Below are 70,755 nucleotides of genomic sequence, written 5' to 3' on the forward strand. Positions count from 1 at the left end.
ACTGGCTTGCTTCCCCTGGCTTGCTCAGCCTGCTCTCTTATAGAACCCAGGACTACCAGCCCAGGGATGGCCCCGCCCACAAGGGGCCCTCCCACCTTGATTACTAATTGAGAAAATGCCCCACAGCTGGATCTCATGGAAGCACTTCCCCAACTGAAGCTCCTTTCTCTGTGATAACCCCAGCCTATGTCAGGTTGACACACACAACCAGCCAGTGCAGAGTGTGTTCACCAGTTGTTTTTCTACATACCTTGCTAGTTCTGATCTGGTAGTTTTAACTTAGGTCCTGAGGATTCCTGGAGAGTTGCTGGTTTCCAGTCAGTACTGGAATCAGGAAGAAGTGGGTCCTAAGCCATGTGAGTGAGGACTGCATGGGAGAGGGAGCCGTTTTGTTTCCTGCACGGCCTTTGATGTGCCCTGCCACCAGAAGGTATCGGCCAGATGCATGGTAGATCTTCCCACCCCAAAGATCCATTCAAGAAAATCTCTCACAGGTGTGCCCAGGTGCTTGGGTTTTAGTTGACTCTAAATGCAGTTAACAACCCAAGATTCACTATCACTAGTACACCCCGGTCAACTTGACACACAAATTACATATCCTTCTGTTATGCTTAATTTCCAAAAGAACACAATAGTCAGGTCATAGTTCTACCTAAGAGGATATAACTATCTCAAATACAACTGAGAATGCATTCTGTGTTTTAGAAAAAGGTGGCAGTGTCCCTCGAGGAACACTTAAGTCTCTTCCTGCCTTGTAAGTTACATATGATAATTACCACCGATACCAAGTCAATAAACGTTACATTACTTGATAAAGAAATAGAAGAAAGTCTGAAAAACCAAAAAAAAAAAAAAAAGGAAAAAAAAGAAAAAGAAAGAGGAAAAAAACCACAAGCATGTGTTGTATGTATAGATGCACGAACACATTCGTAACAGAACAGAAACATACATACTTCCCACAACCACTGCTTAGACCCTCCTCCTCGTCTCTCTTCCTCCTGGGTCCCATTGGTTCCTAGAGAGTCTCTGCGAACAGGAAGCATTCTTACTGAGTTGCTTTTTTTTTTTTTAAAGATTTATTTTATTTTATATGAGTACACTGTAGCTCTTACTGAGAAGTTTTACAAAGAAAGTACAATTCCCAGGGAATGTTGTGCCAAGTCTAAAGCATTTGAGCTCCGCCTGGAGTCCGGGAGCAAAATGGCAGCAAGTCCTGTGTAGGTTTTGCAGTGATGGGAGAAAATGTCAGACTGCAAACTGGTCTCCCAAGGGCAGAGGAACGGGCTGGTACAGTTGCCAGCCAGAGCTAGCCCGTGTTGGGGCTCTGTTGATGTGTGTTCCCAACATTCTAAAGGAGGTGAAAATTAGGTAAGACTACCACGGAGCAGCTGTGCTCTTACCTTCTAGATGTTACAACTGATGTGCAACAATCTAGTCTAAAAAACCAGGTACAACACCAGCAGGAGAGTTGTGAATGTAGAGGAAAAACAGGACCTGTCTATTGTTTTAGAAATAACTAAAACAAAAATAAAAAAACAATCACAGGGCATGATGACGTATACCTTTAATCCCAGCACTTGGGGAGGCAGAAGCAGGAAGATGTCTGAGAGTTTGAAACCAGTATTGTTAGGATTCTAAGCTCCACCCCACAGTTACCTGGCAACAGTCAGGTAGGTCTGACTCACTATAAAAGGGGATGCTTGCCCCTCCTCCCTCCCTCTCTCTCTCTCTCTCTCTCTCTCTCTCTCTCTCTCTCTCTCTCTGTCGTGCTTCTTATTCTCATGCTCTCCTAGCCTCTCTCTTGTCCCTTCTTGGGCTCTCCTCCCCTCCCCCCTCTCTCCATGTGATCATGGCCGGCCTCTGCTCTCTACTCTCTCCCTCTCTCTGCCTTTCTCTGCCTCTACTACCCCCTTAACTCCCCTCCCATGCCCTGAATGAACTCTATTCTATGCTATGCCGGCATCTGTCTGGTCCCTCAGGGGGAAGGGAGGCCCCCACCCCCCAACCCCCCAGCATGGGCCCACTGAGGCACCCCCTTCCCCCACACCGCTCCTAGCCTCTTTCTCTTTGTAAGATCACAACAGGCACATATAGAAAGTTCCAGGCCAGCAGGAGCTATATACATAGCGAGACCCATCTTGTAAAAGTATACAGCTCCAAATAAACCCAGTGTTCTGACTTCTGTCTTTTTGTGTCAAAGTCAGTTCCCTTTCTCCTCCTCCTCCTCTTCTGTCTCTTTTCTCTCCCCTCCAGATCAAAAGCACACCTAGCATGCATCCAGTGCAGTGATAACTAGTTTATCTTCTTCTGTCCTTTGCATTTTAATATGTACATGAAGTGAGATTACAAGTAGCCACAAAAATATCCTTTTTCCAAGTTAAGAAAGAACAATATTTACTACCAGGCTCAAGTTCTATTTCCTGTCTACCACAGAAACTAAACTCAATCTTAGGGGATGCTCAGAAAAAGCAGGGGCAGCAGAGGTAAGTCCACAGTGCCACCTGGTGGCCTCCAGGAGAGTGACATGGAGCCTGGAGTTCACGGAGCCAAGATCCTTCAACCGTTCCACAGGCCTCAGCCATCTTTGTAGCACATCTCAAAGCAGGAGTCGGGTCGTGGGTCTGCTTGAGGTCACAATGGAGCCCCCAGTTCAAAACATCAGTGTTTGCCGAACATTCAGCCATACGAACATCGACCCACACTCCATATCAAATTATAAATAGCTGCCTGTTATGGAAGAAAAATTTTCTAAAGATGATTCACAAGTTCTAAGGATCCACCCAAGAGCAAATAGCAGTGCTAATAGGAAATTGCATATCTCTAAGTGCCCGAAAATTTAAAAACAAACAGAGAAAACTCAAATAACTTAATGATGCACCTTAAAGTCTTAGAAAAGTCAGAACAAACCAAACTCCAAATAAGGAGAAATACTTAAGGGCAGAAATTCATGAAATAGAAATGATGAATGCAAGACAATCCAAAGAATCAGAGAAATGAGCTATTTCTTTAAAAAGACTGACAAACCCTTAGCTAAATGAACTAAAAGACAGAGAAGACCTAAACTTGTAAGATCAGTAATGAAAAAGGAAAATATTGTATCAGGTACCACCAAGACTCAGAAAGCCATAAGAACATACCTTATAAACCTATATTCCATTAGATTTTAAAAATCTACAAGAAATGGATGAAATTGATAGGCGTATGACCTAATCTACTCCAACAAAACACCCCTAGAACTGATAAACACTTTCAAAGTGTTAGGTTACAAAATTAGCATATAAAAAAGCAGAAGCTCCCACACACCAATGACAAGCATGCTAAGAAGTCCAGGAAGCAAACTCATTCACCACAACCTCATTCACTGCACGCATGCACACGCTCTCTCTCTCTCTCTCTCTCTCTCTCTCTCTCACACACACACACACACACTCATACACATACACACACATACACATTCACACACACACACACACACATACACTCACACATACATATACTATCTTGGTTGGAATGAACTTAACCAAGTAAACAAAAGAACTTCTACAAGAAAACCTTTAAAGATGCTGAAGAAACTAAGGAAGTGATAAGAAGATGGAAAGACTGCCCATGTGTGTGAATTAGAAGAATTTAAACTTGTCAAAATGGCCAGCTTATAAAAAGCAACATACAGATGTGTGTTGGCCAGTCTTATGTCAACCTGACATAGAAACTAGAGATATCTGAAAGGAGGGAACTTTAGCTGAGGAAATGCTGCCACGAGATCCTGCTGTAAGGCATTTTCTTTTCTTCTCTCCCCCCCACCCCTTTTTTAGAAATTTTTAAAAAATTTATTTGGGGCTGGAGAGATGGCTCAGTGGTTAAGAGCACTGACTGCTCTTCCAGAGGTCTTGAGTTCAATTCCCAGCAACCACATGGTGGCTCACAACCATGTGTAATGGGATCTGATGCCCTCATCTAGGGTCTCTGAAGACAGTACACAGTACAGTGTACCATACATAAAATAACATTTTTAAAGGAATTATTTATTATATGTGAGTACACTGTAGCTGTCTTCGTACACACTGCATGCCTGTTGCCCGCATATCCCAAAAGAAGGTGGTAGAGATGCCCTGGGTCTGGACTTAAGAGATGGTTGAGAGTTACCATTCAGGTGCTGAGAACTAAACTTGGGTCTTCTGGAAAAGCAGATGTTAACTGCTGAGAAGTGTCTTAACACCTCTCCAACCCCATATCCTAATTTTAAAAAGTTGGTTATGGAACTGTTTTAATTTCATTCTGTTGTTCTCATAACACCATGACCAGAGGCTTGTGGAGGAAAAGGATTTATTTATCTGGCTTGTGCTTCCCCGTCATCATCTCTTGGAAGGAAGGATCCTGAGGGTAGGCGTCATGGAAGTCTTCCTATGGCTTGTTCTGGGCCTTATGACCAGCTGGCTTTCCTACACAGTTCAGGCCTACATGCCTAGGGTGCTGCTGCCCACAGTGGGCTGGGCCCTTACAGATGAGCCTCTTACAGACATGGCCACAGCCCAGGCTGATGAAGGCAACTCCCCAGTTGTGAGTCTCTCTTCCCAGATGACAATCAGGGCGCTTTACTCCTCGCCAACTTAGCACACAAACAAACCACTGGTAAACCATAACCTCATACTTCTTGTTTGTCACCATTTTCTCATGTTAGTATAATGTAAAATACAATTAAAAAAAAAACAAACAAACAAAAACATGTCTTTAATTTATTTAACTGCGATGCTTCAGCAGGTAAAGGCATTTCCAGAGGAACTGAGTCAGTTCCTAGCAACCATGTCAGATGTAACTCCAGACCCAGGGAAGCTAATGTCTCCGGTCTCCGAGGGCACCTGTATACGTGTGCTCACACCTTCCCCACCCCTTAAAAATACAGCCAAAGTTTAAAAACTCCAGTGCTTTAAAAGTAAAGGTCTCAGGCTGGAGAGATGGCTCAGCAGTTGAGAGCACTGGCTGCTCTTCCAGAGGTCCTGAGTTCAAATCCCAGAAACCACATGGTGGCTCACAGCTATCCATTGTGCGATCTGATGCCCTCTTCTGGTGAGTCAATGACAGTACACCCGAATACATTAAATAAAATAAATAAATAAATAAATAAATAAATAAGTCTTCTAAAAGTACAAAGTCTCTTTTAAAATCTAGTCTTGCTGGATGCTGTGGCACATGCCTTTAATCTCAACACTCAAGAGGCAGGTGGATCTCTGAGTTTGAGCCCAGCCTGGTCTACATAGTGAATTCCAGGTCAACTAATGCTTCATAGAGAGACCTTGTCTCAACAATTCATTCATTCATAAACCCAAGGACTCTTAAATGTGGGCTCCTGTGGAAAAAAACGAATTATGTCCTTGCTTCAAAGGGAAGAAACAAGGCATACACAAACAACACACTTAAGCAAAACCAAAGTCTAGCTGCGTAGACAAATGCCTAACATGTCTTCTTAAGAGTACAAGCTTCTGTGCACTAGCCGACTCTCCAACTCCGCCATCCCCAGCACAATGGCAGCCGTGCAGGCTCAGGCCAGATTCACCCCACTCTTGCCACTGTTCTTGGCAGATGTCCCAGCTCCTAGTTTCTTCAATACCCTGATTTTGTTGTTGTTGCTGCTGCTGCTGTAACTCAAGTTTTGCCTTCACCAGTAGCCTGTTGGGCCTCTCTACAGGCACCCCAACCCTGCAACGGAGGGGCCAGTCCTCAGTTTCTCTTTATGACCCCTTCAATCAAGAGCTTTCCTGCCATTGAAACCAGCAGCAGGTAGGTGACTCTTACAGATATTTTGCCAAATTCAGCTAACGGCTTGAGATAGACTTGACCCCACTAGATCAGTTTGTGAATTTATCCCTAGTAAATACTTTTATTTCAATAATGATCTCTTATTAATCATAGCTTATTTTCAGCACCAGGTGACCAGAATCCATGTCCTAGTAAATCAAAGTTTTCACCCAATAAGTGATGGCTGGCTATCTTGTTAATCACAGCTGCTTCTTGAGCCCTAACTAAAAAGCAACAACAGATTCTTAATCCAAATGGCCCTGACAGTCTTTCTTCCTTCGAAGGCATTGCAATCCAGGTCTTCACAGCCTCCATGCTTTTCATAGCACTGTCTTCTGGTTCCCAATGAACAACCCATTAAGTTCTGTGCACTCAATGGTTTTTCCAGCTCAAAGTTCCAAACACTTCCCCACTCCAGATTAGCACAGGTTCATCACAACAACCCCACTTTTGGTGCGAGTTTCTGTTCTACTTTCACTACAGTGCTGTGATAAACAAGATTACCAAAAGCACCACAGGAGAGGATAGAGCCCTTTGGCTTACACTCCAAGGTTACCATGCATCACTGAGAAAAATCCAGGGAGCTACACCAGGCAGGAACCTGGGACAAGAGTCCTGGAAAAATACCACTTACTGCCTTGCTCACTGCCTCAAGCTCGACTAGCTTTCTTTTCCTTTCTTTGCTGCAAGCACTTTTCAAAAATATTTTAACTTGTGCATGCATGCGTGTTCCTGTGTGTGCCCTGTGAGTGCAGATTCCCATGGGAGCCGGAAAAGGGAGTTGGATCCACTGAAACTGGCTGTTGGGAGCCACCTAATATGGGTTCTGAAAATCAAATGTGGGTCCTCTAGAAACAGACTCTTGACTAGTCAGTTCTCCAGCCCCATCTAGCTTTCTTTCTTACACAGTCCAAGCGGTAAGGGCAGTGCTGCCCACAGTGGGCTAGGCCCGCCTCTATCAGCCATCAGTCAAGATGCTTTCTTACAAGCCGGGCGTTGGTGGCGCATACCTGTAATCCCAGCACTCTGGGAGGCAGAGGCAGGCAGATTTCTAAGTTCGAGGCCAGCCTCGAACTTAGAAAACAGAGTGAGTTCCAGGACAGCTAGGGCTACACAGAGAAACCCTGTCTCAAAAAAACCAAACCAAAGCAAACCCAAACAAAAAACCAAAACAAACAAAATGATCAAGAATACAAATGACAAGTAATGAGACTGATTTGGTTAAGGGGGATCCTTACACATTGTTGGTGTGAGTGTAAACTTGTGCACCCACTATGGAAATCAGTTTATAGAGGAAAAAAAAAAGCAAGAACATACTTTTTATATAGGATCCTGCTATACCATTCCTCGACATAAACCCGAAGAAATTTATATCCAGAAGAGATACTTGCATGTACACTTTACTCACAATACAGAGGAGATGATATCAGGATAGATGTTCACTAACTGAAGAACTGATAATGAAAATATGTACATGTACAAAGCAGAATTTTATTAATTATAAATAAAAATTAAAGTGTGAAATTTGCAGAAAAATATATGGAGTTAGAAAATATATTGAGATAATCTAAGACTCCAAAATTAAACAGTGTGTGTGCATTCACGTGAATTGTAGGTTTTATGAAGTGTTTTGAGTGATTTGAGTGTTTAGCTTGGAATCTGTAGAGACCTCAAAACTAAAAGCAGGATACAGGGAAGGAAGCTTAACGTGGCTGGAGACCGAGTAACACGTGATAAGAGAGGAGGAGGGAAAATGAGGGGTTGTCTGGGGTTAAACATGGCTGGGACAGAGGTATAGTGACAAAGAAGTAGAAGAAGGTGTATCTATAACTGAGGCTATCTGAACAAGCCATACAGAATCCAACCACTTCATAAGCTAATTAAAAATACAATTAAGAAAAAAGTTTGAATAGAGGCAGCCTACATGGATGGAAAGATGATCCCAGAAGCCATGGGTTATTAAACAAAACCAAACTCTGGTGCCCAGCACGGGGGAGCCCAGCACGGGCCGCCATCCTATGAGTTATCCAGGAAGGCGCCAGAGGCCCCCAAAACAATGCACGCTGTTGCCACTGCTCTTCACACCCCAAAACCAAATGGTTGACTCCTAATGCTGAAGACATCCATACAGGGTGTCTCCCAACTGTCTATGACTCCAATCCAGGAGCGCAACAGCACCCTCTGGTTTCTGTGGGCACCTGTGTGTGTGTGTGGGGGGGGACGCACACACAACCACACACAAATCTTAAAAAACAAGATGTGTATTAGCCAGAGAGCAAATTACGTAATTCAGTTCTTTCCACCACACAGATCCCAAGGGACAGAACTCAGGTTGTCGGGCTTGGTGGCAGGCACCTTCACCCACTGAGCCACCCACCTCCTTAGTCCCACTTTTCCTTATTCTTAAAATACAAAAACACAGAGCTGGAGAGATGGCTCAGTGGTTAGTGGTGGCTCTTCTAGATGACGCATCGTCTAGACGACAGCTCATGGACACCTGTAACTCCAGCTCCAGGAGGATGACGTCTGCTCTGGCTTCCCTGGGCACCTGCATACTTTGGCACATGTTCACATAAGCATGCATACATATGGCACAAGCTCACATAAACACACAATGAAAAGTAAATCGCAAAATAAATGAATCTATCCAGATAAAGAAAAAGACATTATCTTATTAGTGGTTTTATTCTTCATTACACAGATTTGTATGTGTGCATGTGACTGTCGAGGCCAGAAGAGGACACTGTATCCCCTGCAACTGGAGTTACAAGTGGGTGCTAGGAATCAGGTCACTGCAAGAGCCATACTTTGTAACTGATGAGTTCTCTGACCCCTAAGGAAGAAATTCTTCCCAATTTGTCATGCTTAGAGAAGACACAGTTTAAGAAAATGAGTATTTTACATTTCTTTTTAATAAAACAAAGTTGTGCCACAGCTCCAATACATGGCCCACACATCAGTCTTTCCGCAGGGTAACAGTCTCCTCCCTGATGCCCTCTTTGGTCACAATGCAGATCCTGAGGGCATCTCCAGTATACACATCCCTCTCAGCTGCAGAAATGAAGACATCTTTCACCAGCCTCATGGCTCTGTCCAGAGTCAGGGGGACATGCTCCACATTCTGCATATTTTTGAAACCAACCTGGAGAGACGGAAACTCATATGGAGCATCATGTGACTCCAAGACCTAAAGAAGCCCTGCCTCCCACAGCATGCGTCTCCAAGTCCCAGGATTTGAACTGAATGTATCAGGTCACATCAGGACGTCTTCCAGATTAAGGATATACTAGTCCCAGCTTAAACACAACAGAAATGGAGCAAAGCTCCCAATTTCTCAAAAGCACAAACACATGGAGGCAGATACAGATAGTGTAAAAAAATATAACGAGGAGAAGGAAGTAGAGGCCAAGACCCCCTGTTAGTAGGCAGCTCCGTCAGAAAAATTTAGGCAGGGTTATCTAGGAAGAGAGGGCAGGTCTTCAGCTCTGCCCATGTCTCCATCAGTCTGGCCTGTGGGCCAAGTCTGTGGGCCATTTTGCAGAGTAATGCTTGATGTTGGAGGACCCAGCCCACTGTGGCAGGTGTGTAAGGAAGCATCTGAGTCAGCCATTCCAGGCTGGTTAGCAGCATTCCTGCACGGTCTCTGCTTCAGTTCCTGCCTCAGCTTCCCTCCAGTACCAAGTACAAACTATGAAGCTGAAATGAACCCTTCCCTCCTAAGCTACGTTTGGTCATGGTGCTTTTATAATGGCAGCAGGATCAGAGCCAGGATTAGGCACTGCAGCAGAAGAGCATCAAACACTCCCAACTCAAGTGCGGGGTTTACGCCAGGAACAAGCAGACAGAGTGGCGCAGGCAAGAGGACCACAGCAGCAGCAGAAAGCAAGGCCCGGGCAGCACGGGCAGCACTTGAACAGTCAACTGAGCTGGGAGGCTGAAAGCACCCTGAGAAAACCCAAGAAATGCAGGTCTGGGTCGAGGTGGTACAAAAAAACAAAACAGGGGTACAAATGAAAAGTTTGGGAACTCGACTCTAACCCAGAAACAGGGTAATGAAGGAGGCATTGTGTGGTGTAAAGACGGCATGGGATAGACATGAGACATGACCAACGGCTGCAGAGTCCATACAGCCAGGGCGAGCAGGGGAGGACTAAAGGGCGCTGACACAGAGGGCCCCACAGCTTACCTGGTTGTCGAGCAGAGGCTGCAGCATAGCACTTGCGGAGCCTCCCGCCTTGAAAGAGTCTCTCTGGTAAGAGCCCACTGGGTCAAAGCTGTACACAGCTCCCTTTCCTTAAAGAAAAGAGGACAAACAACACGGTAAAAAAGCAGTCCAAACATGGGTGCAGAGTACTTAGCTTAAACACAGTCACTGTGGTGCAGTGCGCCCCAGCAGACTATTCTTTATGGGATGAGGTCAGAGACAAGAGGATCGTTCACCTTAGTGACCCAACTTGCCTACAACTAATGTCACTGACAGCTGTCTCCTGGCCTTGACGGGTGGGCAGGCCACTCAGACACACTGGGTAATGATCATAGGCCTTACCTGAAGTTCTGACCAAGACCTCCATGCTATCCTAACAAATGAGATAGAGTTTTAGCACAAGCCCAATAGTTTACATTTTTCTTAGAGCTAAATCTAAGTAATAATACCCAAGACTTATTGGATATACCTTTTCAGTATTAAATAAACATACTTTTTAACAATATTGTAAAACACCACCTGCATCAGCTAATTTTATGTCAACTTGACATATCTAGAGTCATTTAGAGAGGAGAAAACTTCAACTGAAAAACTGCCTCCATAGACTGGGCTGTCGGCAGACCTGTAGCGCATTTTCTTAATTAGTGATTGATGCAGGAAGGCTAGCCACTGTGGGAGATGCTATCTCTGGGCCAGTGGTCCTGGGTTCTATGAGAAAGCAGGCTGACCAAGTTATGAGGAGCGAGCCAGTAAGCAGCATTCCTCCATGGCCTCTGCATCAGATCCAGCTTCCTACTGTTTTGAGTTCCATATTGACTTTCTTCAATGATAAACAACAATATGAAAATGTAAGCCAAATAGACTTTCTTCCCAACTTGCTTTTTGGTCATGGTGTTTCACTGCAGCAGTAGAAACCCTGACTGAAACACCGTATTTTAGGCTAAGGCAGGAAGATAGTGAATTCATGGTAGACTCAGGTACAGGTTGAGAGCCATCCCTGCCAAATACCACCAAATGCTATTTAATGGCAATGTTCAATTATTTATTTAATGTAGCTGCCCGCAGCCACATGTAAACCGGGTTACCTGTTGAGAGAATTTTGGGGTCATAGGGAAGAGAAGCGAAAAGAACGTGCGGCCAAGTCAATGTTCACTGATCAAAGCCGTAAACTTTAATGGCGCCGGACCTTTTAACAGTTAGGGCAAACCCTTCCCCCCAGACTCCAGGCTGAGTTCCGGTGGAAGTTGTCTAGCTTCTCTTGGAGGTCTTCGTCTTGACTGCTCCGGCAGCTGGGTGGGTCACCTGTTTAATTCAGGAATCCCTATACCTGGAGGAACAATGAACTTAACCTTTACTACGAGCGCTCCACCCTAGGTGGAGCAGGATCCTGGCTAACTGGGAGAAGTTAACCTTGACCAAAGTCAAACTCTGACCAAGTGCAAGACTGCCCCAATATGGCTCTGTACATGTCCTCCCTTTTTTTATTAATTTGAACACGAGGAGGTAGAAAACAAGTGGATAAATATCCTTCATAAGAAGGCGGGCCTTAACCAGGAGGGGAAGCATTGACCGTAATTCCTCTTAAATATTGTATAACGTCTTTTTCAGAGGAGGGGTAATAGGCTCCCTTATTATTTTAAGGACAGCCTCTCGACGTTAACCCCTATGCAATTAGGTGTACTTCCTGGGGACTCAGAAGCAGAAATTCACCTCCCCATGCAGTGCTTTGCCTCGCACGTCTCGCTGGTACCCATGTTTGTTCATAAACAAACACACATAGATCTGAGTTCTATGTGGCTCCCTCTTTGGAGATCCACTTGTGTAAGTTTTGAAGCCAGGGGGGTCTGCAAGTGTCTTTAACAGACATGTAATCTCTCCATCCAGGTGAGCCTGGGTGGAGACAGCCAGTCTGCTTAACAGACAAGGTCAAGAGTTAAAGGTGGAATAGGATTAACTTGTCCCAGAAGTATCCAATTCAGTTGTAAATTAACAACTTTAAGGACCCAAAGCTTGGCCTCTGAGGTGGGAGAGATAGCCTTGTGAATCAAGAAATAAGCTGTTACTTCTCAGGAAAAGTGGAGACTATATGTTAAATTAACACAGCTGGCTGAAGATTGTTAGCCATCTTCAAAGTTGGAATCTTCAATATTGGAATTATTTCTAGACTAGTCTATGGTTAAGTCAGCTGAACACAATAAGGAGAAGAGTCATTTTAACTCTTCTTTAGATTAATTTTTCCTAAGCTAGCTTAACAGCCTCTATTTTCTGTCCCACAAAGTCTAAAAGCTTGAAGCTAGGCAATTTATCTAACCTGGGACATTTAACAATTGAGGTAAGTCAAGAACATATACCCAATATAGCTCTTATGTTACCATGGTCTGGGCATTCAGCAAGCACAGTCAGCATATCTTCTGCAGCATTCTGTGGAAAAAACAGAGGACATGCCTTCTCCCCCAATATTAAATCAGGATCATGGCATATGTTAGTAAGTGAATTCCTTCATTTCACCTAGACATCAATATGTCTAATTACAAGATGTCATATACATTTAGCAAGGAGTTTCTTGGCATCCAAATTTTAAAAATTTTTTTTTTTTTTTAAGAGGAATTACGGTCAATGCTTCCCCTCCTGGTTAAGGCCCGCCTTCTTATGAAGGATATTTATCCACTTGTTTTCTACCTCCTCGTGTTCAAATTAATAAAAAAAGGGAGGACATGTACAGAGCCATATTGGGGCAGTCTTGCACTTGGTCAGAGTTTGACTTTGGTCAAGGTTAACTTCTCCCAGTTAGCCAGGATCCTGCTCCACCTAGGGTGGAGCGCACGTAGTAAAGGTTAAGTTCATTGTTCCTCCAGGTATAGGAATTCCTGAATTAAGCAAGTGACCCACCCAGCTGCCGGAGCAGTCAAGACGAAGACCTCCAAGAGAAGCTAGACAACTTCCACCGGAACTCAGCCTGGAGTCTGGGGGGAGGGTTTGCCCAAACTGTTAAAAGGTCCGGCGCCATTAAAGTTTACGGCTTTGATCAGTGAACATTGACTTGGCCGCACGTTCTTTTCGCTTCTCTTCCCTATGACCCCAAAATTCTCTCAACAGGTAACCCGGTTTACATGTGGCTGCGGGCAGCTACAATTTAATATTTAATAAAGAGTTTTAGGAAAACACAAATGCGTACTGTTAAGAGTTTGTTTTGCCCAAAATGTTACAGCTTGCTTTGAATTGCTGGAATAAGGAATAACTTGAAGCATAGAGACTATTTTTATTTATGTGCACATCTATATGAATGTCCACACCATATGCACAGAGGCCCATGAGGCCAAGAGATGATTCCTGGGGGCTGAGTCACAGGCAACTGTAAGTGCCCCGTGTGTGTGCTGGAGTCCCAACGGGTCCTCTGAGAAGAACGAGTCCTCTAAATGCTAAGCCATCTCTCTAGGCCAAGAGAAACAACTCCACTGAAATCAAATTATGTCTTTTGGCAGGATTTAGCCTAAAAGATAATGATTGTAAATATATACATTTCTCACACATGTATAAGAAAAACGATTAAGTCAAAGCAGCCTGGTAAGGAATCATGTTTCCTGACCCTTCACAGCCATTAGCCAGCTGTGCCAGTTAGTGATGCTGAGCTCTCACTAACGGGATGAGGTACGATCACCAAGGATGGTAAGAAAAAAAAAAAATCAGGATATAACAACCCTTGTGTGCTGCCATCCTGATTTAGTTCTAGTGTGTCTTTTGCAAACAGAACTGCCTGCCAAGATACTTTGACTTTGTGTATTCTTTGTGAAACACTGAAATTATTCTGTTTCTAAGTAGATATTTCTGCAATATTCAAAATAGCGAGAGAGAGTGAGGGGGGAGGGAGGGAAGGATTTTAGAAGTTATTAGAAAGGTGGTACTCATTCATAAAACCACATCTCTGTCTAAAAGCTAAAGAGAGCAAATCTTGGAGCCAAACTGCTCTACCCTACTGTAGCTCGTGTGGTCAGGGTGCTGGTTTCAGTTACTGAAGGGGTTAATGTACTTAACATCCTCAGAATGAATTAGTGTGTTGATGAGACTGAGGCCAGGGCCAGAAAAATGGTAATGTCACTTGCTGCGAAGCCTGTCGACTTGCACCTGATCCCAGAACCTACCTGGTGGCAGGCAAAAACCAGCTTGGGAAGGTTGTCCTCTGACTTTCATATCTACACCATGGCAAACCCACCCTGCCCACCCAAGGAACTAACTTTAAAACAGAACTTTTAAAATTTCTACTTCTGAGAAAAACTGGAAGGTACCATATGCTGATATATACCTTGGATTTTTATCAAAGAACACATCACTACAATTTTAGAAAAAGCCTTTACACAATGTGTCTGAGCGTTTTGCCTGCGTGCCTGTAAGCACACGGCGTGTGTGGTGTCTGAGGAGGGTGTGGGATTCCCTTGAACTTAAGCTGCAGACCTTTGTGAGATGCCACATGGGTGCTGGGAACTGAACCCCTGGGTTCTCTGAAAGAGTAGCAAGTGCTAAGCCATCTCTTCAGCCACGCCAAGGTCTTTTAAACACTGTGGAGTGTCTGTAACAGCATCAGCTGAGAAGCGGAGGCAGGAGGATAACAACAAACTTAAGGTCACCCTGGGCTACAGGCTGAGACCTTAAAAAGAATTCTCAAATCCAAACGACAAGAAATCATGGATCATTCACAAAGTATGACTTAAATGGCAATACTGGGGACCAGATCCCTGGTGAAGCTGGCCTCTAGCTTTAAGAGCCCCAGAGAACCCCAAGAACACAGACTGCAGGGAAGATGTGCTCTACTCTTCTTTACAGCACACCAGGCGGATCTGAGAACTCAGCACGGATGTGACAGCAATTCACTCTAGAAAGAGTCCCTCTACCTCTTATTTTCTATTATTTAATTTCTACTTTTGCATATATTTCTTGCTTTTGTTGGTACATAATTTAGGGTTTGTTTGTTTTTCAAGACAAGGTTTCTCTGTCTAGTCCTAGCAGTTCAGGAACTCAGTCTGTAGACCAGGCTGGCCCCAAAGGCATTTTTTACTCTTTAGCACACCTCATACTCCCTCCCCCTTTAATTACCACATCTTCTTGTCCTTATCTTTCCTCTTTTTCCGTAATTATAAATTTCCATACCTTACACAATCTCTCAAATCTGCAGACCTTAACAGGACTCCCCTTAACAGCTCTCCCCTCCTGGAAATGTCACCCACCCTGATGGTCAGTGACTTTAAGGTGACCTGACAGTTAACCCTTATCTCCCCTACTCCTCCAGTTCCTAAGCTTAACTAAGATCTAACAAGCATGCTGTATACTAACTACCCTTGGTTATTTACCCTCTAGCTGCTCTGAAGTCTAAAAGAACACCATTACTAAGTGGCTAGCACAACTGCATTGGAGTAATATCAAGCAGTTGTGTCTTCTCTCCCCAAATCAAGGAATAAAATGTAGCTTACATGAGGAGCCCAGAGCTCCTGGCCTAAGGAATTGTTTTCTGAATCATATATTCAAAACTACCACACCTACATTCCACCTGAATATTTCTTTTTTTTTTTTTTTTCCAAGACAGGGTTTCTCTGTGTGGTCCTGGCTGTCCTGGAACTCAGTCTGTAGACCAGGCTGATCTCGAACTCAGAAATCCGCCTGCCTCTGCCTCCTAAGTGCTGGGACTACAGGCGTGTGCCACCCCCCCCCCCTTTTCACCCGAATATTTCAACTGAAAGAATACAACTGATAAACAAAATCACCAAAACACATCAGACATGCAAATCACAAAATAACCAAACTAGGAAAACCAACCAACTCTAAAAATTACTAACCCTATAGCAGTCAGTGACTTAGATGAAATCCAAAACAGAAAGTTCAAAATGATATGTTTAAAGGTACAAACAGTTGACTAAAACCAGGAAGGGGTTCTGGATGGAGACAGTTCAGCACTTGCTGCTCTAAGTTTGGTTTCCAACACCCACATGGTGGCTCACAAGTATAGTTCTGGGGGATCTGATGGCCTCTACAGCCACTAGACATACATGTGGTACATACAAATATATGTAGATAATCACACATAAAAAAATCTTAACAAAGAAATCAAGTAGATAGTGATGGTTATATCAAAGAGGAATTCAACAAGAGACAGAAATACTGTAGAAAAACTAACGTGAATGAAAATGCCGGAAACAAATCATAGTAAGTTAATAAAGTAATAATAATAATAATAATAATACCACCACCACCAGTGAAAAGTTTCCGAACAGAATGGCTCACTGAGAGAACAAACCACCTGAGCTTGAATTCAAGGCAGAAGAACTCGACAAAGATAAAACAGTAAGAAAGTACCACGGGCATAGCCATGTGCTTGTCTCCTGCATTAACTGAGACATTCTTAAAAGACCAATCAACTGGTCAGGGGCACAGAAGAACTTGTTCTAGTGGAAAAGAAAACATTTTTTTTTTTTTGGTTTTGTTTTGTTTTTGGATTTTTTTTGGTTTTTCGAGACAGGGTTTCTCTGTGTAGCCCTGGCTGTCCTGAAACTCACTGTGTAGACCAGGCTGGCCTCGAACTCAGAAATCCGCCTGCCTCTGCCCCCCAGAGTGCTGGTACTACAGGCGTGTACCACCACTGCCCAGCTAGAAAACATTTTTAAAAGAATCATAACAGAAAAAAATCCCAGAGTTAAGGAGAGAGAGTGGTGCATGCCTTTAATCCCAGAGCTTGGAAGGCAGAGGCAGGTGATCTCTTGAGTTTAAGGCTAGCCTGGTCTAAAGAGGGAGTTCCAAGACTGCCTGCAATACGCAGAGAAACCTTCTCAAAGTCCTCCACCCACCCTACTCCCCAAAAAGTGAGGAAAGAGATGTCAATCCAGAGGCATTTAAGACACCTAACAGACAGAATCAAGACAGAGCATTTCCTTGTCATATTATGAATAAAAACACTTCGATAGATGATAGTGTGCACACCTTTAATCCCAGTGCTCAGGAGGCAGAGGCAGGTGGAACTCTGAGTTCAAGGCTAACCTGGTCTACAGAAACAGTTCCAGGATAGCCAGGCATACAGAGAGAAACCCTGTCTTAAGGGGAAAAAACAAAACAAAACCCACCTAGTATTGAGATGCCAAATCTTTTAAGTTCAGACTCCATTTTAGAGACCCGAGCTAAATTTGAACTCAGGTAGACTAACAGGCTGGTACCTAGCTAGCAGTGGTTTCCAAGTTGCCCCTCCCACCCCGCCATCAAAACCTGAGCCTAGCTCCAGTCGCCAGGTTATGCCCCAATAAGACCAATGCCTCGGCAGGTTACTCCAACAAACCTGCAGCCCAGGATACAAGCCCATCCCCTGCTTAACTACTCCCAATGCAGGAGAGCACAAGTTAAGTTTATGGTATGACTCTCAGCACCAATCATGTTAAAGCTCCACACCAGCTCTCCAATTAGATGCTTCCACATGTCCTCCCTGCTTGCCTTGGCCCGACAGACATTTGGGGCTCCCCCACCACCAAAACTGTCCTGTGTGAGGGGCCCAAGCTAGCTCAGATAGAATAAAGAGCCTGCTGTGAGTTGTACCAGATGGGCTCCTGTGTGTGTTTTGGGGGATCACTAACATATCCCTGGCACTACAGTATACAGAACAAACAGAGCAAACTGAAGTGGTAAGAGAGAAACAGAAAGACCCACCAGACAAACACTGGGTTACTCAACTGAAACTTTGAAAATCAGGATGGCTTTCAAACCCTAAAAGGTAAGAAAACTATACTTGACATCCGTCCTACCACCTAAAAGCCAGTAAGTCTCTGGAGAGTTTAGCAGACTTGGTGACCTTGGCTGAGTGGACAGAAAAGAACAGAAGCATAAAACAGAAACTGAAAACTGACCCGCAATAAGCTCCAGCTGTAAGCCTAGAAGCCTAGCGATTACTCATCGTGAGGTCTATGGAAACTATAATGTATTGTAGGTGTGTATGATTATACTAGTAATAATGCACACTATTGCTTTGGACTGCTAATCAGACTGGTGCATCACTCTTCACGATGAAGGAACAGTACTAATTTAACAACACCCTGTTATAATTAAGAGCCCTGACATAAAATACAGAATATAATAATTAAAAAAAAAAAAGAAATATAAGCCGGGCGGTGGTGGCACACGCCTGTAATCCCAGCACTCTGGGAGGCAGAGGCAGGCGGATTTCTGAGTTCGAAGCCAGCCTGGTCTACAGAGCGAGTTCCAGGACAGCCAGGGCTATACAGAGAAACCCTGTCTTGAAAAAACCAAATCCCCCCCCCCCAAAAAAAAACCAAAAAAAAAAAAAAAAAAAAAAAGAAATATAGAGACATAGAACGCCTAATAATAAAGTAACAAAGTAACAAAAGTATAATTTTTAAATACTTAAAGACACTAGAAATAAAAGTAACAACAGAATTTAAAAAACAAACGAGGGAATTTTCAAAAGGCAGAACAAGACTGCTGCAGGAAACTTGAGCATGCAACAAACCCCATTATTGTGCTGTATACTAGAAAAACCTGTTTCTAACTGTCGTGTGGCTCAGCCTCAGCATAATCTTTAATCTCAAACAATAAAGGTAAAGTTAGTCTTAGAAGGAAGCACCCATATTTGAAAGAGATGTGAACGTCAGAAAAGGGACAAATAAGATTTGACAGAACAGAATACTCCAACTCTCATGAGAACAGAGGAGAGAGAGGAGACTTCAGAGACAGCAGTACAGAAGGAGGACGGTTTACTGGGATAGCTGTACAGTCAGGTTGCAGAGAACAAGACAGACACAGCTGAGGACAGAATGAGCCAGAGAATGAGAAGGAGACAGAAGATTAGAACATATTGCCAAAGTTAATATGAGGTCAAGCAGAGCAGTTCAGTCAGAAGCTGAGAGAAGACAGTTTCAGTCAGCATGGAGAGGAGTGTTGAGCCAGAACAGCTGAGATGAATCAGCCAGCCAGAGTTCAGAAAGAGCTCATTCAGCAACAAGTCTCAGAGGCTGAAAACATTTTAGGCCTAAGCTAAGAGCTTCCAGGACTAAGCCTAGGTTAGCAGACAGAGGCAGCAACCTTCTTTTTTTTTTTTTTTTTTTTTTCTGGTTCAAGTCTCAACCTTTAATGCATCTCTCCCAAGAGAAAAAGGCAGGCCAAGCCCCTCCCCCCAGACTCCAGGCTGAGTTCCAGGAAAGACCTCTGGTGGTTCTTGGCTCCACTGCTCAGGCAGCTGGGTGGGTCACCTGCTTAGTTCAGGAATTTGTAGACCTGGAAGAACAATGAACTTCACCTTCACTCTGAGCACTCTACCCTAGGTGGAGCAGGATCCTGACTAGCACAGGATTCCTGGCTCAACAAAGGTTAGGAAAAGTTCTCCTGGACCAATGTTAAATTCACTCTGAGCACTCCACCCTAGGATAAAATTCCTGCTCTAACCTACTTCCCTATTATGCCCTAATGTCAGATTCCTGCCTGAAGCCCTTGTCCTTGGCCAATGTGAAGTTCCTACCCTGTGGCATAATACTTCAATGTGGCTCTGTGTAGTGTTTCTCTCAGCTTTGGTCAGAGAAGCTATTTTGTAATGGAAAATGATTATCTTGGAGGTTAGCATCTGGTTAGTTGTGAAGAATTGTGAGTGCTCAGTTGAGATTGACTTATCTATACCACTGTTTTCCACATGAAACTCAGAGAACACCATGGAAGAGAGTAGAAAAGATGTAAGAGATGGAAGAAGCAGAGGAGAGCTGTGAAATGCTGGCCCTGGGACATCTGTATTTGTTGTGCTTCTCACCTTTCAGCAGCACAGCTTATGTTCATGGAAGCCACACTGTATCAAGGCAGTCAGAGTCCCAGCATGGACCAGGGAGAAGCTGTTGGCACTTGACTGTTACTCTTCTGGTTGGCAGTGCAAACCTGGGAGAGCAGGGCCTAAAACGTCAGTCACTGGTCTGGGGAGGACGCAGCAACAGTGCTTAGTGGGAAAGCAGGGGGCCTGAGAGAAAATGTCCAGGACCTGTGTACTTTAACTCCTATGTATAGGAGTAGAATTCATGAATCCTAGGATGTCATGGCCACAAAATATAAACAAAACTGCAGCAATTCTACCTCCAAACATAAGCTGGAGGCAGATAAAGGCATCTTGATGACCCAAGTTCAATAAAGAGAATGTCTTCTGAAAGTTTTCTTATGGCCTCTACATGTGTGGGTACACATGTTCTCAACTGCATGATATGCACACAAGAGAGAAAGAGAAATAAGAAAGGAAAAAAGGAAAAAAGCGGCAGCAACCTTCTGACATCAAGAGAAAAGTTACTTTTACACAGAACACAAACAGGCTGGAAACAAAGAAGTTGGGTAGTAAGGAAATAAGGGAGTGGTGTATCTGGAGGATAGGGAGATAGGTGACTACGATCAAAATACACTGCACAAATTCTCCAGGAACTAATAAAAAATGAGACGGGGGAGCAAACACAGACACACACACACAAATCTTTGGTTATTGTTGTTTTGTTTTTTGAGACAGAATCTCTCTACACAGTCCTAGCTGTTCTGGAACTTGCTATGTAGACCAAGCTAACCTTAAACTCAGAGACTCTTCTGCCTCTCTAAGCGCTGTGATTCCATGTGCCACCAGATCCAGCCCAAGTCTTAAAAACTATATCCTATCTTACTCTTGACACAAACAAACAAACAAAGATACATACTCTGAGAGCACTATAGGTTAGGTACTAACTAACTCAAATCGCCTTTTTGATTTCCTTCCTGATTAAAACACTTTATCCTACAAGGAAGCTAAGACAGAAGGTAAAGAACTTATAACAGCTTCAGGAAGTCCCTGAGACAAATCAGACTTATAAGCCCCCTCTCTCAAGAGTAAACAACAGGTACTGCTGACAGTCACTTTCATGAAAAGCCAAGCTGCAGAAAAGAAGCAAAGATTAGCTAAGCAGCCTGGGAAATATGTCGCTCAACTAAACCACCCGACTAGAAAGCACATTCTCAGGCCTGTTGAACTGCCTGCAGGCTGTAAGCATGCTTCAGGCCTCCAGCTTGGAGATACAGCTGCCCTTGAGTCACCTCTGTTCTAGTAAGTAACCCCAATAAAATTCACTAGTTCACCATGTTGGACTTTGGTGATAGCTGTACTTTGGTCTGTTGTGGGCTACCTTTGTGGGTGAGTAGAAGTGTGAGTCTGTGTGTTGTAACTCCTCAGGAAAAGTCTGTTACACAACAGTATGAGCATCACATGTACAACTAATATCCACAGAGGTCAGATCAGATCCCCAGAAGGCATTAGACACCCTGGAACTGAAGTTACAAACGGTTGTGAGCCACTATGTTGGTGCTGGGAACTAAATTCAAGTCTTGTGCAGGACTTAACCATGGGTAAGTGTTCTTAGCCATGAGTTCTTCCAGGCCCAGAAATTCTTTTTCAAGAACTGTTTGAGGGGCTGGAGAGATGGCTTGGCAGTAAGAGCAGTGGCTACTCTTCTTCCACAGGACTTGGGTACAATTCCCAGACCCCACATGGCAACCCACAACTGCCTATAACACTATCTCTGGGGATCCCACACCCTCACAGACATACAAGCAGGCAAAACACCAATGCACATAAAATAAAAATACTATTTAAAAAGAACTATTTGAATTAACTATGTTACGTAGGCTATAAGATGAAAGATAATAGCCATCAACAAATGCCAGATTGTTTTTGAGAAAACAAACAACACGGCACCAGGCACCACATATAGTACCTGCTGTGTGTCTCTGGATGGTATTTATCTCTTTTCGCTTCAGTTTGTTCTACTGTCATCATCACAGAGCAAAGCTGCTGGGCTAGAGAGACAGTTCAACTCCAGGCAGAGGCGCACACATTTATGAAATAACACGTTCACATTTGCCGGAAAGCAAGATGTTACTTACCTTCTTCATCAAGTCCCCCGATGATGTTGTAAACATAGTAAGGGAAGAAGCGCCGTGAGTACAGGATGGTGGACAGCATGGCGGCAATCGCCCCCGTTGTCATGGCCTTGTTATTGGAATGCTTGTACATCTTCATGAGTTGGTTTTTTGTAGGATGGAGGGGGCAGAAGAGACATGACAACAGAGAGTCAGTAGAGTAGAAACAGATCTGTCACACCTCAGTTACAACCAGTACACACTACAGGTACTCCTTAGTGAAACACAAAAGCTTATCTCTTTCAATACAATGTTACTGACATAATATTTTATTACATATATTTGAGATGGTCAGTAGCACCGTTTTTCAGATCAGAAACATTTCCTGGAAAAAAAGAGCAAGACTCGGACTGTGAGGAAACCTGGCCCGTGCCAGGAAGGCCGCAAAGCAACAAGACTCAGGAGAGCCTCCCTCCAGGTTAGACAACAGCAAACAGCTGCTGAGGAGGGGAGAACTGTCCCTCAGCTGCCGGTATGTCGATGGAGCAGCTCGGGGGAGCAGCCTTCCTGAGGTGTCGTCCATGCTGGATGGCTGTTCGGTGATGCAGCTGCGTCGCTCATGGTACGGAAGTGAGGTTCACAGCACCTACCTTTAATCTTGCTTCAATGATCTTTGTCAAGGTGAGACAGTCTCCATGAAAGCCACTGCAGCCAATGACTGTTTTGTCTGTTCTGTAAAAAGCCGATTCAGGAAAATGAGTTGATAAACCAAGGCTCACACCTAGCAGCCAGCCAGTGCTCCTGAGGCATGGACGTGGCATGTCACATCTCCTTACACCAAAGTAATGTTAGGTGGGCCAAAGACATACTATGGTTAGGCTAAGGAAAATAAGGGTTACTATTTTACAATCTAGGACTGGAGAAGAAAAACCCAAAGGTCATATACAAGTTTCATAAATCTGACTACTTCTACAGAAAATAATATGAAATTAAAAGTATATGAACATATGACTAGTAAAGTCTAATTCTAATTTCCTTATGAAAAAACAGTTAATGAGTTAGAAAAATTGGGTAGCCAGGAACAAGGAAGACAAGACTTCACTGCTTCTTATGGTAGGTGCGGGCCATGCCTACATCTGATGTGTAGATGTGTGGCACCAACACACAGGAAAACTGCCTTCCTTATTTTCTATTCCTTATCACCTTAAACTTCTATGCAAAGAACTCAAGCCCTATTGGTTCCATTTCCACTTCAATTCTAGTGTAACAGAGTTTTGTGATCAGCTACATGCACAATCTTCCCATCACCACCAAAAAGGCACATGAAATGCCTTTATGAATATTTATTTATGAGCTGGAAAGAGTTCTCAATGGTTAAGAGTACTGGCTATTCTTCCAAAGGACCTAGGTGGGTTCAATTCCCAGGATCCACATGATATGCAAACATATATACAAACAAAACATATACTTAAAATGAAGTAAATCTTAAAAAAAAAAAAGATTTACTTACAGTTTGTAACATTTGGGGCTATCTCGGGTATGAATTGAAAATCCTTCACTCAACCGAGTGTCTGAAGCAACAATGGAAAAATCTTCTCCAGCAATTGCCAATACAGTACTGATGAATTAAAGAAAAAATGAATATTAGTTCTTTAGGGTTGCAATTCTGTCCCTTCAAATGGTAGTCTGTCTTACAGGCCCTATCTGGGTAAATTGACTAGACACAAAAGCAGAATTCAAATGAAAGACAAAAGACTGGAGGAACGGATTCCTGACTACACGTCATCCTGGAAGACCCCTAACTTAGAGCCTAATGGAGCCCTCCCCACTAAGCAGCAGCTATAAGCCAGTGGGCGAATAAACCTCCGAAGGCCTTGATTTTCTTAGATATGTAACACAGAATGTAAAATCGGACATACTGTTCCAGTGCCTCACTGAGAGGTAATAGGAGATACTGAATCTTACCTTCATCATTAAAGAACAAAAATATTCATGTATAGCAAACACTGGTATTGCAAAGCAATCTGTAGTCTTGAAGACCAGATATTGATAACAGTCCTACAAGCAAGCTGAGCTCAGAAGAGATCTCTATTTCCTTACCTGAGAGTTGCTAGATAACATCATTAAGGGAACTGCCAGTGTCCCTTGTGAGGTAGGAGGCTCATGAGGCTCCTAAGGTAAACACTTGAGGGAAACCAAGCTGTACCCAGGGGACACGCGTGGGATTCTTGGAGCCACTCCTCCCACCCACCACTGGCAGCACATGCCTATGCACACCTTGAGTTCCAGCATTTGAGAGGGAAAGGCAGGCTCTGTGAGTTCTAGGCCAGCTAGGGTTACATAACGAGACACTCTCTTAACTGTTGGGGGAGGAGACTCTGACCAGCCAAGCTGCAAGAAGAGATTTTCCAACTTGTGAGCTACCTACAAGTTGTACAGAAATCCAGAGCCACAGCTTTTACAAGGTGTCAACTGTACTGGGGAGGACTTTGTTATGATACAGTTGATTCTGGGTCATCCTTGCTTCTGTAAGTATCTCCTGACCCATACTCCTGTCATAGTAATCCCAATAAAAATTCATTGGCTCTCCAAGTTAAACTTTAGCCAATCGCAGAGCAGGTTTGTGTGTGTGTGTGTGTGTGTGTGTGTGTCTTCCCAGGAAAAGTTGTCATACCATAGTCAAAAAACAAGCTTTTCTTTTCTTCCTGAACAATTTCTAATAACTTATTGAAGAGCCCCAGAGAAAAACCACAAACGTAGAACCTAGACATTACTATTGCTTTCTCAAGCAAATTATTTAACTTCTAAAAACTTAAATTCTTTAAAATATACGAGATTACTTAACAGTAACTATCTCCTATTAGCATTAGCGTGCTGTATAAGGATTAAATGAATTAACTGTAAAGTCCACCTGACACTTGCCTGTTTTTCTAGTAAATGAACAATAACCATTGTAGAATACATACAGAAGGACAGCACTATGTGTACACAGTAGGACAGCACTATGTGTACACAACAGGACAGCACTATGTGATGCACTGAGCACTGGATTTACTCATGCCAATTATTAGTTGTGTGACTTTGGATACATTTTTCATGTTCAAATTGATGGTAATTATAGTACCCGTTGTGTTGCTGAGTGTGAGAATTAAACACATAATTCACATAAAGTATCTAACATTTTTCCTTGTAGGAAATAAACCATCCAGAAAACATTACCTACTATTTTTACTGAGGCAAGTTTTGCACTAAACTCCAAAGCAAAAAAGAATGGCATTACAAATACCATGAACAGCAACAGAAGGAAAAAAATTTTTAACACGGTCCACTCAAGCAACTTAATTAAGGTAGTCATTTTTATGTTACCAGAGACATACATACTCCTCATGTGATGGACTGTTGAAAAAGACCCTAAGTGCCAAGCTAGAGTTTAGAATTCTAGCAAGGAGTCCTGAGGGTTACACAGAACAAGAATGAGAATGTTCCATTTGCAAAGTGAAGTTTTAATACAATTCTGACAATAATACAGTGTGTGAAATGGGACATAAATACTGCTCCAATAGGAGTGGTGTCACAGAACGGAGACAGGATGACAGGGGCAAGAAGGTCAAATTAAAATACAACGCCAATGTATGCAACCAAGGTTTCACAACTCCCTAGATGTATGGTGAGGGAAAAACACTGTCCACCCCTTTAAACTGAGCCACTTAGGATGACGGCATCATCCCAAGGGGGACTTCCAAGGAGCAGCGGTAACTGAAAGGAGCAATTACCCTGCTTTTTTTTTTGTTTACTTAATGTGAGTTATGGTGAGAACAGAAAATACAGTTAGATGCAGTTTCCCAAAGAGGCCAGAATTAAGGGGACTTTTGAGAAATAAAGTTACAGAAACAGACTTAGGAATTAGATTCCCAAGGATCAGGCATATAAAGGTCTAAAGTGACAAACCCTGGAAGCTACAAAGAGAAATTAGTATCATGTTGTAGAATCAGAGGCTGCTTGCAGGATTAGTTGCATTAAATGCTAAAAGTACGAAAGAGAAAGGTGATTTAATAGGCAGGTGTAGGTAACTATGAACAAAGTGAAAGATAAGAAGAACTAAGGGAGGTACTGCAATCGGAACACTTGAAATTATTAACACATCTTACAAAGTACTTAGTGTTCACGTGCAGAGTTAAGCAGCACACTGGAAAAGCAAACCGAAACTGGACAAGGGTGAGAACGCTATGAATTTAAAACCAGTTCTAACTCACACCACCAGCTCTATGGCCTGGGCTGTTTAAATGCCAAGAGCTAAGATTATGACATATTCACTTAACTGCTTGAAATGTACAACAAACGAACTACCTTGAGTCTCCCCCAATCTATAAAGTAGCTCAAGTAACTGAAAGGAACCCGCATAGTACACGCATTCGCATCTGCTCTTCAAAAGATACAACCAAGGCTAAAATCAACCTTTCACTCTCTATATTATCAACGCTCAACATTCATAAAGACGTATTTAACGTTTTTGCTTTTCTTTGTTTAGACAAAGATTCTCTGTGTAGCTCAGGCTGTCCTGAAACTTGCTCCGTAGATCACACTGGCCACGAACTTAAGAGGCCCACCTGCCTTTGCTAGCAGTAAAGGCGTGCGCCACCGCCTGGCTGGTTTTGCTTTTCTTAAGCCCCCCTCTTTGGACAACTGGCCATTTCAATTTATAATCTGATGACGAACACCCTGTATTGTCAACGGTCCTAAATACGAAGGAAAATCATCCCTTCGAATAAAGCGGATGATTAAAATGCACAAGTAATTTGAGAGTAAGAATAAACACACACAAGGGTCCGACTGTCTAAGGCTGGAGATGCGGCTCGGCAGAACTTGCCCAGCAGGCTACGTCTCAAGAGTAGAACAAAACAACCTTCACTTTTCGTCCCTGGAATTAAGTCTGGTTAACCATGTTATTTCCCTTCTACAATAATAAATGATCAGACGGCTCAGCGACAGAAACAGCTACTTGTCTAGCAACCAAGACAAATCATAACTTCGTGATCGCCCGTTGGCTTTAGAAACGCGTTCAAGTCCTACCAAACGACAGGACGTGGAGCGGAGGTTAAGGCGGGACCCGTCTTGCAGGAGCAAACGGCACCAAGGGCGTTCGTGCATAACTGAGTGCTGGGCTGTAGCTCCATCCCCGCCATCCCCACACCCGCCACCGCCGGCTCGACCAAGGTGAGCGCAGCAGACCCGGGCTTTTACCCTCCGTTGAAGGCATAAGGCGAAAACCGCAGCTGCACAGGGCCGGCGGAGCCGTGAGGCCCCATTCCCAGCTCTCGGTCCGGATCCCGGTAAGCGGCAGTGGAAAGCATAGCGCCTAACTCCTGCTGTCTCACGGCAAAATGGCCGCCGGGGCCGGTCCACTTCCGCCCCCTCGCCCCGCCCCCCCGGGCTCCTCTAGCCAGATCTCGTCGTTGCTCTTGGAGGTCTACGCCTGCGTCCTGCTAGAGCACAATCTGGATCCGCCAATTCTGCCAACAGATGTCTGTTTTATAACCCCAGGAAAACATCTGAATTTACTCCAGGCGGATAGAAAATTAAAAGTCTGACCATACCAAAAAATAAAAAAATAAATAAAAAATAAAAGTAACCCAATTACAGAGCGACGACAACTCGGATGTCACTGGTGAAGCGGCGCAGCGTTTGAGAAGGGTTCATGATGCATTCAAGGCCAATCAGGATGCATAGTCAACCGTGTGGTGTATGCAACCACGAGACCCAGGAAGCAATACCAGGTTTCCGTAGCCAGAATCTTACGGTTAATATTGTTAGCTTCGCAGAATTTAGCAACACGCAGGTAAAACCCATGGGCATGTCTATGCAGGTGTTTTCAAGAAGGTTTAATCGAGGCGAGAAGACCCAACCAAACTAGAAGTGGCACCACCTCATTGCCTGGATTTCCGGACTAAACAAAGAAGAAGCGAACTAACATTTATCTATGTGTGTTTCCGGTCTGTGGATGCAATCCAGGTGTCATGCTTGCCTCTGGGTTGTATCCCTTCAAGCAGTAAGACAAAATACAACCCGCTCATGTTGCCACTTGTCAAGCCTTCGTTAAATTTTCTCAATTCCCCAGTCTTCTGAGGTTTCCTGTACTTCCAAGAGAAACTGAGAAAATAGATACACAGCACTATTGTACTTATGAGAGTCTGTGCATAATGGACACCTATACAATACCTGCACACATAACACACAAACACACACACACACACACACACACGAGAGGGAGAGAGAGAGAGAAAGAGAGAGAGCTAACCTAAAGGAGCTTATTACTTCGTTGATAGTGTAAAATACAAGGGAAAGGAAGTAAGAACACATGCATATGCCTATAAGGTAAAAATTTGTTTTGTATTTGTTTTTGAGACAGGGTTTCTCTGTGTAGCCCTGGCTGTCCTGGAACTCACTCTGTAGACCAGGCTGGCCTCGAACTCAGAAATCCGCCTGCCTCCGCCTCCCAAGTGCTGGGATTAAAGGCGTGTGCCACCAACGCCTGGCAGGAGATAAAAAATTAAGATATGTTGGAATCAATCAAGCATTAAGAACCAGCTGCCTTTTGTTGTGACAACAAGGAAGAGAGCCGGCAGTAGCAGAGCTAAATTAGAAACGAATCTGGGACTGCAAAGTCGCGTGCTTTGTTGTTGTTCTTTGGACGCAAGTTAACAACATTCACTGAGCACATAACAAGGAGCAAGTGCTTGCCGGTCACGTCAGCCGTCTCACAAATCTCCAAGAGGCAGAACAAAGCGGAAGGGCCAGTGAGCTTGCCAGGCAATCTCCTGAGTTCGAGGCCAGCCTGTTCTACAGCGTGAGTCCCAAGATAGCCAGGGCTACGCAGCGAAACTCTTTCTCAAAGGAAAAAAAAAGGCATGGAAGACAGGATGTAGCTCAGTGGTAGACAGCTTGCTTGAGCTGGATCCCCATCGCCACATCGCCCACCGGTCCCGCTACACACTCTCATCTCTGACAGCTAGAAAGCGCCGTCAGAGGCCCCGCCCCGGAACTGCTGGGAGCCCGGCCCCCTCGTTTCCGTCGCCGATGTCATAAAGCTTAAGCACAACAAACCGGAGTCCTGTCGAGAGCGCAACTGGCGGAAGTGACGGCATCAGTTGTGCGTCAGGCGTTCGGTCGGGTCGAGTCCGGTAGCGGTGGCGGGTATCTGCTGGCGGTTTGGCTAGGTTTCTGCGGTCGCGTCGTTTTCTCCGCAGTGCCCAGGTAACGGTCCTTTCATCCTTTTCTCTGTTTGGAGGCGACTTCTGCAGCGGGTCCCTGGAGTTTGCCGGAGGAGGCGCGGAGTGGGCGCGCGGCCGGGCGGGGAACGGTCCCCCGCGCGGGCTGCGGCGGCTCCGCGAGGTCCAGTCTCCGGACGGCGGACCTCGGCGGGGTCCTGAAACCCAGTGCCAAGTGTGAGCGTCTCCGAGGGGCTGGCACCGCACGTCCCAGCTGCTTCCCCCGGTGGAAGACAGTTTTACCCAGGCCTGCAGCTGCCCGTTTTGTCCCCAGTAAGAATAATTCTGTTAGGAAGCGGTTCTTGGGACGGGACATCTCGTCAGAAGCCAGAGAGTCAAGCTAATCGAGAGTAGCATAAAAACGCACGCGACTTCATTTACACGCGGTCGGTCCTTAGGTTCACGTTAACGTGTTTTTCCAAAACTCCGGGTAGGCTTCTCTGGGAGAAGATGCCGGACTGGAGGAGGCAGACACTTGAAGGCTGTGCAGAATTGGTTTCCCAAATACTCATTTTTGAAGGCTCAGTCTCCAAAAGATGAGAACAGTCTAAAAATAAGTTCGTGTAGCGATTCTTGCGATTTTAAGATGCAGAATGAGAAAAGGTGGTTTATATCGTCTGCAGCTGTGAGATGACCTCTGTGAAGCGCACTACAAATTCCCCAGTTTTATATAATCAAGGGTTCAGTAGACTTCGTTTGCAGAAAGTGGTCTTAGATGAATCTCTGGTTATACGGACAGTAAATCCAACCTCCTCCCCCCTCCCCGCCCCCACAACCAAAGCAGTGTTCTCTGAACTTGAATTTTCAGTCTTCAATTTTCTCAGATTTATCTGCTCTTTGACAAAGGAGATACTCAAACTGCACCCTAAAATCCTTTAACTGTTCCCATTGCCTGTGTAATGATATCTTATACCCTGAATTATGCAACCCCACCTACAACTGCTTTGTCATCTTTTGTAGTGACTTTACATACTAAGCCTGTCACAAACTTCATGCTCTCCCAAGGCTTTGTCCCCCTTTCACTTCTGTGATTTGTACTGTGATCGTGCTGATTTGTGTGGTGCTGTTCCTTTTAATAGACCTGTGTTAGATTGCCCCTGCTTTGTGAGCACCCTGGCCTCTCATAAGGGTCCTTGACTTTAGTTATGCCTTTCTTACCTTTCTAAAAGATTTACATATGTGAATGTTTTTGCTTATATGTCTATATGTGCACCACATGCTTGCTCTGGCCCACGGAAGACAAAAGAGAGCATTGGATTCCCTGGGACTGGATGTTCAGCTAGTTGTGAGTAGATACGTGGGTGCTAAGAATCAAACCTAATCCCTCAAGAGCAGCAGTGCTCTTAACTGTGGAACAGCTCTCCAGCTCCTTGATTTTAGTTTGTGTTCTTTCTTCCATAACATTCGTTCACAATCACAAATGCCAGGTCCAGTTCTAGGTGCAGATGTCTTGAAGACACGTGTGCTGGTTTCAGCTTTCCAACATTTTGCCTTGCTTAGTAAATGCCTGCAATTTTAGTGCTTGCTGAATATTTATAGTTCTCTGCATATTTTTTATATTGAACTGTTTGATAGACACTATATTCTCTTTATCATTGTATCTGGGATGTTGATTTATGCCGTTCTTACAGCATCTCTGAGCAAGTTATTAGTCTACATGAACTGAACTGATGAATTGAGGGGAGCATTTGCTTTCCATTTAGGAGGCTCTGGGTTCTATCACTACTACCATTACAGAAGAAAGCAGCACAGTTCATAGTCTCTTAATCCATATTCATATTTCATGTCCATGATCACTAAAGAGATGCTGATTAAAGAAACCCAGTTCCAGGCATAGTTTGCATTAATGTGTTCTAATGAGATAATATTTCATCTATTGTTTAGTCTGCCTTTAATTAAAATTGGAACACAATGATTACCTAAAGCATATTGTGTCCAGTTCAATATTTATGGAGTTTTATGCTTGAAGTATTTTGAATGGTATAAAACCGAGCAGCATATTTAAAACCAGAATTGACTTAATAGGGATGTACAAACAATGCCTAATAAGTGATCTTTTCTTTTTTTGGGGGGGAGGGGACTTTGAAAGACGGTTGCTCTGTGTAGCCCTGGCTGTCCTGGAACTCACTCTGTAGACCAGGCTGGCTTCAAACTCAGAAATCCGCCTGCCTCTGCCTCCCAAGTGCTGGGATTACAGGCGTGCGCCACCAACACCCGGTGATCTCTTCTTATAGTACAGTTTGCTTAGGAATTAGCAAACTTGTAGGTGTCATGCTCTCCTCCAGCCCCTACCCCAAGTCCCTTGCTGGGCGTGGGAAGTGAGGGTGGAGGCTGTACAGAGGGCTGGCTCTGGTTCTAAAAGAGATGCTCAGAGTTTATGAGCACTGCCTACTCTTCCAGAGAACCAGGTTGGAGTCCTCTCTCACACTGACAATTTGATCTTAATCTAAACATTTATTGCCTAAATTCACAGAGAGCACACAGGTTTCAAAGTTACAAGTTGTATATCCGAAGACCCATATTTATTTAAAATATATATATATATATACATATATATGTATATATATATGTATATATATATATATGCATACATACACATATACATACATGTACATATCTATATCCCCGTGGTAGCTCAGTTCCAGGACATTTGACCCTCTCTTCTGGCCTCTGCAGGCATTAAGGCATGAAAGTGATAACAGGCATACATGTAGACAAAATCCCTACACATATAAAATAAATTACATTCATGTGAGGAATCAGTTTGTGAGAGTCTGTTCTCTCCTTTCACCATTTGGGTAAACTTGGGTTATTAGGATTGGCAGCATATGCCTTTACCTGCTGAGCCATTTCTTGCCAGCCCTTTCTCCAGTGGTTTTTTTATTACTGATCTCGACACCTTAATTTTCAGTACTATTAGAATATTTAGAATATTTAAGCATGCAACAACATTGTTTTTGTTGGTGATTTTACATGTTTTGGGAAACATGGACGAGGCTTTGTGAGTAAAGATGCATGTATTCATGTTTGTGTATGTGTGTGTGTGTGTGTATGTGTGTGTGTATTTACACACACACTCCAAAATAGTTCTGTGTGTTTATTTTGTGTGAACATGAAACCTGTCTCCATCTATTAAAGCGTATTTTTCAGCAGCATCACGATTTCATGGTGTGTAAAGATAACCCGGAATATTGACAGCGTTGTCAAGGAGATAATGCAGAGGATGCTCTAGGGAGAATTTGAGTACCGAAGAAAGTGAGAATCATGGACCAGAACAACAGCCTTCCACCTTATGCTCAGGGCTTGGCCTCCCCACAGGTAATAGAACAAGTGGGTGTGGGGGGCAAAAAGGGCTGACATTCCCTTTAAGCGAAAGCAAAAGAATACCACATGACAGTTACCATGCAGTATTTGTAAGTTTTTCAAGCTTGTTTTACTTTGTGAAAATTTCTGATTTAGATAGATATGATGTTCTTTTGTTTGGGAAGTTTATTTGGAACCTAATTTATTTAGAAGACTGTTCCATCTATATGAGCTGTTGAACATTTATCCAGAAGGTTCCTTCTTGCTCCTGTTGCAGTCCCTTTCCTATCCCAATTACTAACCAAATCTGCTTTCAAAATTAAACATTAGTTTTGATGTTAAACATGTGCGCATATGTGTGTGTGCAATAGAATTAGACCTAGATTGTTACCAATTCAGTATAAATTTTACCATCTCTGATGTTCTACCTCCACATAAGCAATTAAATCTACTTTATTTTTATAACTAAAATTGTTAATTATAATATGTTATAATTAAATCTATCTTTGTAAAACATAGAAGTATTATAGAAAAGGCAGTTGACAATTTTTTACAAGCTTTGTTGATTTTTAATTTTAGGAGAACAAATTACTTTTTATTAAATAATTTGATAGAGGCCTGCATGAGCCTGTCATCCATCATCCATGTGATCCTTTCTCCAGAATTGGTGTGCTTAGTTAGTGGACCATCATCGGCATATGCTGATAGTCCTGTGGGGGCGGGAGGGGAGAGAAACAGGATTTCTCTGTGTAACAATAGCCCTGAAACTTGCATTGTTAACCAGGCTAGCTTCCAACTCACAGAGCTCCAACTGCCTCTGCCTCCATAGCTAGGATTAAAGACACGTGCCACCTCACTTGGGTACTGGGTAATACCATGGGCTTTTTCTTTAAGGTCTAGATATGCTTGAGAAGCTAAGCATCTTTCTTGCATATCATAAGTTACAGGTTTTAAATCCTAAGTGATTATCTACTATGCACTACAGAAGATAGTGGTGCATCTCAGGATACAAATTCTTCACTAGTATTTAATGACCTATTATATTCAGAAAACATTAGTCTTTTTACTTGGGTTCCACTAGGAAAAAACCTGAATTACCCATCATCAGTATCTTAATCATTTCTCTCTTTGCTTTCCACAGAGCGCCATGACTCCTGGAATCCCCATCTTTAGTCCCATGATGCCTTACGGCACAGGCCTCACTCCCCAGCCTGTTCAGAACACCAACAGTCTGTCTATTCTGGAAGAGCAACAAAGGCAGCAGCAGCAGCAGCAGCAACAACAACAACAGCAGCAGGCAGTAGCAACTGCAGCAGCCTCAGTACAGCAGTCAACATCTCAGCAGCCCACACAGGGGGCCTCAGGCCAGACCCCACAACTCTTCCATTCTCAAACCCTGACCACCGCACCATTGCCAGGCACCACCCCCTTGTACCCGTCACCAATGACTCCTATGACCCCTATCACTCCTGCCACACCAGCCTCTGAGAGCTCTGGGATTGTACCACAGCTTCAGTGAGTACCTCTCACTCATGTACACACCACCCTCTAACCCCTGCGCATAACTGTGCTGTGCGTATGTGTTCATGGTTTTCTGTTGTGTTCACTGTCTGTCCCCTGCCCTGTGTCTCTGAACCAAAGGAGGGGCTCAGTGCTGTTACACTGTTTGCTTTCAGACAGTGAATTTACTTAAGGAAGTGACCCAGTGGTAATTCTGTTAGACTGTGAATTTATGTTTTTGACAAGGCATTGAAGCTACAGAGTGGGTCAGTGCTCTCAGCAGAGACTTTCCCTCAAAAATGGAGTTGCTTGTGTTTGTGTATGTGTGCCACTGAAATGCAAACTGAACATCGTTGATACTGTGGACATTTCCTTGTAGCTAGCTGGCAGAGTCACAGGCCAGTTGTATCACAACCTCAGTCGTAATGTCAGCACAGATCTTAGGGGTCCAGGATTTTCCTCAGGTTTGGCTGTGGGGGCTATTTTTATATCTTTGAAGATCTATGTCACTGTCAGAGTAGAGATAACAATTCCTGTCTTGATGATTGCTTTTGCCTAAGTAAAGTATTTCCCTCATGTAAAAGACGTGGCAAGTTTAGGCTTTATTCTTCCTGAAACAGCCCAAACTTTCCAGATACCACTTAGTAACAAGAATATAGCTTTACTTTAAGAAAGCTTAATGGCTGATTAAAGGTTTCTTTACAGACAACACTATTTGGTTTTTGTGTTTAATAACACCACCTTCCACAGGGCAGTGGTGGTACATGCCTTTAATCCCAGCTCTTGGGAGGCAGAGGCAGGCGGATTTCTGAGGTCAGCCTGGTCTACAGAGTGAGTTCCAGGGCAGCCAGGGCTACATAGAGAAACCCTGTCTCAAAAAAACAAACAAACCAAAAACCAAAAACCCCTCCTTTTTTCTACTTTCAGCTTTGTTTCCTATTTACATTTCATTTTCTGCATATATATTGTCATTTGTAAGCCTTACCAGTTCATTTTTTAAGCTAAGTGGCATAACCTGATTCTATCTTGCCTGTATACAATTTTTTTAAAAGATTTAATTTATTATATGTAAGTACAATGTAGTTGTCTTCATACACACCAGAAGAGGGCATCAGATCTCATTACGGATGGTTGTGAACCACCATGTGGTTGCTGGGATTTGAATTTAGAACCACTGGAAGAACAGTCAGTGATCTTAACTGCTGAGCCATCTCTCCAGCCCGCCCGTATACAATTTTAAGATTATTTTTGAGTTTAAAGAGATAAGTCCTGTGAGCACTTCTTTTATCTGTACTGCCTGTTTGATGTCTACAGGCATTCAGGTTTGTACTTCTGATTAAAATCATTTATGAGAGCCAACTTAAGACATATACTTATTTCCATATCCACAGAGCATGCAATCAACCACATTACTGTTTCCATTATCTAATAATAGTCCTTATTAGGTGTCAGTTCAGTAGCCTTACAAAGAATTCAAGTAAATATTTAACTTTCTTTTTTTTTTTTTAATTTATTATCTACATTCCAAATGTCCCCCTCCCAATATTTAACTTTCTAAAATAAGAATACATTTATCACTTGCGTGACTAAATTTGTGACAGGCACACCAAAGTGTACTTGAAAATCCAGTTCATGTATGGGTATGCTGAGTCGAACTTGTGGTTTTTTGTTGTTGTTGTTGTTGTTGTTGTTGTTGTTTTTATTTTTATTTACATTGCAAATGATTTCCCCTTTTCTGGGTCCCCACTCCCCACAAGTCCCATAAGCCCTCTTCCCTCCCCCTATTCTTCCATCCACCCCTTCCCACTTCCCTGTTCTGGAATTCCCCTATACTCTTGCACTGGTCTTTCCAGAACCAGGGGCCACTCCTCCATTCTTTTTGGACATCATTTAATTTGTGGATTATGTCCTGGGTATTCAAAGTTTCTAGGCTAATATCCACTTATCAGTGAGTGCATACCATGATTGATCTTTTGAGACTGTAAAGTTACCTCACTTAGGATGATGTTCTCCGAACTTGTGTTTAAGTAAAACAATTTTTTTTAGTTTAAAGAGATAAACCCTGTAAGCACTTCTTTTATCTGTATTTCCTAGGTTGGGAAATAGATACTGGAAAAGTGAAAACATTTTATCTACCTGGCTTTGTGGTTATGTACTAGCGAAAACTAGTCCAATAACATTTAATTTTTAAATTAAATTTTTGGGGTATTTTTGAGACTGTCTCACCTGATAAACCTGGCTAGGGTGGTGGTGTCAATGGAATACAAGCTAGCTTTGAATTCTTAATAATATTCCTGCCTAAGCCTCCCACATGCTGTGTTGCAGTGTGCTCCGTGTTGCCTTGTTTTTCAGCAAGACTTTGAGTCACTGGATTTCAAAAGTATTGTCTGTAGAGAGTGAGGAGAGAGCTGGGAACAGCAACGACCTAGAGCTGGTTGTCTGTATCAGCTTCTAAGGGTGGCAGTGTTCCTCTTGTGACAGTTGACTAGTGTCTGGACTCAGTTCTTAGTATGGTAGTGTTCCTTGTGTGACAGTTGATGGTCTAGTCTGATGACATTGTTCATTTCAGCTCTGTCTACTTTAAGAGACCTAGAAAACTACAGAAAAGGTTGAGTTTGCTATGTTTCGGTTTTTATTAGAAGTTCTAGGCCAGATGGTAGAAGCACACATCTTTAATCCCAGCACTGAGGAAGCAGAGGGAGGCAGATCTCTGTGTGTTTGAAGACAACCTGGTCTACAGAGCGAGCTCCAGGATAGCCAGGGCTACACAGAGATGAAAAAAAAATACTTCATAGACTACTTGAAGAATGGGATACAGTGGCATGAAACAGTCCTTTAGACCCAGGTGGATAATGATTATGTTTGTGCATATATACATGCACCTCCCTCTGTGTGTCAGAGGAGAATCTGAAGGGTTGTTTCTCAGGACACTGCCCACCCTGGTTTTTAAGCTGAGATTTGTCACTAGCATGAAATTTGCTGGTTTTGCTAAGCTGGCTAGTCATGTGCATCCCAAGCCAAAGATAGTCCATTCCCTAGAGGCTCAGCTGGTTTGTCGGAATAAGGAAGTACTAGTTACCACCTCAGAGTACGCTTGGAGTAAGGATATCTGGTGTAGAGCACTTTTTAGGCATTTAAAGTCAGCAGGGTTTGTTATGTTTTTTTTAATTAAAGCTTGGTGAAAAACAATGGATCTTCAATTAATCTTAATCATGCTTTCTTTTCAAATTTCTTGCAGAAATATTGTATTCATAGAAAAATCTTGGTTGTAAACTTTACCTAAAGACATTGCCTTCATTGTTTAAAAGTTATGTATTTTCAGTAATCATGTTTTCAAATTTCTTGCAGAAATATTGTATCTACCGTGAATCTTGGCTGTAAACTTGACCTAAAGACCATTGCACTTCGTGCCAGAAATGCTGAATATAATCCCAAGGTAAGACCCATTTTCATGTGTCTCATACTGTATGAGATAAACTGAAAAGTTTTCCTAAAGGTTGGTAAGAAAACTTGTATTGTGCTTTTTTTTGATATCAGCAAAATGCTTATCTTGCTTATCTTGAATGTTAAGTGCATAGGAAAAGTTCATTCTAGGATGTTTTCATCTTGTTTAATTTTCCTGTTTTTGCAGTATTGGAGTTTTAACTTAGAACATTAACCACACTAGGAAAGAGCTGTCCACTAAGCTCTGTCCTTGGTTCTTTAACTTGTGTTTTATTAAATACCTACTATATATGTGGCCCTTTAAATGTAGAAATCCATACAATAAACTAAGTTTATATACACTGACATTGTAGTGGGCTCCTGGCATGAAGTCAGAAAACAGAGTATTTCATTTAGATCCTAAAGCTTACCTGGTGACATACGTGGGGTATCTACTTCAATAATCCTGTGGAAGAGTTGGCCATGGGTTATAGGATTGGTAAAAGATGGGTCAGTAATAATTGTTGGCTAAAAGTACAAGAAGTTTATTACATGTTTTCCTACCTTTGTATAACCTTTAAGTTTTTTTGATCGACAAGATCGTCTTAGGGATTTATTGCTGTGAACAAACTTCATAACCAAGGCGAGTTTTATAAAGGACAGCATGTATTTGGGGCTGGCTTACAGGTTCAGAGGTTCAGTCCATTAACATCAAAGTGGGAACATGGCAACATCCAGGCAGACCAGTGCAGGAGGAGCTGAGAGTTCTACATCTTCACCTGAAGGCTGCTAGTGGAAGATTGGCTTCCAGGCAGCGAGGATGAAACCCATGCCCACAGTGGCACCCCTGCTCCAACAAGGCCACACCTCTTAATAGTGCCGCTCCCTGGCCCAAGTATATACAAACCATCACAAAGATCATGTGTGCTGTGGCCGCTAGTGGCTTTCTAATACGCAGCCTTTAGGACTGTGTGGTCCTAGCAAGGTCAAGGACTTGAATGTATCATCATGTGTCTTAATTACTGTTCTGTAGTTGTGAAGAAGCATCATAACCGCAGCAACTCTTAGAAAAGAAAGCGTTTAATCATTGAGGGCTCCCTTAGGTCACCACGGGCAGACACAGCTAGGCATGGTGCGAGAGCAGTAACAGAATGTCTTCCTCTCTGATCAGAAGGCAGCAGACAGAGGAACACGCTGTTCCTGGAGTGGACTTTTGTGATTTCAAAGTCTGCCTCAGCAACACAACAAAACCACACACAATTCTTAATCCTTTATTCTTTCTCAAACAGTTCTATTCTCTAGTGACTTAAGCATCCAAATATATGAGCCTATGGGGTTCATTGTCGTTCAAGCCACAACATTGGAACTTAAAAAGAAAAAAAGTACAAGGGAGGAAGCACCAGTTTCTAAGATGACTGCCTAGGGTGTGTTAAAGGCTTCCTGTTTTGTTTTGTTTAAAGATTTGTTTATTTATTTATTTCATGATGTGTACGATGAATACACTGTAGCTGTCTTTAGACACACCGAAAGAGGGCATCAGATCCCATTACAGATGGTTGTGCCACCCACCATGTGGTTGCTGGGAATTGAACTCAGGACCTCTGGAAGAGCAATCGGTGCTCTTAACTGCTGAACCATCTCTCCAGCCCTTTTTTTTTTTTTAAACGTGCACTAGTAGGAAAGGTGTTTTTTTTCTCTCTCTTTTTTCCATAGGGAACATCTGCATTGACAGATGAGCAGACATTTGTGAGGTATAGGTGGAGAGCTGCCTGGGTGCCTAGATGTTGAACGATTGAAAGAGAAGGCGAGGTTGAGAAAATATATAGAGCCTGTTTCCTGCAGTGGGAAGCATTTGTCCAAGGGTCATCTAGCACCTGTAAGCCTGTACTGTGGAAACCAGTGCCTCATAGATTCCCTTTAATAAAGGAAAACAAGACGTTTGTGTGTGCGCACACACATGTACATGTGTATAAGCTTTATTAATGAAAAAGAAAAGGCAGAAGAACTCAGGACAGCTACTGATAGCTGGAGGACAGGAAAAGGCTAGTCAGGCTTTTTGTCCTTTACAGCTTGATAGTCATTAAGGAATACACAATTCTAGTTACTTGTAAATTCTTTGGAAACTTTTGAAATTTTCATGACCGGGCTGTTGGTCTCTGTCCCCTATCTTAATCTTGCTGGGTTAGCCAATTGCCTTCACCGGTGGATCTCAGTCCCTCACCTCCCCCTTTGTATATCTTTAGTTAATATTGGCCCTGAGAGCTGCAGATTTCTTCTGTGGGGCCTTATGCGTTCTCCTGTGAGCTCCTTGGCTTTTTACGCAAGGAATTAAAGGTCCACCCAGATTCCAAACTTAAGAATTCCTTTGTAGGTATTAGTACAGATCAGAAAGAAATGCACTGTTAGGAATGAGGGCGTGCTACATGAATGAGAAAGAACTCAAGCCGCCCCCCCCCCCCCCTTCCTGGGATACTATAGAGCTAAAGGAGAGAGGAATCTGGTTATTAGGGGTATGGTTTTCTATTTGACAAACAGATTCAGGTTATATAATGTGTCTATTGTGAAGTTGTGGTGCAGCTGATCTTGGTGATGATACATGCCTAGCTCTGCATGAGTATAAGATGGTAATGGGGGATTCTCCTTAAAGGTTTACTCAGAGGACACAGTTTGCCTATTGAATCTAAAACAGTCAGGATTAATCAATCAGCCTTCCCCAATACACTCACTCACCTTGTACTTGGACATAACTGAATATCTGTGTTTGATGATCATCAAAGGAAGGAGAAATTTATTTCGTTGTTTTTAAGTGTCCTGTATATATATATCTGTATGGTCCTGGTTTGTGGGTCCTGGGTTTCTGGGTTTGGATAGGGCTGTATGTGTATTGTGCATGCACGTAAGAGTCTTAGAGTGTTCATAGTCCAAACCAAGTGGAGTCCTACCGTATAAACATTGCCCGCCCTATGTTTCTGTCCGCAATAGGGTTGCATACTTTATACTATGATTTCGTTTTTTATGGCCTCAAAACTCAGATTCTTCTGTCTCTGCCTTCTGAATGCTGGAATTAAAACTCAGTATCATTGTTCCCAGCCTTGTACTGGAATCCCATTAGTTGTATGTCATCTTGAAACTGGCAATGGAGCAGCATCTAGAGATTGAGAGAAAAAATGGCCTTAAATATAGGAAAGTACTCCTGGGTTGTTTTAGTTGGACAAACTTGGAAAGTTCAAAAGAGAAGAAAGGAGAAAAAGGTTGGAAAATGGTAGAAAAAAGATCAAGCTTTGTAAAAATAAATTTTAGAAATTTATAAAGAGATACAAGTAGATAAATGTAAGAAAAAGAATGTTTAAAAATTTTTTAAATGATACGTTTTAAGGTCACTGATAGGAATATCTGATGTAGCAAAGATAGTCTGACATAGGACTGCAGCACTAGAGCTCTCCTCCGTCACACAGACTCTTAGCATAAAGGCAGCCATCTCTGTACCCTTCCGTTTACACTTTTTAATGCTTCTTTCTGACCATTTTAGCGGTTTGCTGCTGTCATCATGAGAATAAGAGAGCCACGAACAACTGCGCTGATTTTCAGTTCTGGGAAAATGGTGTGCACAGGAGCCAAGAGGTATCCTTCGGGAATGCTTTGTGTGTCTGTGGTGGGTGTGCTGGAGAGGGAACAGGCTGTCATGTATCCTCATGTGGCCAGGCTAGTACTTGCACATTACTTCTGCACGGTTTGCTCTAGTGACCCTGCACATCATTGGTCTCGCACTCATTGTTACTCCTGCTCTCCTGTGTGCCGGTTGTAGCTGTGCTGTCTGCATTCTACTGTTCAGATGGAAACATCACAGCTTTACCCAACAGTGCGGTCCTAAAAACGGATAGAAGATGGGATGTAAGGGAAGATTGAATTTGTATTTCTCAGTAATAAATTTTACTAATTTTCTTATAAAGATGAAGTTTTCATTTCAGTAGAGATTTGTAGGTCAGAATGTGGTCATGACAGTGATCATGCTAACTGAACCACGCGCTATATCGAGTCTTTAAATCCTAGAGTTTGGCAGTAATGTGCCAAATAGAAGGCTAATGTGCTGGTAGGTTTGATTTCGTTTGAGGACACGGGGATAGTTTAGTTACTGTCCTAATTTAGACTCTGTTTGTTATTTGTCTAAATTATTCCATTAGTCCTCTGTACATAACTCACTGATTTTCCTTTCTGTAGTGAAGAACAATCCAGACTAGCAGCAAGAAAATACGCTAGAGTTGTGCAGAAGTTGGGCTTTCCAGCTAAGTTCTTAGACTTCAAGATCCAGAACATGGTGGGAAGCTGTGATGTGAAGTTCCCCATAAGGCTGGAAGGCCTGGTGCTGACCCACCAGCAGTTCAGTAGGTAGGTCTGAGGGGTATGGGGAGTGGCCTTCCAACAGTCCATTTACAGTCTACTCAGGCGTCATTTTAGATGAAGTACACCAAAGATGTGCAGTTTCTAAGCATGTATGATGTAATTGCAAGGTTAGTACTTGTAAACACAAGGTATTGCTACACTTATGCTACTGCACTCTTTACTGTCCTTACAATCCCCCTTTCATTGGTCACATGACACCCAGACTCTGTTTCACTGGAATGACTTAGTTCACCTCCATATGCCTCACCATTGTGTTAGTCAGTAAATACATGGAATACATGAATTTGTAGTTTCTTCTATCACTTTTCTCCTAGTTTGAATCTTTTTTGTCAACATACCAACACAGCATAAAGATGAGCAGCAGAGGTAGACTCTCCAGAACTATGCCTTGCCTGTCTCTGCCTGAGTATTTGCTCAGCATCCCTGCTCACATCCTTATCTTAGCATCTGTTTCCTGTTTGCAGCCACACCAGCTCACCAGTTCCCTCACTCATAGGTTCCTCCTGCTCCATCTGCACATGACACTTGTTTTTAAAAGATTTTATTTATTTATTATTTACTTATTTATTTATTATAAGTGCACTGTAGCTGTCTTCAGAGATACCAGAAGAGGGCATCAGATCCCATTACAGATGGTTGTGAGCCACCATGGGGTTGCTGGAATTTGAACTCAGGACCTCTGGAAGAGCAGTCAGCTCTTAACCGCTGAGCCATCTCTTCAGGCCCTAGACATGACACTTCTAACCCTGGCCTATTGGGTACAACTTCAACATAGAAACTCCTGTTTCAGGAATTCACTCATGTTGCTCTTCCTTATATAGACCTGTCCTAAATTTATCTCCAGATCACTCACAAGAAAGACAGATCCTTTTGTAGACTGAACTAAGAAATCTGAAATCACTATGTTAGAATGTGTTAACTAATGTCAGTTCAGGTAAATGGGCACGGCCAGGGAGTTGGTTCATTCCCAAGCTCATGTCTGCTTTCTTACTCTAAGTCACTGCTGTAAAAACAGCTCCAGAATAGTTTTGTTCAGAAAGGTGGGATGATTAACTTAGGAGTGAATGGTGAATTTTGATTAGCTCAGAGTGAATCTAAATGGAGATCAGACCATGAGTATACAGCTCTTGTTTCTATCACAGAAAATCTAGAGTCTGAAGATAGCATTAAATGATAGCCAGTAGTTGGTTGCTGTGTCCGTGACACGTGGCTCTTGACTGGTTGAAGGAATTCTTGTGTGTCCTCCTTGAGTACACCTGGATTGTTCACTCAGTACTTTCTGGCTTTACAAAGCCTCTTTGTATGTAGAAACACACACAAGAACTTGGTGATTTCTAAACTATATTCCCATTTTCTTTCTAGCTATGAGCCAGAATTATTTCCTGGATTAATCTACAGAATGATCAAACCCAGAATTGTTCTCCTTATTTTTGTTTCTGGAAAAGTTGTATTAACAGGTAAGTTAAAAGGGAAGTGGTGTGCTGAAACTGCAAAGGATGTTGGGATGGCATTTTCTGTATTAGGACAGTTGTCTAGCAACTTGTAAGGATGCTTTTTAAGTTTTGCACCCCATCCTAATCTTCATGGGAAGGGTGAAAGAATGAGAGCAGCAGAGTCCACTGATGATACAGCCGTCAGCTAGACTGAGCTTGGCTGTCCAGTCCACTGCTGACACAGCCGTCAGCTGGACTGAGCTTGGCTGTCCAGTCCACTGCTGATACAGCCGTCAGCTGGACTGAGCTTGGCTGTGGCAGCAGACAGGCAGGGAACACTGACCGTTTCCAGTTGGCCCCTGCACCTTGGGGATTAGTCAAATAGAATTCCAAGATGACAATTGAATACCAACAGCTGGGAAATAAGGCTGCGGTCCTCAGTGCTTGACAGCTGCCATGTCACTCAGGACCAAGTATGGGAAGGAACTGGTGGGCTAGGGAGTAGACACTGTCTTGCTGACTTGTGAATCCTGGTCTAGGACTGACTATATAGTGAGGAAAAGATGGTCTAGGGTGCTTAGAGGTCACTAGGTGTATCACTTTCTAAAATGCTAAGAAAATACTGTTCTAAAAACATAGCCAGAGAGCTAGCTGGACATGGTCTTAATCTTAGTAATTGGGAGGCAGTGGCAGCAGCAAGCCAGCCTGGTCTATGCAAGTTCCAGGACAGCCAGAGCTACATAGAGGAAAAAAAAGGGAGTCCAGTAGGGGAGCAGCTAGGGTGTGGTAAAAGGCTCCCATTTGTCTCAATGCCATTCCTTTGTCTTAACTGGGTATAGAGAGAGCTTACTTATGTTTTAAGGTACTGATCCTACTTCTTAACCATCTCATTTCTATTCCATTGTGTCTTTGTAGGTGCTAAAGTTAGAGCAGAGATTTATGAAGCATTTGAAAACATCTACCCCATCTTAAAGGGATTCCGGAAGACCACATAGTTGTCTGCCGTGTGCTCCCACCTCCCCTACCCACGTGCTTTTAAAACCAGTCAGTTTTGGTACCACTGATGGTACAGTTGTGAGGACACTCAGTCACAGGTGGCAGCATGAAGTGACACTGTGTGTCCTGCCTGCTGCAGGATCCTGGAAAGGTCCCTCCTCTGCACTGAGATCACCCTGCAGCATTTCTGTGAGTTGCTTGCTCTGTGCTGCTACTTGGGCGGCACTGCCCATTTATTTATATTTAGATTTTAAACACTGCTGTTGGTGATTATTGGTTTAAGGGACAGAACCTTTAAGTGTTCAAGCCACCTGTACAATTGGACTTTTCATTTTAACCTTTCCCACACACACCAGTTTTTATATTTCTACCAGAAAAGTAAAAATCTTTTTTAAAAGTGTTGTTTTTCTAGTTTGTAACTCTTAGGAGTTATTTTTGTGCCAGATACATTCCGCCTTCCCAGTATTGCAGGACTGAATAGTTGTATTAATCAAAACAAATGGCTGTACATACTTTTTTCTTTCTTCAGAGTACTCTGCACAAAAATGCAGCTTGTAAATTGTTAGATTTTTGTTATAAATACCTTGTAAGTCATGTGATCATACTGTCAAAGAAATTTATTTTAGATATAATGCCTGAGACCATTGTTTTGCTTGCTTGTCTGATTTTTGGTTTATTTGGTTAACATTTATTGTCTGTTGCAGTGAGAATGGACATGTTCTTGATTTATGATCCCATTGAACACCCTCGTTTCCTAGATTGTCCAATGTCTGGGATTTTTACCAAATTAGTTGTTTTGTTTCTTTTTCAGCCTTTGCCAAAGCCTTGCCCAAGGTCCCATAGCCAGTAAGAGACATGGGTATGTGAGTTAGTAATTCAAGTATAGACGTTGGTGCCCTTTCCACAGATAGCTATTTCTTTGGTATATTTGTTGTGGATGTTACCTCTTGAAATATCAGGTGGACATTTATAAAGCCTTGGGTTATTTTGGAGGGCGTTCTGTCCTTTTTAATTCTAAAAGTACATTTTGCAGTTCCAAGTATGTGTAATCAGAAGGAAGTCTTTCTGCACAGCCTTTCCTATTTCCCTAGGGTAACTTTCAGATTAGTTGTGGGTGTCTTCATCTTCCACTGTATCAGCCTGAGCTTCCCAGTGTGCCCGATAGTGACAGCGGGCAGGGAGGGAACACGAGGAAGTGACATGGGTGTCCTGGAACTTTAGGCTTACTAGAGCACTTACTGTCATGCGAAGAGAGCCACTGAATGCCAACAGCTGGGAGAATGAGGCTGTAGACCTGAGTGCTGCGGGCTACCCTGTCACTCAGGACCAAGTGTGGGAAGATCTGTGGACTGGGAGGGGGGGGTGGGCATTGCCTTGCTGATTTGTCAAGTGTGTCAAGCAAGTGTGGTGACGTGATGGACTAGGATGTTCAAGTTACCAGCTGTGTTGATCTTATTATTTTTAATGTGCTTCTCATTTCATTTTTGGAAAAATACTGAAGCATATGTTCTCTAGTGACTTTCATTTTTTGCAGTCAGTCTATCAGCTATACTTCCAAGATGTAATGTAATGTCTTCTTAGATATCTTGATTTGAACCATTCCCCTAGTGATGGTAGTACACAGTTGGACAGTGTTGGACCAAGTATTCTTGAATGTGTGTTTTGAATACATACAGATTCTTATAGTATACTTTTACAAGAGGAATTGCTGTTTTATAGACAGTTCGTGTGATTTAAATTTTGACAAATCGATACTAGATTTCACCCCACCTCCCCCCCCCCCACACACACACCTCAAAAGTGTACAAAGTTCCCTCTCTTGCACATCCCAGGCATTACTGATGCCAGTAAGGTGTGAACTGTTTGGAAAGGCCTTATTCTAGTATTGCTCTCTAGGTCATTTGCCCATGTAAACAGATGTTCTCCATGGTTCTTTTAAAGTTTTATAATTCTTTTTAGATGGGTCATTTCTAATTCATAAAGTTAATTGTCTCATCATGGTTTCTTGTTTGTAACACTTTAAGGGAAAGTATTGATATATATTTAACTTTTTCCAATCTATTTGAACTTTTATTACTACTAGAGTTGATTGCATTTGAACTTTAAGTTCTAGACAGGTAATAGTTGGTAAGTAGTAATTTTGTTTTTCTATAATTTATTTTCAACATTTCAGTGGCTAGGGCTTTAACATACCTGTTTGTTTTTCCTTCCCGTCTTTTGTCTGAGACAGGGTGTTATGGTTAGGGCTGTGTGACCCAGGTGGCCATGAATTCAGTGATTCTGCCTTACTCTTTTAAGTAGCTGGAATTATAAGCCAGTAGAGCTCACCAAGGTCTTCATTTAACTGGTTCTGTATCATGCATAGCCTTTTATCCTTACTATGGATAGAACACAGGATCTCATGCTTGCAGGGAATGGCCTCTATAACTGACCTACATCCAGAGTAGGACCCTTAGCATGTACTATAATGTTATGTATACTGTACATAGATTACACATGTAGCAGACTTTTTGAGAATTTGACTGTCTTAAGAGTGTCTTTTGTTGTGATAAAATACCATGACCAAAAGCAGCTTTTGTGGAAGAAAGGGCTTATTGCAGTGTATAGTTATAGTGTATGAACGAATGCTGCTCACTGCCTTGCTCAGCCTGCTTTCTTATACAACCCAGGACTGCCTGCCCAGGGGTGACACTGCCCACATTGAGTTGTGCTTGCCCATATCAGTCAAGATAATCCAGACTTGCTTACAGGCCAATCTTATAAAGCCATGTTCTCAAGACTCCCTCTTGCGGTTATGCCCAGGTTTGTGTCAAGTTGACAAAAACCAACTAAAACAGTGTTTTAAGTAAAAAGGGATCTTGCTACCACTAGCCTAGGCTGATTGGGCAGTGTGTGGCCCAGGGTAGCCTCGAATCTGTGGACTCCCAAGATTGTCCCAGATATACTTACGTGAGTGCCCAGCTGGGTACACTCATGTCCACACTGCCTGAGTGCATTTACTTTCAAAAGCCCTTGGCATTTAGAACTTTCCGTAACAGCCTGGGCAGACAGCACTGCTCGGATGTGGAGCCACACTCAGACCTGCCAAGAATCTTTTCCTGAGTCACTGTTTCCACATGGTTGCCACTGACTGGTGCAAATTCCTTCCACAGCTGTGCACTACACTACTTTTACGTGGTTATTGATTTAGCTTCCTCAAGTTAAAATGAACAGCATTCCCCCCTTAAAAGTAGCTTGGTAATTAACAAGTGTTACCCATAGGAATTTCTAAATGATATCTTAATATACACATAGGTGATATGAACCCATAGGTCAGGGCTTTGTGTAATATGCTGTAGTCAGAAAGGTAATGGTAGTAGAGTGTGATGTGACCTCTTATAATTGTGAAGGCTGACATATTAAAATTCATAGCGAACAAGAATGCTAGGGTAACATGATACAACAGCTCTGTTGAGGTTTATCTCAGTATGGCTCTCTGATGTTGAGAATTCACTTTTGAGTGACAACTGGAAGCACCATTAACATTTTAAGATTTGGCCAGTGCTTGGCAATGTTTCATATGGCATACTCCACACCTGAAAGGGCCCAGGCCCAGGCCCTCTCTTTACTCAGGTTACTGCTTCCGGGGCCAGCTGCTTCTGTCAACCTGTGAAGACAGTCTGTGCAAAGGGAAGACAGCGTCTAGTTCACCAATCTTCTATACTTGGTTCCCTGGCTTCTCAAGGTCAGCTCTGAAGTAGGGCCTCGAGTCCAGGTTCCCACAGTCACCGGTACTTCTACTTTGCTGTCCTACTTAGTCTAACTGCAAATCTAGAGGTGGGGAAATGCTGTGGATGTGCTGGTTTACAGGAAATACATGTGTGAAGCTTCCCTTTCCAGATACTCTTAAGACTTTATTTTTTGTTTATGTGTATGTTTTGTATATCTGAGAGTTATGTCACATATGCATGTATGCCCAAGGGGCTAGATAAAAGGCATCAGATCCTCTGGAGCTGGTGTGACAGGTAGCTGTGCGCTTCCTGATGTGAGTGCTTGGAACTGAACTTGGGTCCTTTGGAAGAGTGGTAAGCACTCTTCATAGCTGGGCTGGAGCTGGAGAGCTGGCTCAAAGATTAACTCAGCCCTAGCTATTTTTGCACAAAACCCAGGTTTGATTCTCAGTACTCACACCCAGCTGCTCACAAGTGTCCCACAGAACTCAACATCGTCATCTGGCCTCTGAAGGCACCAGGCACTCTGTGGCACACATATATGCAGGCAAAACATGAATATACTTAAAGTAACAGTAATAGTAACAGTTGAACCATCTCTCTAGCAGATTTTTTTCTCTTGACACACAGGAGCATTTCTAGAAAATTAACATGCCTTGAACATCAATAATGGTATTCTGATGTTTATACCCCTCTTGGTGTCTATGTAGATCTATAGCATTAATACTATTCCCCCTCACTGTAGATATACCTCAGTTTAATTCCCTGTCATTGGATACTTATTTTAGTAATGCACAGACATTGTAAATCAACATCTTCAGACTTCTGTCTTTGGTAACTGTTTACTTAGGATAAAGTCCTAGAGGTGGAATTTTGAGGTACTGAGGCATAAGAAACATTTATTTCTAAGAATTTAACCTTTTAAGGTATGTCTATCACGTCCTGCTTCCACACAAATTCTTCTGTGTAGCCAACACCCAGGCTACAGCTCTCGGCACAGGTGAAGACAGCCAGGACGCCCCAGTCTATGCTTCGGCCCAGTCTGTCCGCCTTCAGATGGTTCAGCAGCTGAGGCATGACCTGGGAAGAGGACAGAAGAAGAGTATTTCAAGGAAGGGTACTTTTGTCTGTTCTGACTTTTTACCCCCTTTTCTAAAAATAGTAAGATCATACCTGGAATTCAAATATTCTCTTGGCACCACACGGGCAATCTGGAATATCTTTTTCTTCAGGAATGTTTTCACCAGAAATCCAGATGGGTTTAATACCTCTTCCATACCTGAGAATCTAAAATCCAATATATCTCACCTAAGAATTTCCAATGGAACTGGGCGGTGGTGGCAGACGCCTTTAATCCCAGCACTTGGGAGGCAGAGACAGGCGGATTTCTGAGTTGGAGGACAGCCTGGTCTACAGAGTGAGTTCCAGGACAGCCAGGGCTAAACTCTGTCTCAAAACAAAACCACCACCACCACAGAAAACAATTTCCAATGGAACCATGATCTGAGGATTGTTTGGAAAAGATCCACATGGGCTCCTATACACTGCCAACACTCCAAACCTCAAAAGCCATTATTTTCACTTGATTTTCTTAATAGTGATTTCCCCCCAAAAAAATGTCAGAATCTCCTAAAACAATAAAAATTATTTTAACACACGCACATGGCAGCGCTTATGTCAAAGTGTAAGTATGAAAGTCAGATGGTAACTTGTGACTTCTTCCACTGTGTGGGTTCCAAGGACCAAACTCCGGTTCTCAGGTTCAGCCACAGGCAATGTCAGTTCTTTCACGGCATCACGAGAGTCTACACTCAAAACGTGGCCCAAGGTAGCTAGTTAGCACGTGTCTTGGTTAACTTGGTTAAATTGTTTTAAAAAGTAAATTCACTACAATCAGCTTCAGAGTGCTTTTCCTTTCTTGGTATTACATGTCATGGGTTTTTAAAGTATTTGTGTAGACATTTATGTGTGTACAGTGTATAGGCATGTGAATCATATAGGTTTTATAAGCTAAAAGTAGGTGTGACTGTCATTTTAAGAACACAATGAAGTATAAATACCATATTACCTGCTCTGGTTCAAGGGCTATTTGGGATTTAAACTTTTGGAATATGTGATCTTCCTTGGATTCGTGCTTTGCCATGGAATCTAGTTCTTCCTCAGGTATTCCCTCTGGAAAAAAAAAAAAAACAGTAATTATGGAATGCTGGGATAATTTCACAATTCAAATGTATGGGGAAGCTAGTTCTAATGAGATAGCTTCCTCTATTCAGAAAGTAACATTAGTGCTTATGTCTAGGTAACATAAGGTTTCAAATTAAAACATGGGCAATGGCTCAGGACTACAGCAGTCCGCCTCTGGGGCAGCATTAACTCATGGAACCACAGAGAGCCAGGATGCATGGAGAATGTAAATCCCCTCAAACAGATGGTCTCTCAAGTGTAAAAGCCATGCAATCAGCAAAGCAATTTAGGGGACCTTAGGAAACTCCCAGAGGCAAACCTGCTATGTCCTCCCTCCCAGCCTCTCTCCTTGCAGCCCAAACCAGGTCTCAGACACCACATAGTAACTCCAGGGCAGCATTTTGGAACTTTTATCTTGTAAATGTTGAGCATATACTGTTCAAGTACCAAGAATCAGCTTCAAGCTGGGCAGTGGTGGCGCACGCCTGTAATCCTAGCATTCTGGGAGGCAGAGGCAGGTGGATTTCTGAGTTCGTGGCCAGCCTGGTCTACAGAGTGAGTTTCCAGGACAGCCAGGGCTACACAGAGAAACCCTGTCTTGAAAAAACAAACGAAAGAGAGAGAGAGAGGGGAGAGAGGGAGAGAGAGAAAGAGAAAGAAAGAAAGAGAGAGAAAGAGAAAGGAAGGAAAGGAAAAAAGAAAGGAAAAAGAATCAGCTTCATATCAAATTTCAAGATCTCCAAGTCTCCTCATTTTAACTACAAATAATGTTTTACGATTAATGAGATTTGTTTTTCAGAACCAGGGATAGAATCAACGGCCTGGTACACATTAGTGTGTACCAATGACGGGATTACCATGACATTCTCTCCTCACCACAGACAAGTGTTGATGGTGCCTTTCCTCCTTGCTGATTTTTTCCCCCCTAAGGTATATTTTTGGTCATAGTACTGTAAAACTGATGCAGACTCCTTACCCAGGCTTCCTATAACTTCAGAATAATCCTCCATTTCCACAACCTCAGGCAAATTCTCATCTTCTGTTTCTGTTACAATTTCAAATTCTGGAAACAGGAACTTGTGGTCTGGAACCATATGGTCTAAATGGTCTACAATAAAGTTATTAGTATCATTAATAAAGTTTTATAAGGACCTAAAATTTTCCCATTTCTAAAGCATAAGTTCTGATATCTGTGTTGCTGAGTGAATTCATCACATTTTGAACATCAAAGCTGGTATGGTATAGGACAATCACTCTAGAGCCTCATGCAAGCCATCACGTTAAGTAATAGCCATTAAGTGTGACGCTGCTGCACATGTAACATGGCTTATTGTCAGTCAGGCTCTTAACCATGTTACCCAGTGAGGCCTCAAACCCCAAGTCCTGCAGCTGACACTTGAGTGCTAGGACCACAGATAGTGCCACCACTCCGTGCTCAATAACATTTAAAAGACAGTAATACACCAACTTCAGGTACTAACACTAAAGATGTTTGCACCAACAAAAGCATGAATAAAGTGAACAAATACAGTCTACAAAGTCACTGAACATTGAGAATTCACTATAATCTTCAGAGGTGCACGAATGTGCTGTCAACCAAGATACTAAAGCTTTTTGCATGGCCACTGTTAACTACTGTTCCCCACTGTTAACTACTATTTCCCTGTTAATAAAGCTGGTTGTGTTTAGATTAGCAAAGTGTTCATGTTACCAGTTCCTAAAACTTTTAAGGTGTTTTCTAATTTCAACTTTAACCAGGAACTGGAGTTCCTCAGTCGACAGAGGCAGTAAAGCTGAGCTGAAAGCAGTGTCTTACCTGACTGTGCACAGGCCTGCTTGTGTCCGAGCCGCCAGTCTAACGTCTGATGCTCCTTGCTGCAGTAGCGTGCCTGTTTGCACTTGGAGCACGTCATAGGGGCCAGGCAACCACAAACCCTACAGAGATGGGCTCCAGACTTAAGCCGGAGGCACACACACTCTGTGTCTGTGTCCGAAGCTCCCGTTTCAGAAGGGGGCTCATATGGGTAAAATGCATTTTTCCTTGGTAGCTGATTACGAAAAACTGAAATGAAGAGGAGAAAAAGGTACGTGAGGGTATTTTTCAGTGAAACAAAACAGTTCAAACATTTGAACCATCTTCGGTGCTTCACCTCATAAAATGTCATTTAAGGAGGAAAACTACGGTTTTTATATGTAAGGAGATAAAAATGAAAGCTAAAGAGCTTTTAAAACCGGGAAGAGCTCCGTCTGACACGAGTAACTTACTGGCTCTAAAGTCCGTGCCAAGGATGAAATGGGCACGGCTCGGACAATTCGGACACCCGAGGACCAGCCCTCGCAACAACCGGTCGTCCTACGTCCGGGTTCGGCCCCCGTGGCCCCTCGCCGGGTCCCGCGCCGGCGGCCGGCCGCTCACCTCGCAGGCCGGCGCAGCACGGCGGCTCGCGGCAGCAGAAGAGAAAGAGGCTGCGGTGGAAGGCGTCGTCCCGGCCCGGCAGCGGCGCGTACACCTGCAGCAGGAAGGCGAGCGGGCGGCCGCAGCGCGCGCACGCCAGCGCCCCGGGCCCCGGCAGCTCCGCCAGGCCCAACCACGCCGGCCGGCCGCCCACTTTGCTGGGAAACTGCTCGCTGCGCAGCCTCCAGGCCGGTGCCTCCTCGGCGAAGCCCAGCTCCACCGGAACACAGGCGGCGGCCATGCTCGCGGCGGGACTCTCGCCACCAGGCCGGAAGAGGGCGGTCACGTGTTAGACCGGAAGACGGAAGGCGGGGTCAGACCTCGCGCTGGGACCCGGCTGGCGGCTGGAGCGCAGTAAGCAGGAGGTAGAAGGAAGTGAAGGACGCTGGTGGGCGAGACCAACCTCTCCACCGTCCACCGTGCACCGCTCTGTCGCTGTTTCCGCGGACCCTCTTCAGTCCTCTGAGCTTAAGGTGTTGGTTCTCGGTCCTAAGGCTGGCGAGGGGAGTGGGGCGTTCTCAGCCCTCGGAGACGAAAGAAAAACTTTAATCAGTTCGCAGCTGTAGCCTTTAGCTATTGGGTAGGAGACTCAGCCCGGATCAGAAACATTATTTCATGGTTCATGCCCTTAGGTATGGAGATAATACTTGTGATTACCTTAGGGTGGCCTTTTAAATACCTGCTTCAAAAGACGTTTTTCCTGGAGCTGAATTTTCAGATTTCTATCAGGACAGTTTTACCTTTAGCAAACGGAACTTGCTAAGTGGGTTTTGGTGGTGGTCACTTCTTAAGGGAGAACAGATGCACCAGGTCCAGCACATTTCTACTGTTGCTGAGTTGCGTATTTTCCTATGCAACATGTGCTTTTAAAAGATCCCTCTTGACACCATGGCCCAATACACACCATGACTACCACGGCAACTCTTAAAAGGAAAACATTCCGTTGGGGCTGGCTCACAGAGGTTTAGTTCATTATCATAGTAACAGGAAGCATGGCAGCATTCAGCAGACAAGGTGCTGAAGAGGTTCTACATCTGGATCTTCAGGAGCAGAAAGAGAGAGCCACTATGCCTAGCTTGGGCTTTATAAATCTCAAATTTCTCACTCTAGTGATACACTTCCTCCAACAAGGCTACACCCACTCCAACATTGCCAAACCTCCAATCATACTGCTTGGGCTATTTTCATTCAGACCGCCACACTGCCCCTGAGACCAAAGGTAAATGCCTTTGTCCCAGTAAATAAAGCACGTTGCATTGTCTTAGGAGTCCTTGCTTTTTTTCAACCTATAGGTTTCCAGTGACGCTATTGCCATGACTTCACAGTTTGGACCTCACAGAAGGAGAAAGAGAAAGAAAAAGCTTTAAAGGCTCTACACAAGCTTTTGTGTCATAATCATCTGAAATCCTCTTGATGTTCCATTGTTGACTTTTTATTAATTCATGCTCAGTTGTCTTTTGTAAAAGCAGTAACTCAGACAACACTTGCCACAACAACTTTATCAAAGGAGGGACCATAGCCACATTCATCTGAAGGGCATTCTCCATGAAGGCAATGAATTTTTGCCATTTCATCCACCTTACAGTATTTCAGTATGCCATTTTAACTTCCTCTTATTCTCCTTAGAAGTGGTATACAACGGGCTGGTGAGATGGCTCAGTGGTTAAGAGCACTGAGTGTTCTTCGAGAGGTCCTGAGTCCACAACCATCTGTAATGAGATTGGACACCCTCTTCTGGGGTGTCTGAAGACAGCTACAGTGTACTTACATAGAATAAATACATCTTTAGAAATGGTATGCAGCTTCTTTCCTTTCCCAGCACCACCACAAAGTCTCAACACAAGATGAAGGGTGAGCTCCTTTTGAACGTTGTAGTCAGACAAAGTGTCCATTATCCAGTTACTTAGTAGCAACAATAAACTTTACTGACTAGGAAGCACTCCCTTATCCAGCATCTTGGCCCTTATAGTGTCTATAGTGTTTGGAGGTTCAATCCCAAGCATGATTACCTTCCCTATACAAGTATTTAATGAAACTGCATTTTGGCAGCAGTTCCCCTGTAGGTGGCAGACCAGAAACAAAACAAAAGAATCCTCTCCCCACCAAGCTTTAGAGACAGGGTCTTACTTTGGAGCCCTAGCTGGCCTGGTACTCAATGTAGTCCAGACTGACCTTGAACTTACAGAGACCAGCCAGCCTCTGCCTTCTAAGTGCTAAGATCAAATGCATGCACCACCACTTAGGGCCTCTACCTGAACTCTTTGTAGCATAACAGAAACATGATTTATTAGTTTATGATTCTTTAGGGGCAGGGATTTGGGCTAGACTTAGCAAGGAATTCTTTGGGTCTGGGCTAACTTTGGCTCTCCAAGAAGGCAAGCTAATGACCACTGTGCTGTTAGCAGCCACAAAAGTATGAAGAATCTGGAGACAAATCAGTCTTAACTCTTCTTCAAAAGTGCTCTTTCTTTGGTTGTAAGGGCCTATGATTCGCCAAAGAATGATACCCAGACTCAAATAGTAGGTAAACACAAAGAATGCTTTATTCTGCAGAAGTCCAGCATGCTGGGGTCTCCCCATTACAAAGATAGAGTGATAATCAAATGAGCTTGCTTGCCTGATTTAAAACACATTAGGGAATTCTGGGGTAGATCACCTCTATATTAATCTGTTGGGTCCATCTCTACAGAAATTCCATTACTGGGGTGTAGGGACTGGAAATTTTCTGGGAAGGTCTGGAAACTGTTGGCTGAAGTAGCAGAGGAAGTCTGAAAACTGCAGCTAACCCATTGTCCTTGCCTCAGACCAAGTGGCGGGGCAGCTTCTGAGGTCTGGACTTGCCTGGAATTGCCCAGTTCTTGGAAACAGAGATTTTGGCCTAGTCTCTTTAACTGCCAATTTGAAGCATAGCCTTCTCAGGTCACATCTAAAAGTTTAAGGATTGTGATTGTTTACAGGAAGATCAAAGAGCCTCAGGTTGCTAGGAAACTGTGAGACTAGGGGAGAGGTCTAGGGAAGTGGGGTTAAGTCTTCTGGGACTTTTAGAGTTTTCTTGCTACTGTAATTGTCAAATATCAGCAGCTTCCTACTACTGTTAAGCTGTGATGTGTGTTGATTGCCCCAGAAATTTCATTTCTCCTTGTCTTTACAACTTCGTCACAATTTCTATAGGCAGTGCTTCCTGCCACATTTTCCTCTTGAACAGTGAGTATAACTGAGCATGCCCATAAGTGTTTATCTTAAATTGAACATCTACAGCTATGTACACATCCCAAAATACCTTCCCCATGTTGTAGAAATTTATTTAACTCCCAGCCCAAAGTCTGTACCTCACCTTTGCTATTTAAGCTCCTGGATGAAAGACACTCACACTCACAACCTTTATATTTTCAGTAAGCCTGAAACAACACAAGTAGCTGACACTACTCTCTATGTTGTTAGAATCTATTTTCCTATAGATAAACCTGAGGTAGTTATTACTTACTATGTTGCATCTGGGCTATTGTTAACTCCAGTTGGACAGCCCTCTGGGCCATTTTCTCTTAACTCCTAATCCATGGCTGCTTCCCCTTCCTCTTCCTGCACTCCCCTTCTCCTCGAGCTTCTCTCTGACACCTAAGGCCTGGAAACCTAAACCCCACCAATGCTCTTCTGCCTAGCTATTGGCAGTTAGCATCTTTGTTTACCAATCAGCAATAACTTGGGGCCTAGGTGTATATGCAGACTCTCCTTTCTGAGGCAGCCAAGTCTTGGGGAGCACGTACTTTGCATTACAATAGATAGCAAAAGACCAAACCTAATCATCCCCCATATGACTATGTTCAGGATTCCCAACTAAATTTCTTGCACTTTCTTTGTTCGGGGAGATCATACCATTTTGAAAGCTATATGTTCCTGCTTGGAGGCAATGCAAATCTCCACTCTTGCAAGGACTATGATTTTTGGCTTTTCACTCAGCAAACTCAGATTGTGAACCCACTGTGCTCCAATACAACTCCCTGAACAATGTGGTTAAGTTGTATTACACTCGGGGTTATGTGGCCATAGCATGTCACCCTTGGACTTGCTGTTTATGAAGTTTCGATCCTGAGGCGGAATGGTTAGCTGCTCTTATAACTGTTGGGTTCTTCTGTGTGTTAGGATGGGAGCAGTGAGTGGACCACAGCTCTTCCATTGTCTGTATAGAACCTTTTTCTTGTTGTGCTGCAATTGGCCAGTTGGGTCCAATAAACACATGATCTGCTCTTTGAGGAGTTTCAAGGTCCTGTTGCCAAGAGGTGAGTGAAGGGAGGAAGAACTTTTGGTTATGTTTGTATTCTACCATAATAGCACATGGAAAAGATGGCCATGGTACTTCAGTTTGTTAAACCGGGGACAAGAGACACAAGGTGAGGCACAAGCACATAGGACTTCAGGCCTGGAGGGTTTGCCTTCTTTGGGTATAGTGCCATTCCCTGTGGTCTACAGTAACTGACTATAGTGAGAATTTTTGGTTTCTTTAAAAACACAGAAATGTTATGGGATTACATTCTGTTTTAATTTCAGGTATGAGATATGGTTTTTTGTCAGCTGCAGATAGCTTCTGCAAGTATATTACATCTGAAATCGTGGGGACTCTTGAGAGGGTATATAAAGGCTAGACACTTCCCCCTATCCCCCCACCCCACCCCCACCCCCGTGAGGAGCTGCAGCAACTGTTCCTCTTTTTGCTGCTGCTGTTATCCAGTTGCCTGTCATTCTTTGTTCGGAGTTGAGGCCTCCTGAGCTTTTCTCTCTCCAGTTTCACACATTCATTAATATCATCTTCGTTCAGCTCACAATACGGGTGGCCATGTTTGTGAGACTTTATGAGTGTAGCTTCAGATGTTACTGGGAAACAATCTCACAGCAAACTTCTGGATCCTCTGGCTCTAACAATATTTCCACCCCCTCTTCTGCAACATACCCTGATCCTAGGTGTTGGAGTGTCTTGTAACTGTATCCATGGAGACTGGGCTCAACAACTCTGCATTTTGATTGGCAGAGGTTTTCTGCAGTGGTCTCCATCAGTTGGAAAGAGAAATTTCCTTCATCAGTGGTTAAGACTATACTTTCCTGTGGTTATAAGGACTAAGATTAATAGTTTTCTCACGAATTATGATGGTTTAGTACATTAGCAGTTGTAGATTCTCCCTCGGTAGCCATGACTTCACAGGCACTGAGTAGTTAGCTAGATTCCCAGTACCAAGCACGGTATTCCTCTTGTTGAGTGAGTCTTAAGTAAAATGAGAGAGTAGTTGTTTATCACCAAGATATGTGCGCCACCACTGCACCTGTAGGGTTATCACAGCATGCCGACCATCAATGAAGTTCACAGGCATCATAGTTGAATAGGACTGTTGGTCTATGGTATCCTTTCTGATACCATGAAAACTAGTCCTCAGGGATAAGAGATTCAAGTTAGTTCCAGCTCAAGGGACTCTGGGCCCTGTTTCTGAAGTGCACAGTGTCTTTGTCAATAGGGACTTGAGATGGAAATTTCTGGTTGTGTCATGTAATGCAGACTCAAGTGATGTTTTGCTGAAATAGATTCATGTCATGTTTTCCTAAGGCAATACCTGTGAGAGGACATGTGATGTTTGGAGAGATATAAATAGGACTCAATGGACAGTGATGGGGTACTTGCATAGATAGCTGTGCAATGCTTCATTGGTCTGTCTTCACTGATCTTCACTTCACTGAAAGAGGCACAGCAGAGAACTCCTGGCACTCTGGCTGGTCCTGGTCACTCCAGCTGACTCGTGCCAGTCTGGTGGAAGCCTGGCAGTTTCTGCTGGATTGTGCTGCTGCTCACCCTCTGGAACTGCACCGTTGGTATTCTGACACTACTGAACTGGACTGCTGGTATCTTAACAAACAGTGATTGGAACTGCCCCAAAGAACTACTTCTAAACAGGTCCACATCCCCTTGTCCTATTTACCATCTTTTCTCCCCTATCTTTGGATGGTGGGCTAAAAGGGAAGCATTTGAAAACCCTTGTTTAAGTAGGTTTTGAAAAAAATCTAAGCCTAGAGGAACTTACCTTCCACCTCTGGTGGGGTGGGCTGCTGCTGCTACTGGTGGTGGTGGTGGTGGTGGTGGTGGTGGTGGTGGTGGTGGTGATGGTGGTGGTGGTGGTAACCAGGGGCAATAACAATAGACTGTATGTTTTGGGAGTCTCTTGAATGGCCTTGGCCAACAACTCTAAAAAGAGTCTCTCCTGTCCACTATTGATTGTGTTTTGTTTTTTGTTCTTTTCTCAGATGGTTTTTGGCTCTTGGAGAAAACACCATCAGCCTAGATGAGAAAAGTTTACTAAAACTATGTGTATGCATGTATGTAATGAATTATGTGCATTATGGTATTTTTAGGTAAATGGTTAACAACATGATTTCCTGTGGGTTTTTCAGCCACCCATATCATTATTTTACATCGCCAACCTCTCGTATTTACCTTCCTTACTTCCTTAAGGAGCCCTTCTCTTTCCCATTTCTGATATCAGATAAAGAATATTCCTCTATTCCACTATACCCTCCCCACTTTCTCCTGTATTTACTTTCCTCTTCTATAGAAGCCTCTCTTTCTCCATTTTCCTGATCAGATTATTTGTACCTTGCTATTTCCCCATCTATTACCACCCCACCCCTACCCCCAAATTTAACAGTGGTTCATTTTACTTTCCTGGTTTCTGTAGTTACTATAGGCTATGTACTTGCATTTGAAGATTTGGAGCTAGGAGTCTCAAATGAGACAGAACATGCAACAGTTGTCTTTCTGGTTATTTCACTCAATATGACCTTTTCTAGTCCCGTGTTTTTATTTGCAAAGTTTATGGTTTCATTTTTCTTTACCACAGACATGTATTCCATAGTGTAGACGTAACCACATTTTTATTATGCATCTGTTGGTTAAAGGACATTTAAGTTGTTTCCTTATTATTGTGCATGGAGAACCTGGCTGCATATTTTGTGGGGTCCCCTGGCCATATACCAAAGAGTCGTATGTAGATTGCTGTCTCTATACAGGTGGGGGTAGGTGAAATATAAGGCTGTGATTGGGCAATGAAAAAGGTAGGCAGGGCTAAGAGTTTCAGGGGGGAGGGAGAGAAGGAGGGAAGGAGGGAGAGGGAAGAGGAAAAAGGGAGAGGGGAGAGGGAGGGGGGACAGGGGACAGATTGGAGAAAGACAGAGAAAGATGGAGGAAGAGGACAACCAGATCCACTTGGCTTGAAATAGCCACAGGTAGCTATGAATATCATAGAAGAGCAATAGAGTAATGTAGGGCAATTTGTCCATCTAGGAGTGTAGCTTGTGTTTATATCTATTGAGTTTGAGTTCTTTGAGTGGGCATTTTGTGGGTTGAGAATGTACTGATATAAATCTAACTGATAAATTACAAACCTCTAGAGTTTTGATTTTATTGGTTTATGGGGAATTTGTGACCACTAGCCATAGGGGGCAGATGGCTGGGAATGTGAACAGGTGGAAAGCGAGCTGCGGGAATCTGGGCAGAGAACCCCACCACCGCATGGGGATAACCATGGGGGTGCGGAGGCCCAGCCTGGAGAGCATAGCTGGCGATAGCATGGATCATTTTTTAATAATTACACTTTACAGTGGTATAGCTGGATCATATGGTAGATTTATTTTTAGCTTTTTGAGAATTCTTGACACTGATTTTTACAGTGGCTACACTAGTTTGCAATCTCACCAACAATGGATGATGCATGCTTTTCCCATGCATCCCCTCCAGCGTTTATTGTCGGTTGTGCTGTTGATCTTTGCCATTCGTACAGGAGTGAATTGAAACGTTGTCTTGATTTGCATTTCCTTAATGGTTTGCATCATTCCCACATATGATTAGCATTTTGAGAGATTTCTTAGTCGTTGTTATTGTTGTTGTTGTTGTTGTTTTGAGAACTCTCAAGAGAATAGGTCCCAAGACCAGTTTTCAGATTTTTTTTTGATACACTGTGGGATTCTGTCTCTTGCTTGATTCATTTTACTTGTAAGCATTTTCTTCGACTTTCCTAATTGGGTTATTGGGTTTTCAACCCCATCTTCATTTCATCTTGGCTCTTCTTCAATATTTTGATCTCTTTGTTGAATTCCATTCTCAGGCCATGGACTGTCTTTATCATTTCCATCAGCCGTCTGTTTGTGTTGTCTTAGCATTGTCCAGGCATTTAGTCCCCTGAAGCTCTTTCTCCTTTAATTGAGCTGTTTCTTTCTGTCTTTTAAAACCTCCTTGAATTCTTTGAGGGGGTTTATGATTTTTCTTTTAACTTCTGTGTCCTGGAATTCATCTAGGTGATTTTCATTAGCAAACATTTCTACAGAACTGATAGGTTTTAGAAAGAAGATAATGGCTTGATTTTCATATTGTTGGTATTTCTGTGATGAGATTTAGACATGTGGACTTCCTTTGTTGCTTAAAAGTTTGTTGAGGATGGATTAGGTGGAGGGAAAAGAGAAGGTGTGGTTAAGTCTAGGAATTGAAAATTTATTGAGTGAAATAAATCATGTGGACAGAGGGATCCTGTTCTGAGTAGATAGGTTGGATATGATATAGAAGAATCCTGCAGTTTGGTGACTAGGTAGGAAGGCCCAAGCCTATACAGCCCCTCCATAATGAAGGTAAGAAAGGTCAGGCTAGGCTGGAGCACTGGTTGTAGACCCCAAGCTAAATCTGGTAGATTGTGAAAAAGATATGAATGAGGTAGTCAGAGATATTCACCAGGTTATACCCTGGAGGAAGATGTGAGAGGTTTGGGTATGGAGTTGGATGGTGGAGGCTGCACAATGTCTGGTCGCTGGATGCACCTAAGGTTGTCCCGGAAGATGCATAGAGGTTAGATCTGGCCTAGGAGAAGGTGGTGGGTGTTTGCTGAGAATGACACCCCAGACTCAAATAGTATGCAACAGCAGAGAATATTTGTTCTGCAGAGAACCTGCATGCAGGAGTCCACCATCGATTGGGATGAAAGGCAGAGGTGTGAACTTTGATGGGTCAACATAAAACCTGTCCCAGGGTAGGAGTGGGTGACTTTTACCTTTATTTCCCTTGATTGGTTGGTTTTATCTCAGGTTATAGGTGCTTTTGTGATTGGTTAAGGCTCTGGGAGATTTGGGGGACTTTTGCTGATTAACTGTAGTTGGCTCAAGCTAGATGGTAACTTTTATAGCTCCTGATTGACTCCCCATGAGGTTGGGTCGGGCCAAGTGATGGGTGGCTTCCTGATTGGCTGCCTGTGAGGTGTGCTTTATTTCTGGAATTGACTGTTTTGAACTTTTCCAGTTCTGGAAAACGTAAACTTAGGCCTAGTCCCCTAAACTGCCAGTTTGCAGCCTGTCATGGAGTCAACCTGGTTCCGACTAACTCTGTCCTCTCATGGACACAGCATATAGGACCTTGAGGAAGCCCAGAGGTCAACTGCTGCAAGTGCCCGTGGCCGGCCTAGGCTGGAGCACTGGCTATAGGACCCAAGCTAGATCTGGCTGGTTGCATGGGTTGGAGTGGCAGTATGGGGTGGTAGTGGAAAGTCTCCAGGCTGAACCCTGGAGAAGGATGTGGAAAGCCTAGGTATGGGTGGTAGAAGCAGTGCCTCAATAGTCTTTTTTGTTTATTCATTTTTTGGGGGACAGAGTTTGCCTGTGTAAGAGTCCTAGCTGTCCTGGAACTCACTTTGTAGACCAGGCGTCTCAAACTCACAGAGATCCACCTGCCTCTGCCTCCTACGTGCTGGGATTGAAGGCATGTGCCACCATTACCTGGCTGCAATAGTCTTTTTTAAAGGTGGCATTTTTCTACATTAGTGCATGTAGTGGGTTTCATTATGATATTTTCATACCTGTATGTAAGGTATTTGTCTTCCTTATTACCCACACTTGTTCCAAATCACTAATTCTCTAAACCTATTCTGTAATAGATCCTCCTTCTACATTCATGTCTTTTGTTTGTTTAGGTTTTCATATATCAGAGATAACCTATAATACTTACATTTCTGAGTCTGGCATATTTTGCTAAACATATCTAATTGTATCAGTTTTCTTGGAAATGATGTTCATCTGGTTTTTTTGTTTTTTTTGTTTTTGTTTTGGTTTTTTTGTTGTTTTATTCGAGACAGGGTTTCTCTGTATAGCCCCTGGCTGTCCTGGAACTCACTCTGTAGACCAGGTTGGCCTTGAACCCAGAAATCTGCCTGCCTCTGCCTCGGGATTTCAGCCGTGCCCCATCACTGCCCGGCTGATGTTCATCTGTTCTTAATGGCTAAGTAATTCTTTAATATCTATTTATCTATCTATGGTCTACTTATCTACAACACACACACACACACACACACACACACACACACACACACACACACGGCTGAGGTTCTAGGATTACTCTAGAGGAATGGAATATATTATTTCTCTGATTAGCAGCCACAAATAAACACACCCACATATGCACATACAAATAGTGTATATATGTGTGTAGATGTACCTACATAACCATCAGACACACAATGATGCCCATACCTAGACCACATTCATAAACATTTTCATACATGCATGTAAGGTACATAAAATACAGCCACACATGTACTCGTGTATGTGCAGTCTGGATGACATCTCTGAGTTTCCAGAGATTGGAAGATGCCGGGAGCCAAGGAGCCTGGCCAGAGAATGGAGAAAAGAACAGGTAACTGTGAAATACTCTTCCCTGATCCAGTGTGCTGGCTAGTTTTATGTCAAACTTATACAGGCTAGAGTCCCTTTAGAAGGGGGTCTCTCAGCTGAGAAAATTTCTGCACTAGATTTGCCTATGGTGATTTTCTCAAGTAAAGATTGATGTGGGAGGTTCCAGCTCATCGTGGGTTGTACCACATCTGGGCTGGTGGTCTTGGGTGCCACAAGAAAGCAGATTGTGCAAGCCATGAGGAACAAATCAGTAAAGAAGTACTTCTCTATGGCCTCTAAATTACCTCCTGTTCCCACTGGAAGTGTATGCTAAACCCTTTTCTTGCCAAATTGCTTTTGGTCATGGTGTCTTATCACACAATAGAATCCCAGATATGACTCTCTAATAATTTTTTGTTGTTGTTGTTTTGTTTTGTTTTAGGTAGGTTGTTGCTGTGTAGCTCTGGCTGTCCTAGACATTCCCTATGTAGTACAGGCTCACCTTGAATTCATAGAAATCCACCTATTTATGTCTTCCAAGTGCTAGGTATAAAGGTATGCAGCACCATGCCTGGCTACGAGTCACCAATACTTTATTCACCGTAGTGACCTCAGGTTTACCTTTCCAGCAAACTGAGAGTCCACAAAGACCTGAGCTCAAAATATGAGTTCTATAAGGTCCTCCTGATTTTCTCTCTTCAAGTGATTAATGAGGAATGAAGTAGTTAGGTTTCAGATTTGTATGGAGACAAACTTTATCAGACCATGAAGCTAAATAAATAAATAAAATAAAAACAAAAAACACAGAGGGGATTTGTGGGAGAAAGAACTGAGAGACATCCTTGATTACCCAAGGAACTTTCTTCTGTTTTGTTTGTTTGATTTTGTTTTGTTTGGGGGAGGGGTTGTTTGTTTTGTTTGGCTTTCTAACTCATCTCACATGAAAATGAGAATTTGTAATGGGGCTTTCAGCACACAGCTTTACTCCTAGCACTAGGGAGGCAGAAGCTAGCAACTCTGATTCTGAGGCCAGTCTGGTCTACAGAACAAGTTCCAGGACAACCAGGCTGCACAGAGAAATCTGTCTTTAAAAAACGAAAAAGGCCGGGCGGTGGTGGTGCACGCCTGTAATCCCAGCCCTTGGGAGGCAGAGGCAGGCGGATTTCTGAGTTCGAGGCCAGCCTGGTCTACAGAGTGAGCTCCAGGACAACCAGGGCTACACAGAGAAACCCTGTCTCGAAAAAAAACCAAATCCATAAAACAAAAACAAAAAAAACAACAACAAAAAAAAAAAAAAAAGAAAAGAAAAAAGAAATGAAGAAGGGGATTTAATTCCCTTTTCTAGTCATTTTATATTCTAGTTTTGAAAATCAGTAGACTTCTCAGAAGTTTTAGAGCAGATGCTTAGTGGCTACATTTGTCTTCCTGTAATTGTTGAAATGTGGTTTCATTGCTATTGGCTTTCTCTTTCTTTTTGAAACGATATTACTTCTCCCCAGTGTGTGTCCTCTGGTGACAGTTGAGGTTTGACTTCCGTGTAAAGCCCCGCCCACACTCCCTGCAAACATAGGGCTTCTCCCCAGTGTGTGTCCACTGGTGCTGGATGAGGAGTGACTTCCATGTAAAGCCCCGCCCACACTCCCTGCAAACACAGGGCTTCTCCCCAGTGTGTGTCCTCTGGTGCTGGATGAGGTTTGACTTCTGTGTAAAGCCCCGCCCACACTCCCTGCAAACACAGGGCTTCTCCCCTGTGTGTGTCCTCTGGTGACGGTTGAGGTTTGACTTCAGTGTAAAGCCCTGCCCACACTCCCTGCAAACATAGGGCTTCTCCCCTGTGTGTGTCCTCTGGTGACGGTTGAGGTCTGACTTCTGTGTAAAGCCCCGCCCACACTCCCTGCAAACATAGGGCTTCTCCCCAGTGTGTGTCCTCTGGTGCTGGATGAGGAGTGACTTCCGTGTAAAGCCCCGCCCACACTCCCTGCAAACATAGGGCTTCTCCCCAGTGTGTGTCCTCTGGTGCTGGATGAGGAGTGACTTCCGTGTAAAGCCCCGCCCACACTCCCTGCAAACATAGGGCTTCTCCCCAGTGTGTGTCCTCTGGTGACGGTTGAGGTCTGACTTCAGTGTAAAGCCCCGCCCACACTCCCTGCAAACATAGGGCTTCTCCCCAGTGTGTGTCCACTGGTGCTGGATGAGGAGTGACTTCCATGTAAAGCCCCGCCCACACTCCCTGCAAACACAGGGCTTCTCCCCAGTGTGTGTCCTCTGGTGCTGGATGAGGTTTGACTTCTGTGTAAAGCCCCGCCCACACTCCCTGCAAACATAGGGCTTCTCCCCAGTGTGTGTCCTCTGGTGACGGTTGAGGTGTGACTTCTGTGTAAAGCCCCGCCCACACTCCCTGCAAACACAGGGCTTCTCCCCTGTGTGTGTCCCCTGGCACTCACTGACATTTGACTTATCACTGAAACATTGCCCACATTGTCTTTCAACTCTTGAGATTTCTGATGCAATAACTGATTTGACTTTGTCGTCTGTATTTGTTGACTGAACTGTTCTGATCTCTTCTTCCACAGTTCTCTTACCTCCCTCAGATCTCATTTGTTGTTTGAGTGTGCTGGGAAAGGTTGTTGAAATCCTCTGTCTTGTCCATTTATGCCTGGGATTGGATTTTCTTTTTATTTCATTGCTGGCCTTGTCATTTTTGTTCTGTGAATCACAATGTTGTTCCTGAAGCTGACCTGGACGGGAAACTCCTGGTTTGGCATTTATTCTTGCAGATGTTTCTGGGAAGATTTCAGTGCGATGATTCCATTCCACATGATGAGTGAGGAATTTCTGACTTGAGAAGGCCAAAGAGCACAAAAGACAGGGATGAATCTCTGTCCTTAGTTCTGTGGAAAGATAAAGTTTTAGGTGAGACTGAATATAATAAATTACCTAAGCATCCGATTTTTTTTTCCGAGACAGGGTTTCTCTGTGTAGCCCTGGCTGTCCTGGAACTCACTCTGTAGACCAGGCTGGCCTCGAACTCAGAAATCTGCCTGCCTCTGCCTCCCAGAGTGCTGGGATTACAGGCGTGCGCCACCACCGCCAGGCCAGCTTCTGATTTTCTATGTGGTCAGGCCTACCCCACTACTCACACTCACTCAGCTAGGTTTGATGACTCAAGGACAATCTGGTCAACGGGGTAAGATTCTGTCTTAAGTGTCTGTCTCAAGACAAGCAATAGCCAACACAAGTTGTCTGTCTCCCATCAAGTGCAGTTAATGCATTCCGTCATTCCTTTGTTTTGTTTTTTTTTTTTTTTATTGTTGTCATTTTTGTTTGTTTGGGGGCTTTTGTTGTTGTTCTTTTGGGTTTTTTTTTTAAGATTTATTTATTTATTATATGTAAGTACACTGTAGCTGTCTTTAGACACTCCAGAAGAGGGAGTCAGATCTCATTATGGATGGTTGTGAGCCACCATGTGGTTGCTGGGATTTGAACTCAGGACCTTTGGAAGAGCAGTAGGGCTCTTAATAGCCGAGCCATCTCTCCAGCCCGTTTTGTTTTGTTTTGTTTTTGAGACAGAGTTTCTCTATATATTCCTGACTATCCTGGAACTTGCTTTGTAGACTAGACTGGCCTTGAACTCACAGAGATCTTCCTGCCTCTGCCTCCTGAGTGCTGTGAATTAAAGGTGTGCACTACCTTTAATTTTTATTTTTTTATTCTATTTTTAATTGGATTTTTTGTTTTTTGTTTTGTTTTTGTTTTTTGTTTTTTGAGACAGGGTTTCTTTGTGTAGCCCTGGCTGTCCTGGAACTCACTCTGTAGACCAGGCTGACCTTGAACTCAGAAATTCGCCTGCCTCTGCCTCCCAAGCGCTGGGATTAAAGGCGTGCGCCACCACCGCCCAGCACTGGATATTTTCTTTATTTACACTTCAAATGTTTTTACTCTATTTTTATTTAACTATATCTTTTACAGAAATGTATAAATGCTTACATTAGGGGCCTTTTCTACCTGGCAGCCAGACTCTGGTCCTCCAAGTAGGATCAGGGGCAACCTTATTCCTGGTGTAAAGAATGCAACAGTGAGCATGCTCTATAAACTATAAGTATCTTCTTGGTTTTTATATCTTACCTTACCTAACCACCCTGCCTCACTCAGTTCTACTTCTCAGATGCCTGATCACCTTTCCCTGTGCATTCACAGCACCTATTTCATACTATTGAGACATAAAAACACTTCTTTAGGTGGAATTTCCCTTACTGGCTTTTCCTAAAAAAGGAAAAGTCAATGTACCTGGAGTCCATCCAGCTAGAAGATCGACAACAATGAGTACCTGGGTAGAGTTGTTGATAAAAGCAGCATATATGAGTTTGAAATTGTCTTTTCATTCTAAAAGACATATTCAGTTGGGGGTTCTTTAGGTTAAAGAAGGCAGGATGTTCTGAGTCCTACTGACTAAAAGTCCCTGGCTTCTGCTGCCACACCTTGGCTATAAACTGTCTTTCTCAATGATCCACAAATCATAAAATGAAAGTTAATTTTCTCCTCATACCAAGTATTCATGCTTATTTCATCTATGTTTAGCCTATTTCAAATATAACAGAAAAATCCTGTTTCAAAACATATCCATAATTAGATGTTTTCTCTCTGTGACCCACTAGTCCATTGCATGTAATACTTTCCCCCCTGGAAACTAAAGCAATCTCTAAGGTGGTTGCACACTGCATCATATTTTTGAAAATTAGCCAAAGCATCATTGTAGAACAAAGAACTGAAACCTCACCATTGCCTCCTTTTCCACCGTCCTGGAACCAGACACAGGCTCTACACAGATAGGCTCACGTGCATTTCTCTGCTAGCTGCTTCCTTCCATGAAATGACTTCAACCTGCCCTCAAAGGTGCAGACCTTTCATTCCTTGAGACAGTTACAACAGCTATCTCCTCTGAGACCCTTCAACCACTTGTTTGCCCCTCCCCAATATTATCTTCCTTCAATATCCTTTATATTCACCCCCTACTCCACAGGTCTCTAAATACTTTTCCTGGGTTTTCTTCAAAGCCAGAGTCACTTCCTGACTCTGTACAGGTATGTACAAGTATGCATGCTTCCCTAGCCCATGAGTCAGCTAAAGGGCAGGCATTTCAATATGTTTGCTTAATATATATATTTCTCTCCTGGCACAGAGCCATAATTTACCTGACAACTAACTGACATAATCTAAATATGTCATCATGCATTATTTATAAATATGAAGAAAATTAAAAAGAAACCAAAAGGAAGGATCAGAATAAACTAACTTGGTAAAAAAGTTGATGGATAGTTGAAAACTTTTTTTTTCTGGCTAACCTATATGTTTTTATATATTTCATTCATAAAGTACTTGAAATAAATTTAGGGCTAGAGAGATGGTTCAGATGTTAAGAGTATCTACTGTTCTTACAGAGGACCTGGGTTTGATTTTTGGCACCTACATGGTAGCTCACAACTATCTATATCTCTAGTTCCAGGAGATCCATCACTGTCCTTTAGCTTCAGTAGGCACTGCACACACATATATGCATGCAAGTTCTTGGTCATGAAACACTCACACATACAAAATAAATACACAATCCTTTTTAAAATTAGAATATTTAAAAGCATAAACATTTTATAACACTTAAAAGCACACAAAATGATCTTTAATTTAGAAGTTCTTGAAAATTTACTGAGTTTATATTTTATTTTACTTAGCTTAAGAATTGAAACACAAGATGTCTTGAGGGCTGTGAAACTCCATACAAAGGTGTTCTACTGCCTGAGTGCACCCATCTGAGGTGATTCCTGCAGCCCAGGGTCTGCTTCAGCAAAGAGCCTCCTCCGGGTGCAAGCAGGCCATGGAGCCGGCTCCCTAGAGGCCCTAGGTACATATCCTCACAGCACTTGTGCCCCTGTAGAAGCTACTGCTCCCACTGCTCTAAGAATCTGAAGGAGCCCGTGCATTTAGAAGGGTATAAACGTATCTTCTGTAATGATTGTACTGTGTTGGAACAGGACATGTTACACTCCAGCTTGAATCCTAGACTTCAAGATAAACAGGCAATTGGACAGTGTGGCCCAGCTTTATAGTAAACTTCAAAACTTGGTAATACATGATACATGGTAATAAACTTTTAGATCCAAAAGATGACTCCTCTGGACAATTTTACTTGGTGATGAAGAAAGGAAGAATAATTTAATAAAAATGTGGTTTAGCCCTCAAAGTAAGAAGGTCAGATATACTGTGAATAAATTGTACAAACACAGTACAGACCCAGCCACAAAAGACAAAAGGATGACAAACTCCAGCATGCTTCAGTGTATATGAATTTGTTTCTACCAGTCCTCATGAAGCTGTTTCTAAGAGGGCTAAAGCAGCTTCTAGAACATCTGCAAAAAAGCAGAAGAAATCTTTATCTGAGATCAACCAGGAGTGGAATTTAAAGCCAGGGATGAAGCTAGTAGATTTGATTCCAAAGAGGAATTAGAGGGCCTCCTTTTGCAGCCAACCACCAGTAAATAGTGAAACCGACTAATTAGCCAGTGGCTCTGTTATGGAATTTGAATGGTCTGAAAGCTTGACTGAAGTCTCTATAACAGCTGAACATATAGTGTCTCCAGACACTGTGAGCAAGAGTGAAGAGACTCCTGAGAGGAAAGTCCATATAAAAGATCTTCATTCAGTAGGGTATAATGGAAATCCCAAAGGTTACAGCTGGTCTCCCAATCCTACTTCTAAAAGATGTGGGAGTCAACATTCCAACATTTGTTAGGCCAAGGTTGCTTGTAGAAAACATACTGGTGACTTTTCTTCACTTCCGTGGTCGCACTTCCAGTTTATGTCACACTCAAGAGATGTATCAGATGACTCCCTTAGCCTTTCACCAAGCACATTCTCACCTCTGCTGAATAACGCAGCTCACACACAAATGATGTCAGACCCCTCCACAGTGAAGCTGTCACCCAATATCATGGATAAAGGGGGAAAAATCATAGAAGGGAAATTGTTGCTTCATATTGCTTCTATCAAGAGCAATATACCCTCTGTTGAGTACTTTGTACAAAATGGAAATGACTCAAATGTTCAAGACCATGCTGAATGGACACAATTGTATGAAGCCCGCAATCCTGGGCACCTGAAGGTGACCAGAATAATGCTTTGTTGAACACCACCAGTTATCAGAAAAAACTCACAACTTCATCATGCAAAAGAATGGGGACACGGATCTAGTCATGGTGTTACTATCCTATGGTTCCTCCAGGAATGCTGTTACCATATTTGGTGTGTAACCCATGGGTTATACACACTGTCTTAGTCACTGTTCAAGTAGTTGAGAGCTACTGATCAACAGGCAAAGTAAGAGATACTAGGTCTTGAGTGGGCTTTTGAAACCTCAATCCCCAACCCTGGTGACACACTTTCTCTAACAAGGCCATACCTCCTAATCCTATCAAAGAATTCCACTCCCTGACAACTAAGCATTCAAATATGAGCCAAAGGGGTCATT

The 70,755-nt window shown here is 43.1% G+C and overlaps 4 protein-coding genes and 1 pseudogene across 10 annotated transcripts in view; 2 read left to right on the top strand and 3 right to left on the bottom strand.

Moving 5' to 3' along the window:
* Nucleotides 1-8,687: 8,687 nt before the first annotated feature.
* On the bottom strand, nt 8,688-27,288 carry Psmb1 (proteasome 20S subunit beta 1). The gene is made up of 6 exons (XM_052169617.1): nt 27,128-27,288; nt 23,397-23,504; nt 22,537-22,618; nt 21,911-22,040; nt 9,980-10,086; nt 8,688-8,935 (listed from the first exon to the last, which is right to left on the bottom strand). Exons 1-6 carry the CDS (start codon nt 27,235-27,237, stop codon nt 8,750-8,752), a joined length of 723 nt encoding a protein of 240 aa, XP_052025577.1. The 5' UTR covers nt 27,238-27,288; the 3' UTR covers nt 8,688-8,749.
* A 1,719-nt stretch (nt 27,289-29,007) lies between these two features.
* Nucleotides 29,008-45,199, top strand: Tbp (TATA-box binding protein). Of its 3 annotated transcripts, none has more exons than XM_052169341.1 (8): nt 29,008-29,137; nt 32,290-32,469; nt 33,596-33,969; nt 37,303-37,390; nt 40,907-40,998; nt 41,596-41,763; nt 43,141-43,235; nt 44,127-45,199. In XM_052169341.1, the coding sequence occupies exons 2-8, from the start codon at nt 32,416-32,418 to the stop codon at nt 44,204-44,206; spliced, it is 951 nt and encodes a 316-aa protein (XP_052025301.1). In that variant the 5' UTR covers nt 29,008-29,137; nt 32,290-32,415; the 3' UTR covers nt 44,207-45,199. The 3 variants fall into 3 exon arrangements, with proteins under 3 accessions (XP_052025301.1, XP_052025300.1, XP_052025298.1); XM_052169340.1 differs by having other exon boundaries at nt 32,302-32,469; XM_052169338.1 differs by having other exon boundaries at nt 32,305-32,469.
* Nucleotides 38,028-52,838, bottom strand: Pdcd2 (programmed cell death 2). Of its 4 annotated transcripts, none has more exons than XM_052169336.1 (7): nt 52,518-52,838; nt 51,918-52,163; nt 51,078-51,209; nt 49,986-50,089; nt 49,091-49,204; nt 48,836-48,997; nt 38,028-40,525 (listed from the first exon to the last, which is right to left on the bottom strand). In XM_052169336.1, exons 1-6 carry the CDS (start codon nt 52,795-52,797, stop codon nt 48,839-48,841), a joined length of 1,035 nt encoding a protein of 344 aa, XP_052025296.1. In that variant the 5' UTR covers nt 52,798-52,838; the 3' UTR covers nt 38,028-40,525; nt 48,836-48,838. The 4 variants fall into 4 exon arrangements, with proteins under 4 accessions (XP_052025296.1, XP_052025295.1, XP_052025294.1 ...); XM_052169335.1 differs by lacking the exon at nt 38,028-40,525 and adding an exon at nt 40,992-41,244; XM_052169334.1 differs by lacking the exon at nt 38,028-40,525 and having other exon boundaries at nt 48,748-48,997.
* Nucleotides 52,839-64,578: 11,740 nt separating this feature from the next.
* Nucleotides 64,579-70,755, bottom strand: part of Prdm9 (PR/SET domain 9) — a 21,369-nt gene continuing 15,192 nt past the window's right edge. For both annotated transcript variants that reach the window (XM_052169813.1, XM_052169812.1), the window contains exon 11: nt 64,579-66,127. In XM_052169813.1, the coding sequence (XP_052025773.1) occupies nt 64,722-66,127 (1,406 nt within the window). In that variant the 3' untranslated portion in view covers nt 64,579-64,721. The remainder of the gene's footprint in view (nt 66,128-70,755) is intronic.
* On the top strand, nt 68,320-70,582 carry LOC127674223 (BRCA1-associated RING domain protein 1-like; annotated as a pseudogene).

This window comes from Apodemus sylvaticus, chromosome 23 (assembly GCF_947179515.1).
Source record: "Apodemus sylvaticus chromosome 23, mApoSyl1.1, whole genome shotgun sequence".
Lineage (NCBI taxonomy): Eukaryota > Metazoa > Chordata > Mammalia > Rodentia > Muridae > Apodemus > Apodemus sylvaticus.

Coding starts and splice junctions, on each gene's coding strand:
- Psmb1 (XM_052169617.1), bottom strand. CDS start 27,237: ATGCTTTCCACTGCCGCTTACCGGGATCCGGACCGAGAGCTGGGAATG. Junction 23,505..27,127: donor CCTTATGCCTTCAACGGAGG/GTAAAAGCCCGG, acceptor TTAATTCATCAG/TACTGTATTGGCAATTGCTG. Junction 8,936..9,979: donor AGCCTCTGCTCGACAACCAG/GTAAGCTGTGGG, acceptor CCGTCTCTCCAG/GTTGGTTTCAAAAATATGCA.
- Tbp (XM_052169341.1), top strand. CDS start 32,416: ATGGACCAGAACAACAGCCTTCCACCTTATGCTCAGGGCTTGGCCTCC. Junction 33,970..37,302: donor GGGATTGTACCACAGCTTCA/GTGAGTACCTCT, acceptor AATTTCTTGCAG/AAATATTGTATCTACCGTGA. Junction 40,999..41,595: donor GTGTGCACAGGAGCCAAGAG/GTATCCTTCGGG, acceptor TCCTTTCTGTAG/TGAAGAACAATCCAGACTAG.
- Pdcd2 (XM_052169336.1), bottom strand. CDS start 52,797: ATGGCCGCCGCCTGTGTTCCGGTGGAGCTGGGCTTCGCCGAGGAGGCA. Junction 52,164..52,517: donor GTGCTGCGCCGGCCTGCGAG/GTGAGCGGCCGG, acceptor TCTTCATTTCAG/TTTTTCGTAATCAGCTACCA. Junction 51,210..51,917: donor GCAGGCCTGTGCACAGTCAG/GTAAGACACTGC, acceptor ACTTTATTGTAG/ACCATTTAGACCATATGGTT.